Source organism: Silene latifolia, chromosome 2 (assembly GCF_048544455.1).
Source record: "Silene latifolia isolate original U9 population chromosome 2, ASM4854445v1, whole genome shotgun sequence".
NCBI lineage: Eukaryota > Viridiplantae > Streptophyta > Magnoliopsida > Caryophyllales > Caryophyllaceae > Silene > Silene latifolia.
Window position 1 is genome coordinate 176,296,167 of NC_133527.1, and position 72,089 is coordinate 176,368,255.

The 72,089-nt window shown below is 39.0% G+C and overlaps 2 protein-coding genes and 1 non-coding gene across 5 annotated transcripts; 1 reads left to right on the top strand and 2 right to left on the bottom strand.

Annotated features, from left to right (window-relative positions):
• Positions 1–19,018: 19,018 nt before the first annotated feature.
• On the top strand, positions 19,019–24,235 carry LOC141643447 (uncharacterized). The gene is made up of 7 exons (XM_074452615.1): positions 19,019–19,252; positions 19,331–19,416; positions 21,034–21,180; positions 21,273–21,381; positions 21,839–21,962; positions 22,468–22,807; positions 23,896–24,235. The coding sequence occupies exons 1-7, from the start codon at positions 19,132–19,134 to the stop codon at positions 24,001–24,003; spliced, it is 1,035 nt and encodes a 344-aa protein (XP_074308716.1). The 5' UTR covers positions 19,019–19,131; the 3' UTR covers positions 24,004–24,235.
• Positions 24,236–28,898: 4,663 nt separating this feature from the next.
• LOC141643448 (uncharacterized) lies at positions 28,899–34,473 on the bottom strand. 3 transcript variants are annotated; one of them, XM_074452616.1, is made up of 7 exons: positions 33,913–34,473; positions 32,105–32,352; positions 31,658–31,813; positions 31,252–31,408; positions 30,940–31,082; positions 30,687–30,722; positions 28,899–29,868 (listed from the first exon to the last, which is right to left on the bottom strand). In XM_074452616.1, the coding sequence occupies exons 1-7, from the start codon at positions 33,986–33,988 to the stop codon at positions 29,203–29,205; spliced, it is 1,482 nt and encodes a 493-aa protein (XP_074308717.1). In that variant the 5' UTR covers positions 33,989–34,473; the 3' UTR covers positions 28,899–29,202. The 3 variants fall into 3 exon arrangements, with proteins under 3 accessions (XP_074308717.1, XP_074308719.1, XP_074308718.1); XM_074452618.1 differs by having other exon boundaries at positions 32,105–33,545; positions 33,631–34,462; XM_074452617.1 differs by having other exon boundaries at positions 32,105–33,545; positions 33,652–34,458.
• Positions 34,474–53,777: 19,304 nt separating this feature from the next.
• On the bottom strand, positions 53,778–53,884 carry LOC141644842 (small nucleolar RNA R71). Its single transcript, XR_012544446.1, has one exon. It is a non-coding gene; the product is annotated as a small nucleolar RNA R71 (small nucleolar RNA).
• Between the last annotated feature and the right edge of the window lie 18,205 nt (positions 53,885–72,089).

The window sequence follows — 72,089 nt, forward strand, 5'->3', positions numbered from 1 at the left end:
GGGTTCAACCCTTGTTGATATTTTACGTTAATATTTGGCAAAACAGATTCACAACCACATATTCTCATAACCATAATCAATTAATTAAAAAGAAAAAGAAATTTGAAAAATGATGGCCCAAAAATCGTTTTTCTTAATGAGTATACAGTGGGTCTTTCTTAAGATTGGGTGAGCATAGTTGTCTTAATTAAATTTGAAACGGGCCAAATTGTACACCATTGAGCGACAAGTTTTTTGCTACCTCTTGAGCATTTTTACCATGTTCAATATATCTATTTGACTTATTTTAAGTTTAAGATGGATATATATCCGTCATAAACAAGAATAGCTAAATTCTAGATTAATGGATGTATAGTAAAGTATCACTTCGAAAAACAAGAAAAAATAGTATAATATCTCTTCATTATCTAAGTATCTATCTCTTTCCATTTAAAACTCCTTAATTAGGATTATTAAATCTGGTTATCATAGAAAGAATAGCTAAGTATGTCGATTAAACCATTATTGATATGAAAATACTTCATATAAATTCAACCCTCAAATACAATTTCCCTATCAAAATTATTTGTATTCTTCAAAATTATCCTACAAAATGTTGACAACAACCCACCTAACATACTATTATAATTTCCTCCAAACAAAAACAAAAGAATTAATAATCAATTCCAACTCGAACCCATATATGAACCCGCATGTACTCTAATTAAAATTAAGGACATTGACCCCCCCCCCCCCCCCCAAATTATCAAGCGGGATAATACGTGAGTCGTTACTAGAAAAATTACATATTTTGATATTATAAGTGGAAAAATTACTTTGACACATGAAGAAGTGTTTGAACATGTGTTTAGGTATTGGACAATTAGCATGCTAACGTTGTAGATTGTAGTGTGTGGTAATAGATTGCATATGTTAATTTGGGATCATACAAGTAATAATAGGGGAATTCTAAGAATATATATTGGTGATAACATTTATTTTTATTTTTATTTTTAGAAAGGTTAACATTTATTTTTAAAGAGTAGCTTATGATACTTATTTTCTTGGTTGGACCTATGTCGCTTGTGATTTAAATATTAATATAGGGGCTGAAATTAGTTTGCGTTGGGGTATTAAAAATAGGGGTTTTCATTTTTAACATTTTAAGGCGAAGAAATTAATAGTTCGCGCATCAGCGTAGTGGAGCTAAAAGGGCAATTTGCGGGGGCTGTAGTAAAAATGTTCAGAGTTTTTTTTATCTTATTTCATTTACAATTCGCTCGTTCTCTAAGGACAAATCCCCTTTTTATCACTATCCTTGATTTTTTTTAATACATTAGAACTTAGGTTTAAGTCTCACATAAAGAAAGTATATGAGTCAAAGTGATAACTAAAAAATACTTGAGAAATTGTCCGCTCTTTGATCATAAGCCTAATTTACTCTCTTCTTGGCAATTATATAAACTTATGAGTCTTCAGACTCTATTTAGTAAAGGGCTGAGATGGAAGATAGGTAATGGTAACAACATTAAATTTTGGTCTGATAACTGGGTTTTTTCACACCCACTTACCAGCAATATCGGTGATGATAGTACTCGTGATTTTAATCTTTTGGTTAAAGATTTCATAACCTCTGATAAACAATGGGATGCTTGTAAACTATCTAATTTAGTAAATAACGATATTGTTAATCAGATTAACAATATTCCACTGCCACATAATGATATTCCAGATACCTTTTTTTGGGTGTTATCTGTAGATGGAAATTTTTCTATCAAAACAGAAACATGGTTAGCTCAAGGTTTGTTCGATCAAAGTCTTGAAAATGTTTTTCCATGAAATTGAATATTCCTTTAAAGTTAATTTGTTTTCTTTGGAAAGCCTTATTGACGGCCTCCCAATGAAAGGCATGCTTCTTAAAAGTCAAATTAATATCCCACCTAATTGTGTTTTGTGCAACCATCTTATTGAAAACAAAGACCATTTCTTTTATAAATGTTCCTTGATTGGTTATGTTATCCAAGACAAGAATATTATTAGTTTTAACAATTTTTTGTCACATTATGATAATATTGCAAGTCAAAATTTTATGATAAAACTCAATTATGTCAAAGAATTAATTCCAAAAGATGATTTCATTAGGATTATTTTTATTTGTGGAATGAATGTTATTATAGAAATGACATTATCTTTAATGATGTTCATTTCAATATCAACAAAATTATTCTGTTATGCGGTAATAGCATCACGATTTGGAATAAAACTAGACATAAGGATCTCATCATTCTCGAAAAAGACGCATCAGTTAGAAACACTACTAGTAAAAAAGAAATTTGGTGGTAGAAACGTAGAAATGGTTTTCTAAAGCTAAATTTTGACGGGTCGAAAGTAGATGGAAATAAAGCTGCTTTAGGATATTGTATAAGATATCATAATTAATGGTAAAGTCATTTTGTTAGGATAAAAAAACTGCGAATTTAAAAGTATTCTTGTTGCGGAATCTCATCTCGCTTTATAAAAAGACATTTTAGCAGCTAAATACTTAAGAATCTCAAATTTAATCGTGGACGGTGACAATTTATGTGTTATTAACTCAATTCGTAGTACGTGACAAATTCCTCGGTAAATTTCTAGTATTATCAAGAATATGAAATTAGACCTTCATTTCTTCGTTGAAGTGATACTTAAACATTACTTTCGTGAAACCGACAAGGTTTCAGATTTTATGGCTTCTATTGGACATTCATGTCCAACTCTTTCGAGGTGGTTTGAAAGTCGGTGGATTTAACTTACCTCACTTATGAGATAGAATGGTTTTACCCTATATGATCAATTTATTTTTCTTACCTTGTTAAAAAAAATCTTAAATCGATTACAAAGACTATGTGAGACTCAAACCTAAGATCTAATGTATAAAAAAAATCAAGGCCAAACAAAATAGGGATTTGTCCTTAGAGAGCGAGCGAATTACAAATGAAATAATAACAACTATAAAACTCTGACCATTTTTATTACTGCCCCCTTACTCCCTTAGCTCCATCACACTGATGCGCGAACTATTAATTATTTCTTCGTCTTAAGATATTAAAATGGAAAAACTTATTTTTAATACCCCAACGCAAACCAATTTCATCCCCCGGATTAATTTGTAAATCACAAGCAACATTTGTCCAACCAAGAAAATAAGTATCATTAGGCCCTCTTTCAAAATATATATTTTCGCCAATATATTTTCTTGGAATTCCCCTATTTTTATTTGTATGATCCCAAATTAACATGGGTACTCTATTACCACGTATCACAACATTAGCAAAGCTAACTGTCCAATACCTAAACACATGTTCAAACACTTCTTCATGTGTTAAAGTAATTTTTCCACTTATAATATCAAAATATGTAATTTTTTTAGTAATGACCCACGGGTTATCCCGGTCGATAATTGGCGGGTTATTGACGTCCCTAATTTCTATTAGGGCACGAGCGGGTTTATATGGGATCGGGTTAGAATTGATTATTATTTCTTCTGTTTTTGTTGGGAGGAAATTGTAGTAGTATGTTAGGTGGGTTGATGTTAACATTTTGTAGGTTAATTTTGAAGAAAAGTAATAATTTGAGGAGACATTGAACTTAGGGTTTCATTTAATTTATATGAAGTATGTTTATATCAATTATGGTATAATCAAAATAATTAGTTGTTCTTTGACTTCTTTCTATAATAACCAGATTTAGTAAACCTAATTAAGCAGTTTTAAATGGGAAGAGATCGATATTTAGATAGTGAAGAGATATTATACTATTTTTTCTTGTTTTGTTAAGTGATACTTTACTATAACATCAATTCATGGATTATACAACCATTTGTATATATTGTACGGTGTAGAATATGAACTTTGTAATAAAGTATTCGAGCTGTATGTTAAATAATATGAGCTTTATTAGAAAGTATTCAACTCATCCATTTACACATTAAAATCATGAACTTTGAATTAGCTCAGAAAAAATACATATAAGCTCGGATTCTTATAACTTGGTTGTACACTGCTTATGGTACAACTAGATGTATAATCCTATTTGTGCTATAACATGCATGAATCAAGATTTTAGCAATGCAATTGTATGTGTATGCTCTTCACACATTCTTGTTTATGATGAAAATTCATCTTAAACTTAAAACGAGTCAAATAAAATATACAACATGATCATAATGCTTTTAGGATTAGCAGAAAACTTGTCTCATCTTTCTAAACTTAAGACAGAATGGTGTACAATTTGGCCGGTTTTAAACTTATGACAACTATGTTCGTCTGACTTTAAAAAAGATCAACTGGTATACTCATTGTATAAAACAGGTTTTTAGTCATCGTTTTTCAACTTGGTTTTCCACTAAATGATTATGCTTATGAGTTGCCTTGTTTATTATTGATTGTGGCTAAGATGACATTTTTAGTTTGTCCCCCTCTTACTTTGGAAAAATACTTTGACCAGTGGTAAACTCTTGGTTTGGAATTCAGAAAATGATATTATTTTTTTCCGAACAAAATACCTCGTCAAGGTTGTGTGAACTTAGAAAAATTTTGAATCATTTTTACCTCGTAGTTGATAGTTATGATTAGTCAAAGTTTTGTCCTTATAAAAACTTTTAACGGGATTTAATTTTCAGTTGCGTGTTTAGAAATACGAGGTAGTGATTTTTTTTTCCAAACCAAAGTTATGGTTAAGATAATCGAAATAGAAAAGATATTATTGTTTTTTGAACTCATAAGCAAAAGTTATGGACATTGAGAGTTTTTTCGCATAAAATGATTTATTAGAAAGATTAGTAGGTCTCGTGAGAGACGGTCTCTCAATAAATTTATTGAAAGACGTATTACAATTTGAATTAAAAATGGTACCGTAGATAATACAATAGGTACGTATTATATATAATGGTATACTAGTATAAATTGTTACAATCTATGATAAAATAAATACTATTTCGAGTAAAAAAGTATTGAATTCTTTATACAAACTACACAAGACTAAAACATGTTTTGTTGTTGACTAAGCACGATCTGACGCTAAGTCTTCTTGAATCCTTGGACTTGAGGTCTTTAAACTTGTTTTATTTCCTCCCGATTGCATTCTATAAACAAGAAACAAACCTAGCCTGAGGGAGTTCCGAGGAGAGCCTCTCCGATGCATAAATCTTAATCTTTTTTCCTTACCTCGGGGCCGACAAGGTCTTGTGTGAAGAGATTTCCTTAGTCTGCTAATTGTATTGAGAGAAAGTGCTTAGAGAATTAGGGATTTGATAACTTTGGAGGCGAATTGTGAAACTATTTTTGGAGACAACTTCGTACGAACCGAAGGGACTCACGTCGGGGTTCCACATGGCTCTGGCCGTACTGTTGATCTGGCATGGACCGATAATCCTGGAAATGAACCATGATTGGATTTCACCCTCGGCTTAGACTGGACTTCGGTCCCGAGGCCTCGGCCTATCTCGGGATCAAGCCTACCTTAGCAGTTGAGTGTTCTGCTTTGAATCATTTGGACCATTGTGGAGGTCTCGTAGGCCCAAATTTTGGCTTTAGGCCAATAGCTCATGCGTAATAATCGTGCTCCAACACGTACGACTGTGAAGAAAAAATGTACCAAACAAAAGAGTCATATTAATATATAATTAATAAAAGAAAGGTACGAATAATATAGAAAATGATACGGGAAGAGTTGTCATGCAATACGGGAATATTGAAAATAAGATTAATAACGGTAAAAGTAGTGAAAATATCTCATAATTTAATTGATACATTTTTTATTCATAATTTAAAAAAAAAAATACGATAACCATAGCAATATGAGTAAATAAAGTAATTGTAATAGCAGCAGGAGTAATAAAACTAGCACTAGTAACAACATGAGGAGTAGTAAAAATAATTCTGTTAGTAGTGAAAAGAGTTGTAGTAACATTGGATATAATAATATGATAATAATCACTCATTTGTATAGTCAAAGTAACAATATTAGCAACGGGAGTAGTGAAAGAATAGAAGTAGCAACGATAGTAATGAAATTATCAATATTAATGCGGTCGTAGTGAAAATAATAATAATTATGGCGGGGTAGTGAAAGTATCATTAGTTAACAAATATAATAAAAGTAGCAATACTAACAACAAAAGAAAGTATATATGAACAATTAGTTAACTCGTCGATTTAAGTAAAATATTAATAGCGTGAGTAGTGAATTTGTCTCATAATTTATTTCATCTTAATTTTAAGATATCTCATTGAAAAATATATTAATGATAAATTTATGAGTTATGCAACTTTAAAGTAGTTTAATTAATTAAAAATAAATTTTAATCCTAAATAGAGTACTCGGGTAAGGCGGGCACCAATACTAGTACTATATATAATCCGGAAACCAGTAGACTTAAATGTAAGTTGATAATTCTACAATTTTATTATGCTATATAGTTTATTAGATGTGCAATGGTGTTAATAGTTTAATGTATAAGTAAGTTATGTTTTGGAAACTATGTAAAGTAAAAAAAAACCAGGATTGTTTCAAAAGATATAATATCCCATTATCCGTATATTTCATAAAATTAGATAATCAACTGATTTAAAATTAAATTTGATAAAATAATTGTAGTAATATTGAATCTAGCAAATATGATAGTAATAACTCATATGAGCGGGAGTGATGAAAGTAATAGTAACAACAACGGGAATAGTGAAATTAACATTATCAAATGCAGGAGTAGTGAAAAAAAAAATGACGGTATGAGTAGTGAAAATAACAGTAGTCACAACAAATGTAATGAAAGTAACAGTAGGAAAAATGAAGAAAGTATGACAGATTAGCTAACAATTCGATTTATAAAAGGATATCTTAATTTTTATAATATGATTTTGATAAAATTAACGTGAATGATATAACCGTAAAAATTAGCTATCATGATATGGGGTGAAAGTAATAATAGTAAGAGTTAATTTAAAATCACTTCCTTTTACATACCAGTTTTCTAAAATAATTCTTTTTTTTTGTTACAAGAAGGGGTTAATCCATAACGAAAGAAAGAGCGAAAACTAAACCAAACAATAAAAATACGAAAACAAACTACGGCTTATTGACCGGGACAATCCTCGGGCTCGACGCTCCTCAAATGTCTTGTTTCATCAAAGAAAATAAAAGACTCGGTACATCAACTGGTTCCCACACGACCACTTGTTGAGCTTGATCAACTCCCACATTTGCTAACCAAACCGCACATCTATTCGCTTCACGGTAAATATGATGAATCTCAATGTTCCATGGATGAGCATTTAGGAAACACTTACACATCTGCACTAAGTGAGCACGTGCAGACGGTAGCTCCTCTTTCTCCTTTAACATAGTCTCAACCACACACGGACTAAAAAGCCTCTCCGATCCTTCGCAATCATTAGACCACGCTTCAAAGCCATCAACCTTGTTCTAGTGACAGGTTCCATGCCTAACCTCTCGATGAATGCAAGTAGAATATTCTCTGATGTGTCTCGTAAAATGCCACCTGCCCCCGATCGACTCGAATTTCCTTTTTAGGCCCCATTAATATTAAGTACTATCCACCCTTCTGGTGGTGCAACTCATCTCACAAATATTTCCTGGTAGGCTATCGCACACCTATGTAAAGATAAATTCCCTAAACACAAATAAATGTAGTAATAGGGGTCGAACCACAAGGAGACAAGAGTTTTCTAAACAAGTTGCTATGGATTAAATTCTATCGAGGTCGGTTTATCGGTTGTTGGTTGGTTGGTTATGCAAACAAAATGAAAACAATAATAAAGAAAGCGTCTAGGAAAATCGGGTCACGCATGCAAATTACTAATTAGTCATGTTATTTTAGAAATGCATTGATAATGATAAATTATTTAGGCTTAGAGACACCCACCTATCGATATTAATGTCAACCATAAACCGAGACCTAGAGAAACTCTCGTCTATGACTAGGTTGTCCTACTACACATGTTTAGTCTAATTCAAGTTTGTACCTCTCGACTTATAAAATGAATTAACAAACTTAATCTACGATTACGGCAACCAAAGATTAAACAATATAATGCAAACATGTTATATAAACTATTTTAATATCGTGACATCTCATTTTAACACATGTGAGTAGTTATTTAGCATGGTTTCCTTTATCCCCTAGACAGGATATATTACTCTTGCATTATGTAAATTAAGCTAATGATGAACAAAATGATAAACATAATGATAAGGAAATAATACTAGAAATAAATTACCTCAACAATGGAAATGGAAATGGAATTGAAGAACAATGCTTGAATATAAATTGTAATACAATATTGAAATGTTAAAGGAAATGTAAATAACATAAGGTAGTGTTCGGAAACACGGAATTGATTTCAAATTTTCATGATTTCAATTGTAGAAATGCAAATGTTTGTATTCAATTCCAAATCCAATTCCAAAATTGTGTTTGGGAAACCCATGGAATTGGAATTGAACTTGGGCGACACGGATATGGGTCGAGGTCATTGGATGTTTTATATTTGAAAAAATTAAATATTGTACCGAAAAATATTTGCGATCGGAAAAAATATCTTAAATAAAAATATTTTGATGAAATTTGCGTCACAAAATAAAACGTAAGAAGTGATGAAATTGAAATGACTGCCATATGGTAGGTATTTGAGAACCCCAAATTTTAACTAGCTTGAAATTGATAAGGAATTGAGTCAATTCCAATTCCAAATTCTGGGGCTCCCAAACACTTGAAATATCTTAATTACGGAATTCAATTCCAATTCAAGGTTCCCAAACATACCATAAAGGGAATCTAACCTACATTTTGTTCTAAAACTAAGACTAAAACATATATGAAAATGCGAGGAAAAATGTGTGTAAGAAGATATGTAAGGGTGTTGAAGTCTACACCCTTTATATAGGAAATGAAGTAGGAAACGTAAAAGGCCAAGATGGAGCGAACCCCGATCGGGGTTGCTAGCCCCGATCAGGGCCATAGCAATCCGGGTATTTTTGTCTTCAATTCTTGATTAATTGCTTGAGGAATCCTAAGTGTGCGATAAATGTCCTCTAATGCCTCCGTTTAATGCTTCATAATTCTTCCTAAGAGCATCCAAAGAAGTATCCTAAGCTTGGAATTATCTACATAAATTTGGACTTCTTTTGGGCTCTTTTGTAAGATCATATGCATTTATCAATCCATTGCTCCGTACTTTCCTCATCGGGCTTCGAAACACATCTTCCATGGTCATGCTTGGTCCATCTTATTTCCACTTAGTTTAATGAACTTGGTGCTTGTTAATGTGATAGAAAAAAGCCTCTAAATGCTTAGATTTCTACAAAATGTAACAAATACAAACAATACACCTAGAACACAAGATTAGCTCACAAATATACTAATTAAAGTATGATATGCAATCAAATCCGGGATAAAATGAGGGGTAAAAGTATATATAAAATGAACACATCATACTTAAACCTGCCCGGTTCTGCTAACAATTCAAGAGAGTCTTTCGCGTTTCGCACTTCCTATGTCCTTTGCATTAAGAATGTGAAAATATTTTGTGGGATATCCATCGTCCTATCAAAGCTCCTACAATTTCACCATCTCCGAATCCACCGCACCACAATTTGAAAACATGTTGGCCTAAGTATCCATGCCCCTTGATTTTGGAACTCATAAATTCGCAATAACCCATTAATATTGACATAGCGAGGGTAATTCGAAAAATTTACTTGATAAAGAGGATGTAAAAAGACTTCATACTTCCGTGCTTCACTACAATCCCTTAGCAAATAAAGAGACGTTTCATCCTCCAGTTCACAACTAGCGCACGTTGGGTCGTCTACAAGACCTCTTCTTGCTCGGTTGACATTCGACATAGTTCTATCATGTTGTAGCAGCCACAAAAATAACCGGATACGCCGAGGTAACCCTGTTCTCCACGGTAATTTTCAGAAGCTCTCGATTTCTACATTGGTCTCATTCCGAATTACTCTTATTGCCGACTTAATTGTAAATCTGCTCGATGATGTAGGAGCCAGTAGAGTAGGAATGTCACTGTCACCCGCATCTGATCGAAATCCGATCCATCCGATGGATGAAAACCCAATTTAAATGGATGATGGATGGATGACGGATGACGGATGGGTTGGATGAAGAAATTTCACCAGCCATCCATCCATCACCCGAATTTATTACTTTTTATTTAATGTTTTTGACATATAACACATAATTAAGATATAAAATATTCAAAATTTCATATTTTAATACTCTCAATATAGATATTTTGTTAACCTACCCACTACAAAGTTAAACTAAAATATTAATCTAACTTTATTTTTGTAGGGAATAAAAAATCATCATTTTTTTTTAAACTTGAAACATATAAATACACAACACCCGTTTATCACCCGATCCACCCGTTTCCATGAATGATGGATGATGGATGATATATTTCACGGATCACAGACGGTTTGGATGAGATTTTAAAAGGACGGATGGATGACAGATGAGGTTTTACCCGACCCGATCCATTGCATCCCTACAGTAGAGTGTGTCGTTATCATCAATATTATTCACCACTTCATAGGAAGCAATTTTTTGCAAAATTTCATTAGGCAAAAACTCGGCAAATAGCTCCCACTTCTATCCCGTGTTCTCGTCCCACATCTCCTCCACTTTGTATTGTAGAATTTCATGTGGTGTTTCAATCGGTGACATATCAACCAATAAACGATTCCACCCCCAACACTGATTTCAAAAACTCGTGTTTTTCCCATTTCCAATCGATGAATTTATTCCTTTTCTCGTCGTGTCAACAGCATCAACGATTTCCCGCCAGGCATTTGAACACGACTGCTTGGGCTCAAACATATTGATATCACATCTACCTTGGCAATATTTGTAACACCCTGTATTTTATAATAATATTTTATAATAAAAGTATTTTATTAAATTGATTATTTCGCAATTTAATAATGTATTTTGAAAATATTATATTTATCGTCTTCGTTCTATATTTTATTATTTCTCGTTTTAATCTACTTTTGGAAGGGTTAAAATGTCCGGGCAAGATTTGACTATTTTAATTTAATATTACTTTTCTATAATAAGCTCTCCTTACGTTTTAATGTGGTCCAATCCGTTTTCTAATCAGATAATTCATTGTATGAGCTAATGGACTCAAAGCCCATTAGTTAATTCCCTTATAAATAGAATTTAACTTAGCAAGCAACTAGGTCAACTCTTTTATTTGGTGCGTGAGCTTTCATACGCACGCCTCTCCTCCTCTCTTTCTGTCTTTTGTTCTTCTTTTCTCTCATTGACTCCATTGTTGAATTTCTTTCCTTCTCTCAAACTCATACACAAATTATATTTTCATAATCCTTACTCTTATCTTTACAACATATTCTTCTCCAAATAATTTTATGAGAATTATTTGTATAGACCTTTAGACCTACATTTATGGTCTCTTATTTTAATGGGTAAAGAAGAAAAGGAGTATTTTTATGGTGCTTACACGAATTTGGATTCGAATATTCCTTAAGTTGATTTGTGGGATGTTGACACGTGTTGAGACAAGGCTTTGTTGGTCGTTTTCTTTATGGAGGCTTTTATTAATTGCTAAAAAGGTAACTAGGTATTTCTCTTTTAATTGTGTTTATGCCAATTAATGTAATTAATATGATTTAATGATTGTTTTACATGATTGGTACATGTTTGATTATTTGTTATCATGATTAAATATGTTTCGCATGGTTGTATACGTTTTTATGCATTAATTACATGTCATATGTTGTTTATGTGTTTATTATGGGTGTCATGAGCGTAATTAGGGTTTACGAATAAACCCTAATGGCGGCATGATAGGCGGCCAAGAGTGCTCTTCAAAGTTATAGCTAAGGCTAGTATAACCTTGATTATGATTCAAGTGTTATAGCTGAAGTTAGTACAACTTTGCGTTGTTTCTCTAAGTTATGGCTGTTTGAGTTATAACCTTGGAAATATGAATTCAAGGTTATAGCTGAACCTAATATAACATTGAAGTGCGAGTCAAGGTTATAGCTGAGACTAATGTAACCCTGGGATTATGGCTCAAGGTTATGGTTGACGCTAGTATAACTTCGAGTTTCGTGTCAAGGTTATGGTTGAGGTTACTATAACTTCAAGGGTATTTGTGGAAGTTATAGTCGAGGTTAGTATAGCCTCACATCTAAAGTTCATGTTATGGTTAAGGTTACTATAACATTGATCATTAGTAATTGCTTCATATGTAGAGTTATATCCAGTTATAGTATAACATTATATTAGCTTATGTATTTGGTTACTCTATTCATATGATAAGTGGTATAGTCAGTTACACTATTCTAAGAGTCGAGTCGTGATGTTTGTTCATGCATTGTTGGTGTTGTCGGTTATACTGTATACTTGTTATTTGGCTGGTTGTATAGATGACGATAGTATCAGTTATATACTATCGGAATGAACAAACGCTACCCTTCGGGGATTCTTATGGTCTATGGTCGGGGGGGTAGCAGAGGCAGTTCGTTATACGCTCTGTTCCCCGAGTGTTGTTCGGTGTAGCAGAGGCAGTTCGTTATACGCTATGTGTTTCACCGAGAGGTCTGGCCAGGTCTTAGGCATGTAGCCATGTAGGTAGTGGTTATACGCTACACATAGTGTGGATGCAGTTCGTTTTACGGTCCACAATGGATGCAGTTCGTTATACGGTCCATACCGATTATGGAGGCAGTTCGTTATACGCTCCATATCTAGAAGAAGTTTGTTATACGCTCTAGTGGTTAGAGGCAGTTCGTTATACGCTATAACGGTGTTCATTCTATACACTGTGTTTGTTGCTAGGGGCAGTTCGTTATACGCTCTAGAGGTTGGAGGCAGTTCGTTATACGCTCCATTAGTCAGAGGCAGTCCGTTATACGCTCTGAGGGTTGTTTGGTTTGGTTATGGTTACATCGAGTTTGTTTGTCCTAAGTTTCTACATGGCGTCTAACATGGGTTGTTGTCGTATGCCGTCTCATGTAGTTTAATTTTGGAGTTATTAATTAGGTGTTTGTACTAATATGTCTTGGTTTAATGGTAAGTTGGTGTTGAGTCTTCACGAGTATAGATGGTCTCACATGTTTACTAATTGTGCATTTCAATTGTTAATGATTATTGGTTATATTCAATTGTTGTAAACATGACTGGGAGAGCATCTAGTTACCCCCGACTGATTATCGACCCCCTTCTCAGGTTGTTCGGATGTTTGTTGTTTGGATGATATCTTGCTGGGGAAGTGCTGTGCGACGAGATGAATAAATTGTTTAGGAGTTTGTTTCCAGTTTTAAGAACCTTGGAATAATGTATTAGTTGTTTTGGATTTAGTAACGAACCGGATTGGTCAGGTGTTTCCGCCACCTTGACCCTTTTATCAGTATCGTACTCTGATATTTACTTTATATTATGTTTTTCCTTTGGTTTATAATCCGGGTTGTTACAGTTGGTATCAGAGCGAACATGCTCCCAACTCTCGCTTAGTTGATGACTAAAATAAATGACCTAGTTAATGAGTGAGAGTAAAAGGGGTAGAAACAATTAAGGACTTGTTTGTTTATGCCTTAATATTTCACATCGTTGTTAATTGTATTACATGTGTTATTCACGTACTTGTTTGTTTGTGTCTTAATGTTTCATATCATCATTAATTGTATTATATGTTTTGTCCATGTATTTGTTTGTTTATGCCTTAACGTTTCATAATGTTATTAATTGTGTCAAATGTTTTGTTCGTGTATTTGTTCGTTTATGCTTTAATTTTTATCGTTATTAATCGCATTGAATGTGTTCTCCATGTATGACTTTTTCGAGCATGTTTTGTTGATTTGAAAGGTAGTCGATTTTGAAAAATGTCCTTTCCATTTTATGTGTCATACATTTTAGTTATATGTCGGTCAAAACTTTTACTCCTTGGTAACCTGAGCTTTACTCTTATCGTACTTTCATCCTTTTGGATCTTTTGGTGGTGTTGTCCTCGTTTGAGGTGATTTCAAGGTTGATTTCCTTGTGGTGTCTTGAGGCAACAAATTAGGATTGCTGGTTGTTATTGGATGTTCAAGTATGAAATAAATGAGCATTTATTATTATGAGTTTGGCAACGAGGAAGTTTACCTTGGGAATATAGGTTGTTTTGACGACGTTTCCTTTGGGATTATAGGTGTTAAGTTCTTTTACGTATTTGAGGAAAACCTTATTGATGATAGAGGGTGATGATTTGTGCCATAAGATGTATGATTGTGGCTTATGCTCTTAATGGTTAGAATTGTTGGTTTTTGTTTTGTGTTAAGTGAATTTAAGGATCGAGAGTAGGATGATGGAAATGAATTGAATGTTATTGTGGAGTTTAGATTGAGCACGTTGGGAATTTTGGAGACTATGCTTGTCTTTAACTGGAATAACATATTTGAGGAGTTATTTACTGATCGTACCTTTTAAAGGATTGATTGAGAGAGAGGAAAACTATAATTTATGGACTTGTGAGATGTTAATGTTAAAGTGTTCTAGCGTTGACTTAGTGAACGGCCATGTTGACGATGATTTCAATGAATTGTGGTGTCCATCTTTTGAGGATATAGAGTTTGCTATGGATTGATTCATTAAGTTTGATTAGATGGAGTTCTTGATAGTGGACGAACTTGAGAGTTGATGGTTGTGAGAGTTTATGATCTCGAGAGTTGATAATATGAGGAATGTAATGATCGTATAAAAGGCAATTATACATAGATTTGTTGATTCTGAGGTATTATGGAGATATGATGAAAGGATGCTACGAGACGTTGTTACCTTAAGTGATGATTGTACGAGAATTGTAAGACTCTGGTTATCGTGCTTTGTTTATCTTGTTTTAAGGTGTCGTGTCTTCGAGAAAATAGAATTGTTTTTGAGTCGTCTATTCTTGTAATCCTTGCACGTGTTAACCACATCTATTCTATTAGAGCCTTCGGGCCAAAGGTTTCTTTTATCTTTGTCCTCTGTTGTTTCATCTATCGTTGCTCTCTATTTGTTCTTTATTTCAACTCCGGTTTTCTTCTTCTCTGACTTTTGTAATTACCCTTTTCACATTGGTTTCTCTCTAAGCTTTTACTTCCGAAAAGAATGTGTTCTTTTGTCTTGTGGTATTGCACGAAAATGTTTTGTTTTAGTTTGCAAGTTATTTATTCTTTCATGGTAACTTGAAAACGTTTGGAATCTCTTTAGAGCTACTTGTGATCATCTCGTAGTGGACGCTTGGATCCTTTTACGAGCGATGTTAGAAACCTTGAGTTTGATGTTTGGTTATTTGAGGTTGAGAACTTAGTAACATGGTTATATGCGAGTGTGAATTGGGATAACATATAGAGTTTTGGAGAAGGATATTAAAGGTCTTATACTGAGATTAGAAATTGAGGTTATAAGTTTGGTGATTTTATGAGCACAAGTGATGAGAGTTGTATGGTGATATTTTTATACTTTGATGGAAATGCGTTATTGATGACAAGTGTGTTGTGGTACAATAGGTACTAGCTCAAGTAAAGTTGCATGGTTCCTTGGGTGCTTAGGAATGTCGTGATCATGAATGTTCAAAGGAAATAATTAAGTCTCGCGAGTGTGACTGATGATGTTGCCATGAGTTTGAGGTTGAATAAGATTTTGACAGTTTAGTAGAGTTTGATGTTTGAGTTTGATGACTTTGGATACCAGATGTATATCGAGAATCATCGAGATTTATTAAAGTCTTTTGAGCTTAAGAGTTGTGAATGGTAGTAAGTACTACTCACTTTGAGGATATTAGAGTAGGAGTGATTGTAATGGTGCTCGTGAGTGAAAGAGTTTTCTCATTTGAAGGATGGTTCTTTGTTTTGAGATTTATCTGTTTGAGGCTTTAGTTAAAGTCATATCTTGTGGTGAATGGTAAATTAGAATTGGAGTATTTGTTAAAGGTTATGTTGATTTGGAGTAATAGTAATAAGTTCATACAGTTTTTGAGAGGTCGTATATGTTGTTTAATGATGGTTAATGGTAGTTGGATGAGTGTTTGAAATATAAGGACTAGATGTTGGCTTAATAATTATTTTGGGTTGCGATGGTTGGAGTATGCGATATGACTTTGAGGTTGTAGAGTATGGGAAGTTGATAATAACATTGAGGATTTAAGATATCTCTCTATGTTTGAGCGTTGATATGGATCAGAGTGAGCATCGCTTAGGATTCCGAGATGACCTTTGGTTGATGATCACTTGTAATTCTTACCGTCTTTTGTTCTTATCTTTGAAATTCAATTTTCGAGGACGGAACTTCTTTTTAGGGGGTGGATTGTAACACCCCGTATTTTATAATAAAAGTATTTTATTAAATTGATTATTTCGCAATTTAATAATGTATTTTGGAAATATTATATTTATCGTCTTCGTTCTATATTTTATTATTTCTCGTTTTAATCTACGTTTAGAAGGGTTAAAATGTCCGGGCAAGATTTGACTATTTTAATTTAATAATTACTTTTCTATAATAAGCTCTTCTTACGTTTTAATGTGGTCTAATCCGTTTTCTAATCAGATAATTCATTATATGAACTAATGGACTCAAAGCCCATTAGTTAATTCCCTTATAAATAGAATTTAACCTAGCAAGCAACTAGGTCAACTCTTTTATTTGGTGCGTGCAATTTCTTACACACGCCTCTCCTCCTCTCTTTCTGTCTTTTGTTCTTCTTTTCTCTCATTGACTCCATTGTTGAATTTCTTTCCTTCTCTCAAACTCATACACAAATTATATTTTCATAATCCTTACTCTTATATTTACAACATATTATTCTCCAAATAATTTTATGGGAATTATTTGTATAGACCTTTAGACCTACCTTTATGGTCTCTTATTTTAATGGGTAAAGAAGAAAAAGAGTATTTTTTTGGTGCTTTCACGAATTTGGATTCGAATATTCCTTAAGTTGATTTGTGGGATGTTGACACGTGTTGAGACAAGGCTTTGTTGGTCGTTTTCTTTATGGAGGTTTTTATTAATTGCTAAAAAGGTAACTAGTTATTTCTCTTTTAATTGTGTTTATGCCAATTAATGTAATTAATATGATTTAATGATTGTTTTACATGATTGGTACATGTTTGATTATTTGTTATCATGATTAAATATGTTTCGCATGGTTGTATACGTTTTTATGCATTAATTACATGGCATATGTTGTTTATGTGTTTATTATGGGTGTCATGAGCGTAATTAGGGTTTACGAATAAACCCTAATAGCGACATGATAGGTGGCCAAGAGTGCTCTTCAAAGTTATAGCTAAAGCTAGTATAACCTTGATGATGATTCAAGTGTTATAGCTGAAGTTAGTACAACTTTGGGTTGTTACTCAAAGTTATGGCTGTTTGAGTTATAACCTTGGAAATATGAATTCAAGGTTATAGCTGAACCTAATATAACATTGAAGTGCGAGTCAAGGTTATAGCTGAGACTAATGTAACCCTGGGATTATGGCTCAAGGTTATGGTTGACGCTAGTATAACTTCGAGTTTCGTGTCAAGGTTATGGTTGAGGTTACTATAACTTCAAGGGTATTTGTGGAAGTTATAGTCGAGGTTAGTATAGCATCACATCTAAAGTTCATGTTATGGTTAAGGTTACTATAACATTGATCATTAGTAATTGCTTCATATGTAGAGTTATATCCAGTTATAGTATAACATTATATTAGCTTATGTCTTTGGTTACTCTATTCATATGATAAGTGGTATAGTCAGTTACACTATTCTAAGAGTCGAGTCGTGATGTTTGTTCATGCATTGTTGGTGCTGTCGGTTATACTGTGTACTTGTTATTTGTTGGTTGTATAGATGACGATAGTATCAGTTATATACTATCGGAATGAACAAACACTACCCTTCGGGGATTCTTATGGTCTATGGTCGGGGGGTAGCAGAGGCAGTTCGTTATACGCTCTGTTCCCCGAGTGTCGTTCGGTGTAGCAGAGGCAGTTCGTTATACGCTATGTGTTTCACCGAGAGGTCTGGCCAGGTCTTAGGCATGTAGCCATGTAGGTAGTGGTTATACGCTACACATAGTGTGGATGCAGTTCGTTTTACGGTCCACAATGGATGCAGTTCGTTATACGGTCCATACCGATTATGGAGGCAGTTCGTTATACGCTCCATATCTAGAGGCAGTTTGTTATACGCTCTAGTGGTTAGAGGCAGTTCGTTATACGCTCTAACGGCGTTCATTCTATACACTGTGTTTGTTGCTAGGGGCAGTTCGTTATACGCTCTAGTGGTTGGAGGCAGTTCGTTATACGCTCCATTAGTCAGAGGCAGTTCGTTATACGCTCTGAGGGTTGTTTGGTTTGGTTGTGGTTACATCGAGTTTGTTTGTCCTAAGTTTCTACATGGCGTCTAACATGGGTTGTTGTCGTATGCCGTCTCATGTAGTTTAATTTTGGAGTTATTAATTAGGTGGTTGTCCTAATATGTCTTGGTTTAATGGTAAGTTGGTGTTGAGTCTTCATGAATATAGATGGTCTCACATGTTTACTAATTGTGCATTTCAATTGTTAATGATTACGGTTGTTTGATAGTGATAAAGTTAACGGAGAGTTAAAGAAAGTCATGATAGAGAAATAACTGAGAAGTTTATGGGCATAATGTAGAATATAAAAAATGTAAGAGTGTAGTGGGGCGCGAGAGTGCCTCAAAACATTGCAAATTGGCAACGAATTGAGAGGTCACGGGTTCCACTACCTATATGGGAGTGCTGCGATTACCGGTCATCTTAAGAGATGTCTTACCTGGCACACGTGATTTGCAGGGTATTACATGTGCCGGGGGATTAAACCCCTCGTCATTAAAAAAAAAAAGTACAATATAAAAAACCAAAAAACTCGAAATTACACCATAAAATATCCCTTTATTTCAATATTAACCGCAAAAGTAGTAGATGTGGTGGCGCGATTGACTAGTATTCGTAGGCTCGTAGTACATAGTCTACAGACGAGTCGTCTGAGACGACTGACTTTGAGTTTGGCGAAATTCGTAGTAAAAAAAAAAAAGAAATACACAAATTCTAAAAACTTGTATTATCATCAATGGCGGACTTCAGTAATACAACGCCATTAATTCCGCCATCTCCTATGATCAAACCTAATCTCATTGACCTTGAAGCTTCTTCCTCTTATATACAGTGTCGTATTTGTCTCGAATCCGACGGTATCGACTTTTTTTCTTCGTTCTCGAATTTTGCTTCTTGAATTCTAGGTTTAAGAATTTATCGATTGTTGATTGCAGGTACAGATTTTATTGCGCCGTGTAAATGTAAAGGATCATCTAAATTTGTGCATAGAGAGTGTTTGGATCATTGGCGTTCTGTCAAGGTATTTTTGATTCTTTTTTTAAATTGAGTTATAATTATTTATAGGTTATGTTACTCGGACTCGTTTAGAAATTTCCGACACGGCTAGTTTTCCCAAAAATATGCATATTCTGGCTTTAAATGAAGTGTTTAAGTGTCGACTGTTGAACACAGGTTTGGGAGGGAATAAGAAGAGTTGGAGTAACATGTTTCTAGGGAAAGAACTGGAAAGTCGTCTATGAATAATTGTTGCAGGTGATTTTGTGTAGATACAAGTTTGAGTAGCGTTGTGTGTTTGGTGTTTTCTATTTTTGTAAACGTGTAACTGTAGAAGTTCTACAACAATGTTTTTGTCTCGAAAGTTGCTTGGGGTTAGCTAGGAAGAGCCATCGTCTAGTAGTATTGCACCCTTTTAATCTCGGTAATTAGTTTGGGGTTAGAATAGCTTGAAAGATTCATACAACAACGATGACTTTTGAGACTAAACGACACTTTAGTCCATAGTGAGTCGGATAACAAGATTAATGTATAGATATAGCGAGTTAGCGACAATTGAAGTAACATGAACAGCAACAACAACACATTCGTCCCTAAACAATTTGAGTGGATAACAAGATTCATCATAAGAAATTGTGATCTGAAATCAAAGAACAATTAATAGTTCGCTCCACTTGAAATGGAAGGAAAGAAATCCGAAAATGGAAATAAAGAAAGAAAGAAACTTATTGAAACACTTCTAGTTCTATCATCTGCATAAAGCCATAAACTAGCTCTCTAGTCTATTCACTTAGCTCTATTTAAAGCTGATTATGTACACATTTATATCAAGTATATAAAGGGGCATTGTAAATACTTTCCCTTATTTCCACAAGTATGAGCCTCGCTCAAAAGTGATTGATTTTCGTGGGACGGAGGAAGTAATACTTATTGCCACTAATGGTGATAGTGAAAAACGATGATGATGTTTTTTTATCTACTACATACTTCATCTAGGTATCTATATAACAAAAAAACTGCTTCAACTGCAACATGCTGCAGCAAGCACCAGTGGTGGAGCGTAGGAAAATTTCAAAATCTTTAGTTAAAATTTTCAATTTTTTTTTGAGGTTACCCAATATTATTACTTGTTTGTTCCTGCTGACTCCAAATCCTGGCTCCGCCACCAGCAGTAACTATACACCAATTTGAAGAATGAGAAATTCATAACCTTAATAAAGATAGGTTTTCCCTTACGACTCACGAGGCTAGTGTGCTTCTTAAACTTTGCAATGTGGACCTCATGATATCCCAAACTAAGGGAAGCATTGGTGTCAACGGAGATTGACACTTTGACAGTTGGAAACCATAGAGGTGGATTACTTGCTTCAGCTTTGTACAGACTGACTTGAAGTGCATGACTGATTCCTTTTGAAATACTTCGGATTTTTTTTCCTGCCAGATGTATATCAATATATGTGGCTTGGTTTATTGAGCTTTCAGATCTGTGGTGAGAGGAGATGGGATTAATAATCTTTTCTCATTTGTAAATCTGTACCGTGCAGTTATTTAGAACTAGGAATGTGTCTGAGACTGGTGGCATGCTACCTCTTTTTTTATAGTAGCAAAAATGTTCCTTTATCTGTATCTTTGCTTTTTTCAGGAAGGATTTGCATTTGCCCACTGCATGACTTGCGAGGCTCCCTATTATTTGACAGTTCATGCTCTCCCTGACAAAAAATGGCGTACATTGAAATTTCGGTTTTTTGTGACGAGGGACATCATATTCATATTTCTAATTGTACAGCTTGTATGTTCTTCTTGCTTATTGCTCTTCCTCATCTTCTCTCTCTCTCTCTCTTTCTCTCAATTTCATTGTTTTATAATTCATGCCTTGTCTAGGTCATTATCTCACTGGCATATCTAGTGTATGTGGGTGATGGCTATCGAGAATTTTGGCTACAACATTATTGGATTTTCAAAAACATTATGAGCTTCTACTATCTGTGTGGTAAGCTCTCTTATCCATTGTAGAGTTTTAGTTTATTTGCTACTATGTTTGTAGAGTGTTAAAGTTTTAGTTTATTCGTATATAGATAGTAGTAGCACTTTTAGGGAGGAATTTGGTTTCATATTTTCAGAAAATGAGTGTGTGTAAACAATGGTAGCTGTGTTCAATTTAGTGAAGACGTTTTAACCATGCAATAGTATGTTTTAACCATGCAATCTTACTATTTTAGTAACTCGATTTCTTATATTTTCATGAACATAAACATTACCCCAATGCCTCAAGGGCTCTTACAAGTAGCGAGGTAAGTCTAGAACCAATGAATATTGAGCCTTTTCCTCCATTTCTTATTTAAGTGAGAAAAGTATCCCTCCCCTCTTTATACTAGTTGCCTACCTATTAAATTCTTAGTTTGCGGAATAAATTGACGTGCTTATGTTTTAATTTTTGGTGACTTTAGGTGCACTTCTATTTTTCGCTTTGCTTGGGCTCTCTGGTTGCTTCATAACTTGTTTCGACACAAGTGTGCAGAATGATCTGACACAACCTTGTAATGAAGTTTGTCTTTGTTGCTGCTACCCAAGGTATTACCTGAATGTTCTTGCATGTTTTATATTATCACTATCGCCAAATAGTTGAGCCCTATGATCAGGGTTTTAGTCGAGCTTAAAAGACACTTTAGGAAGAGTTTGAAATCGCCCTTTCATATTTATGTTCTCCTATTTGGTTAGTAAATTGGGTTGGAGAGCAATGGAAGGATCTATTTTTCTTTCCAACAATGCAAATTAAAATCCATCTTACATAGGAAAGATATGGAAGGAAGCACTAACACTCCATACCCTCTTTCACTACACTCCCTTTCCCTGTCCTTGATCCCTTTCTCTTCTCTCCTATTATTGTATCCAAATGAAGCCTCGAGGTGCTTCTGCTAATGTTACTGTTTGTTCATGTAGAGCATGTGCAAATAGGCATTTCACGGGAACTTATTGTTTGTGAAGCGATGCTGCCCCTTCCTCTTCTCTTCTCTACTATTTATTGTATCGAAATGAATTCTCAAGGTCCTGCTATTGTTATTGTTTGTCCATGTAGAGCAGGTGCAAATATCTATTTCCCAGGCAATTATTATTTGTGGAGCAATGGTGGTGCCTTTCCAGGTGGTCAATGTGAGTGCTGTGGAGAAGGATGCTGTGAAGGTGGTACCGATGCAGCTGGTGACTGTGGGAGCTGTGACTGTGGGAGCTGTGACTGTGGGAGCTGTTTTAGAGATTCTGGGGAAAGTGGTCTACCATTGGTTTTTATAGTGGCTTTGGTTGTAGTGATTTTATTTGCAGTGATAGGCATATTCTATAGTGTACTTGTGGCTACGATGGTTGGTCAACGTATTTGGCAACGACATTACCACATTCTTGCAAAGCGTATTCTAGCCAAGGTGAAAGATCCATCCTACTTTTTCCAGTGTTTTTTTTTTGCTTTATTTTTATTTGTTTGTTTGTGTGTGTGTGTGTGTAAGAGTCACCACAAGGACAATTTCGACAACAATAAATTTTGAAAGCACTTCATGCGTACCACCACTCGAGGAGTCGAGGGTTTTACCCGAAAAAGTGACATTTGCAGCTTCTTTTGCCAATGTAGAGTTATGCTTGCTCCTCTTTCCACAATTCTATCGTTGGTCATTTGAACACAATTTCTTGTGTTTTCACTCAAAGTAATAAAGTTGTGTATATCCAACCCCCTACCCCGATATAGGCAGCCATTGAGGCATTGGGATAATGTTGTCATGGACATGAACTTTATATATCAGCATTCGACTACAGTTTCTTTTATTACACCTCAGCTATATTACCAGTGTCGGTTTCAGGGTTATGCTGGAGACTGCATTGCACCCCCATTGTTGTGGATAAATAATACGGAGTATATAGTGCAATGTAGAATCACATTAAATCTGTCATCCCAGTCACTGTGCGCTCTAATACATAAGAAGTGGTCGTGTGTTGGATCTGAATTTCAGTAATATTGTTTTCTGTTCTCCCTTGTTACCTGATGAATCAGATTAATTATTATCTCATGCAGTTACACACTTACACGTCACCTTGTGATCTTGTGCTCCTAGAGATTATTTGGTCCAATTCTTTGAATTTTATTTGGTCCAACTTTAGTTTGGAAGTCATTCAAATCTTAAATTTTGTATTTTTCATTTTACTTCTTTAAACATTTGTTTAATCAGCTAGTCTTGCTATAGACGGATATTTGACCCGTCTTTAGTTATAGACGTCTTTAGTTATAGACGGATATGTGCTGTCTATAATGAGATTTTGTGTTGTTTAATATGTAGTACTGTATATGAAAATGATAAATGTATTTTAAAGAAGTTTCAGTATAATTCTTTTCCGCCATATCTTCTGGGTGATCACTTAGTCTCACACTATAAGGTCGTGTCACAGAAGACCAACTGATAAAATGTAGTACTAAGTTTTAATATTCAGTCCTTGTAATGAAACCGCTGTTATGCATTTCCAGGAATATGTGGTCGAGGATGTTGGTGATAAGATGACGGGTTCTGGTTGGACTCCCCCGCCTCTCCCAGCAGAGCATGTAGAGCAGCTTAACACTCTTGGTCTTCTGTAACCCTGATTTCAGAGTTGCATCAGGTAGTAATCGTGACAGTGATATCTTGTTAAATCTCGTCTTCCCATCAATACTCTTCCAGGTGTTGAAGCTTTACATATATCTATGATTGTACAGTCAAGTCTATCTCTATGGGAATTCAGCGGTCAATTATAGTTTTCATTAGATACGTTATTGTACAGCCCGTAACCTGATGAAGTGTTATAATGCTAATGCAAAGAAGTTTTACAAAGCCGTGAACTGATGATGAGTTGCCATGAGACAGCAACGTGTGTCTTGATAACTCATGCTTGAATCAATAAGCCTCCAGTAAGAGGATTATACATCTGATGTATTACCTCCAATTCTATAGTTTTTGAGTATTCTAATCAAGTTTTTGAGTTTTATTTTAAAGTTTTTGAGTTTTACTATAAAGTTTCTGAGTTTATTCACTTAAAAATTAAGCTCTAAAAAATTACTTCCTCCCATCCAGACCAAAGGTTACAGTTGCTTTATCACACTTGTCGAGACACGTTTTGTAACGTGCATATCTTTAGTTACACATTATTAAAAATTATAAAAATTTGATATTCTTATAGCATTCATGATGATAAATCAAACAAGATCTCACATGACTATATTTTGTCTTATAGATTAAGAATAATATCAAAGATTCCCTACGACCATGAATAGTGCCAAAAAGCAACTGTAACCTTTGGTCTGGATGGGAGGAAGTACAATAAAACTCAAAAATATTACATATATTAGTTTAGTTAAATTTGAGTTTTGACGGAAAAAATATTAAAATCTAACTTATAAACTTTAATATACTCAAAGAAATATACATATGCTCAAAAACAAATAAAGTTTGAGGCAATAAGCTCAAAAAAAAATACATATATGCTCAAAAAATAAAAAAGTTGGATGTAGTACATCCGATGTATGTTCCTTTTTCTCATAAGCCTCTATTATAGCATTTCCTTGCATGTTACATCATCAGGGTGTTTTTGGTTGTTTCACCATCTCTGTAGGTGGTCACCTGGTCGGCATGGTGGTTGAGACTGAGAGTCTATAGTAGGCCGTGATTCACCATCATGGCACCATGTCCTCCGTAATACTGAACTTGCGCCTCTTCAGGTTGTTTATTGGTTGGTTTGCCATCTTGTCCTTTGTAATGCTAAACTTGCGCCTCTTTTGAACTCAAAATGTTCATATTTTAATATGTTGGGAGTAAAAATTCATGTGAGTATATTGGGAGTATCTATTATTTAGTAGGATTGTTTATTTTATGATCACGTCGTTTATTTTACAAATGTACTGTAGATGCGTTGGCTATAAGCCTATAATCATTCAATTGAGATGTTCAGTAAAACGGTTTGAAAATATCCTTTAAAACTTGTACACACCCTCACTAAGTAAAATATGAGTAGTTAGTTAATTAACGAAGTTATGGAAGGATGTTTGGGTAAAATGTCGCAAATTCTTGTTTTAGACGGACATTTTTCGTCCAAAGTTTCAGACGCGCATATGTGACCATTTTATGGTTAAATGTAATCACAATGGTACAGCTAGTGTTATAGCTTACGCCTTATGGTAACTTGTTTTTCAATAGTGGTCATGTTTAGCCATAAAATGGTTACAAAATCTCATCTTATTATTTCAGACCAAAATGATTTGTCTGAAGCAAGACGGCCTGCAAGGAGGTTGCTCTTGTATGTAAGGAAATCATGGTTTTGGCTGAGTTCATGTTTTAGAGTTAGACGGTGTTCTGTATTGGAGATTAAAAATTAGGCATTAAAAAAAAAGGCAACTAAACATGGGGAACATTTGTAAACCATGCACCTTACTGTGAGCTGCGTACAAATCAATACAGATATATTCAAATTTGCTTTCTATAACTAAAAATAATCCAAAGGATGCGTAATCCTTTTATTCTCGGGTGTCAAGTGTTTCAAGATGGTAACATTAAATCAACTCAGCCTAACTAACGCCTCTGTAACATTAAATCAACGTGAGAAGGCATTATCCAAATGGATAACGATCCTCACAGTCTAGATACTATAGTCATGCCTTGCACGACAAAACAACCAAATTGAAAACCAAGGCATGTGTTATGCCCCCAAAGTCCCATAGAATATTCCCTTTCGGTCATAAAAAAGTACTAATAAAATAATAATCGCAAATTCTTATTTAAGATGACATTATCTAACTTAAATTTAAGACGGATCAAGTATAATACCACTTGTGTATATAGGATGAATAGATTATTTTGTCCTATATACTTTTTATATATACAAGTAGTATGTACTTGATCCGTTTTAAGTTTAAGACCGATATTACTGTCTTAAAAAAGGTTACTAGAAACAGAATACTAATAATGTGGTGTTGTCCAAAACTACTGTCTAAAACCACCTAACTAAAGAATCAATCAACCCATAATAAAATCACAAATTCTCATTGAAGACATGACATATCCGTCACAAGCTGAAGACGGATACCATTTTACCTCACAAAGTACCCACTTTTTCTCTCTCTGCAACACTATTCATGTGGTCCCTTTTCTCCACTAACCCATTTTGTTACCATTTTATCTCACAAAATATCCGTCACAAATGATAACCCGTCACAAGGAAGACCAATTATAATAAAATAAAAATACTTAGTGCCACCGAACATTGAATTGTTGACATTTCAGTAGGCCAAACCTAATCCACAAATTTCACATTACAAACAATGTGACACATGCCAACACATGATGTCGGTGACATAACATTATGTTTCACTATAAATATTCATTCTAAAATTACTTAATTCTTCACACATTGACACAAATAAACATAACAAAAGTTTTAAAACCAAGTGAGAAAATGGCAGATATTTTAATGTTAGTTGCTGAAGAATATGAGAGGAGGATCAAGATGTCAAAGAAGAAGGTAGCTGATGACGTACCTCCAGAAACGGGCTCGACGATATCGAGCCCGCTTTATGGAGTGAAAGTCAAGTGGATTAACGAAACAAGGGTGCATTTTCAAGGTGTAGAGCCTACTAGTCAATTGAGTCGAGCTGCTCTTGATGGGTTCTTTTCTGCGTAGTTGACTTGCTGAGTATTTAACCCCTTTCTTGTATGTATGTATGTATGTATGCTGTAAATATGTGTAATTGTAGTCGTATCGAGTACTTGAGTTGTAAGAAAGGGGAAAGGGATCGTTTTGCGTGGGTATGCGCTTCTCAAATCTTGATCAACTCGTGTAATTAAGTTTGTCAATGGAAATTATGTTGCCTTTTGTGAGAAAGTGTATTTGATCAAGTACAGATTTTTATGTAACTGCAAGGTTTTTTTGGTAGAGTGGGAACCGGCCGCCACTACCTTTAATATATAATCCTCCGATACCATACTTTTGTCTCATCATTTGTTGCTTGAAGTTATGAGTTATGACTATTAGATCGTTCCAGCCTACTTCCGGGACAAAACTTGGGACCTCTAGAAAAATGGATAAGATCCAAACTCGATCTTATATTATAATCTGAAACAAGCCTGTATACAGGTATAGTTACAGAAATGTGTGATTTTGAGGCGACACATTTGCCATATGATTGGAGAAGTAAATAAAAGGAAAATAGGAGGGGAAGACGAATGAGCCAAATTTCCCCAATTTGAGAAACATTTCAATTGCGAAAGGAAGGATTTCGTTTAATAGTTAATTAATGCAGCAGTTACGAACTGAAAAAATGTACTCGGTTACCATGGAGGAATACAAGGGGAAATAGGTAAGCTGATTCATCAACTTTGTAAGATACGTATAAATTTATAATGAGTTGAATGGACAAACCTTGGGGAACAATCTGAAAAAATTAGCTGCTCTCCAATAAATTTTCTGTCGAATAGCGCCTTTGATTGTGGATTAATCGATATAACAAGGACGTTCTTTTGAAGGGCGCGTCAGGGTTTTAAATCTCGGTATCGGTCGCGATCGCGGTCGCGGTGTCGCGGAATCGGTCTGAATCGCTTGACGCGGATCATGAATCGCTCGTCGCGGTCGATTTTTGTTTTACAAGTTTTTTTGGTTATATTTAATATCCATTATATTTCTGATGTTATATTATGACTAAATATCTCACAAACAACATTTTAAATTACTATAATTAAAAAAATAGTGATTAAAATAGCTTTTTTTTGAAGTTGTATCTGTATGTAGGCGTTTTAATGGCTCCATATGAATATGGGAGTGAATAAACCAAACAATAGACTGAAAAAAGTTACTTTACCGACCCACCCATTGATCACTCCACTCATAAACTGACAAGTGGCACACTTGACACCCACAACACAACAAAACCTACAACTTCCACGTCTCCATTACTCTCACCAGTCACCATAAATCTACCAAAAACATTTCCTCTCACCTTTATTTTACTTTATACAATTCCAACTCATCATTCATCACATTAATTATTAATCAAAAGGAAAAAAACAAGAGTTGTTGATTCCCTAACATGTCCTTAATCCCCATCTTTCATCTTCTTCCAAGTCTCCACAACTTCATCCCTTTCATCTCCTTCATCCGTACTCAAAATCAGTTTTCAAGGTGAGTATTAGAAAATCTCGGTTGATCATATCGGTCGTATCGCAACGAGTTGGGCGATACCCGAGTCAACTCGCTTAACTCGGCCGATTTTTCCCCCTTTTATAAATGGCCGATAAATCTCGGCGTATCGTGACTCGGCAACCATCGAGACCGATACTTCTCGGCCGATACGAGACGTATCGGGCGAGTTTTTAAACCCTGGGGCGCGTATAAGAAAATGACTGCCAGAACTTCAAAATATTAACCATGAGTTCCTGAAATGCTGCAGCGAGATTTTGTAGTTTAACTAGAGGTCTGAAGTATAAATCCTACAGAATACAATGTCGAAAGTCGCAAGGGAAGGCTAAATTTGTCAGCCTTTATGGTCGGTCCTACAAAAATCTAGGAATACAAGGCAGAATTCATAAGATTACAACAGTCCAGGGTTAGCAACATGATATCTGCCGGGTTGGAATCCTACAGACTGTTTAACGGCTCTACTATTATTCTAATTCTATCCTATTCTACTAGTAATGTATAACAACATCAATGATCTTCGGTACCCCTACTCTAGTCAGGAAATTTTCAACAAGATTTGGGCAGGAACACCTAGAAATGAGAATACATGCTAGTTTGAGGAGACTTACCACTCCAGCTACTGAGAATGTGTATAATAACCCATGCCCGGAGGCTGAAGCGGACGGAAACTTGGTGGAATTGGTGGCGGCTGCTGCATTAACGTCATCGGTTGTTGCGCCATACCCATAGGCATTAATTGTGGCTGGTTCATTTGCATTTGACCTTGACCCATAGGCATCATAGGGCCCATCATGTGAACCGGTGGTGGTGGGACCGGAGGAAGGTTTCCATACCCATAAACAGAGTATTGCTGGGAATTTTGGTGTTGGGGTATTTGATACTGAGCACTTGGACCTGGACCTTGGCCTGGGCCTGGACTTGGGCTTGCGCTCTGAATGGAGGGTGGATTTACCAACATTGGCTGATATTGATGGGGAACAGCGGGACTGGTAGCGGGAATTGCTGATGCTTGACCATTCGGGTCTGAAACTGATGTGGGCTGCTCCGACTTTGAATTTGCGCCAGAACCTGTCTTTGAAAGTTCTTGGGCTGCAAATGTTGACAGGACGGAAGACATGATCAGCTGAGAAGAGCTCGAAGCTGCGAGTTTGTCTGCCACCTCAGCTGCAATATCGGCAGCCGTTTTGTTCGATTTTCCTGCACTAGGTGTTGGAGCAACATAATTATCATCATTAAGCAATTTTCTCATGTTATTAGCCTCATCAGCTCGTGCTTGCGCCACCTGAACACAAAAATAAAAAATGTTAGTAGCAGAAACTTGTGTCAGAATCCTAATTAACAGTACCCATAATGTTTTAAGTTGCAACTATTAATGTGATTATATTACAGAGAAATTTGCTAAAGTTCAGCTCTTCAATAAAAGAATTCAGAATCCGTAGTCTCTTAATAAGTAGTAACAAGACAACTGCTTGATTTAAGTTCCAATCTAAATCCTGATGCAGACACGTAGCATTTTTTCGCCAAACACTGGAAGCTTGGCAGAAGTAATATGTTTGAACCAAACTTTTTCTTGCAGCCATGCTTCTAAAACAAAAAAAAATTGGTCATGTGATTAAGATATTTGGTTGGGCAGCAGATGGTCGTCCCCGTTTTTTCAATATCACGGATCACTTGAAAACAATCTCTCTATGAGAAAGATTGTGCATGTCTAACCCCATACCCAGCTTGGAGAGGAAGCCTCTTTCTAGATTAGGTAGGTAATGATGATAAACAATGACGAGAATAAAATTCCAGAGAACATAGCAAAGTGGCTAGGGGGAAGGTGTAGGTTCAGCTACAATGGGATCTTTTTCTTCAGATTCCCGACAGCTTACACAAGATAATAGATAACAATTCAAAGCCTCGTGATTGGAGAGAGTCAAATATACAAATCAGGCGTCACACATCTGTTTCCAGTAATATATTGCCTTTCTCAATAGCGAATAGCAGAGACACAGGCAATCTTAACGTTCTTTTGTAATTACCAAAACCAATAAGACTACAAAACCTTTAATGAAGCCAAAGAAACATTGTCATATCTTCAAGTGCCCAGAATAATACCTGCACTTGCGTACGGATATTCTCCAATTCTGATTCCTGTACGTACAGAAAACAGTTTCTGTGTCAGACCAACAAATAAACCAAGACTAAAGGAACGGTCTTCTACTCTTTGTAAACATTTATTACAAATTTGCAAACATTTAACCAGCATCACTTGAAAACTAAGAGAACAAAGCTACAAACCAAGGTGTTCCTCATCCCGAAACTGTCTGAAGCTTTAAATAGTAGAAGTGCTTTATTTTCAGTCTAATACCTGTTCTTGAAGTGCTTCTCGTAACTGTGCAACAAGTGCCACTCTATTAGTTTCAACCGACTTAAGCTTCTCGATACACTCTTTCAAAATATTTTCTTCCGTTTCCAATTCTTTGGCAAGAATTTTGCGTTTTGGATTCTTCACTGAAAAGGAAATAATGATATAAGATATTCTTTTCAAGGCTCAAGAAAATGCACCACATGCACACTGCTGAATCAGATGGATCACATCTGTCATTCATGTCATGAAATTTTGATCTTCTGTGTTATTTGAGGACAATGTGGTGGTAATATAAGCTATAAAGCACTTTACCTTGAGCACATGCAATTTCAACGTCATGATCCATCTTCCTCACACGATTAACTGCAGACTTGCACCTGTTCATTTCTGATTCTTCGGTGGGACGTTCATTAAGAATTAAATGGAAAGCCGACACGATTTTTTCTTCTGGACCTCCAATAGATAATTTCTGCATCAATTGCCAAAAAGAATTGAAAAGATGTGCAAGACTACTTAAAAGGAATAGGCGTTCATCAAAGAACCTAAACAGTCAGCTCCCAATTTAAAGGATGAGACACAGAAGCAAAAGGCCCGATTGAGTTAAGGGAAACTGAATACAAGTCAATGACGAAGACTTGTCACTTACTGTCTTTCAAAACAAGGAGATGCCTAAAGAGTGTACAAGAATTTTGACAAACTAAAGAAGAAAGTGTCTTACCGTCCTTATGGAACGTGAATCCCTTCTCACAATCTTGACGCTCCGTGATCGTTTCTTACCAAACTCAAGGGGGGGAGGAGGTTCATCTGCGAGCATTATATCCTTCACATTATGGGATTTTGATCCAAACACTTTTCTTTCATCCCATATTTTCACCTACAAAGGCATATATATTAATTTCAAAACCCCGTGAGATGCTTGATAAACAGTACTCCGTATATAAGAGTATGAGAATGCGGATGTATCTATCATTTTAATTACATAAGCAAGCAAACCGGAAGAAACAAACAAGCATTAACCTACGGGACATAAATGGTAAGTATACTACATCAGAGTCATAATAGTTGCATAAACCTAAAATAGAAAAAAAAAAAGAGAACACTGATCCAACGTAGAGTCAATCCTGCTTATAAACCTTTTGAAAAAACATGCCAAAAGGACACATACCAATCTGGAGATAACCTTCTTTCCCTGCTCATCATCCCTGCTATTGACGTCCTTGAGAGCCGCAGGAAGAACCTTCCAGAACTCAGTGACAAACTCATTCCCTTTACGTTTGCTGTTCTGCAGAATATCATTGGCAAGATATAAAAGGGGGACTTTCTGGACCATTGATGAGCTGTGGAACTGTTTGCTCCATGTTGCTACAACAACCTCTGCCTTGCTCCGATGAAATATACACCAATGTGACAATGCTATGTAAAGAATCAAGGAAAATTTCATCGTGAAGTCACACATATATAATAGGCAGTAGTCATTGTACTGCATATAATCTTTCACCGTTCCTAAGATGTCTCGTTTACTTTTATTTTGTCCAACTCAAGCTACCAGCAAGCATGACAAGTTTCATCTAAACTTGGGTTATTAGGCCTACTGTGAAAGTGCAAAAACAGAATAATTTTTCAGACAGGCAGAGCTTTGACATGCTCACACATCCAATCATATTCCAAGAGCGTATACAGTTGATGTAGTAGATTACTTCGATGGCATAGGTAGATTTAGCGGTATAAATAATGCCTGTGACAGAATCGCCTAAATAAACAGCACGTGGTGTGTCCGCAAAATGCAGCCATTCACAAACTTAAGCATAGAACAATATCTGCAGCGACCCTGACGAACCACAAAAGGAAACACATCATTTTAAAACTACAGCCGTATGGGCTGCGATTCGATACGTACATCTACAACGTCCCCATACTGTATTATTATACTGTATTTCACGAATGTTACCATGAACATAACTGATATTTGCTACCATATCTGGTGCATTATTAAAATTTAATTTCATCAGGCAAATGTTTCATCTCTGAATTCCACTATGATTAAATTTTAAATATCAGGCAAATGTTCACAACAAGGCGGTGACTCGTTGAGAGCCAACAAAAGCTTTTAAATACCGCCATCCCTTTTGTCCAATGGCATTCTTACCATGACGTTTGCCAAGATATTGATTATTAAAAATAACTTCTTTGATGTGTTTCAGTAACTGTCTCACGTATATTACTACACCATATTCAGTATCTTTCCTTCATGCCACCTTCTTCACGACACAGAAGGTAAGGCATGGCTAAAATAGTACCCAGGAAATTTCTCCAAGATTCGTCCATAAATCAAATGAAAGTACTGAAGCACAATTGTGTCATGATCTGATTTAGGTTCTGCACTACGATAACAATGTGTTCCTATAGTTGCAGACTTGTATGAAATGTGCAAAAAAGTCCTCTAATGATAAGTGACGAATTCCATCAATCAACAAACATAAAAAATCATACTCTTATAAATAAAAAGTCCACAAATTTATACCGATAAGCAGCTATCTAAACATTTAACCACACCAGTCTTTCAACAGCTATGCTGAAACTCATTGGTAAGTCGGACATTAACATTGCTTAGGCAACAATAAACAGCATACGGAGTTACGGACAATCGAATCACCCCTAATGTAATTAACATAACAAACCAAGCATACACACCTTCTTAACAATCAAACTAACTAAAGTAAAAAAGATCAAAAACAAAAATCCGTCTGCCCTAGTAACTTGGCACCATCTCATAACAGTAACTCTTGCGTGGATGGTTTTACAATGTAAAACCACGATAAAGCAACACAAATACTTGCGTAAAACCGCCTGTAATTAAACGAAACCTCCAACAAACAAGCTAGATAACTAAATCATGGCAATATCTACAGCAAATAAATCATATTAATAAACAAAATAAACAGAAAAGTAATAAAGATAAGTAAAAAAGGATACTTTCAATGCACTGTTGAGTGCCATTGAGCTTGGCTAGCTTATCAGCCAAAATTTGTTCACTAAATACGCTATTCATCGCCTTTTTACTGTAATCGATAACCTCGTAACTTATCAACGACTTTCAAACACAAATCCCTTGTATTCAATTCATCAATAATCAAAACCTAGACCTAAATTACATCGATTTGAAATCACTAATAAGAATTTCAAATTCACCCAAAAGATGAAATTTTTTACTTCACAAAGTTAATTAACACTCCATAGTTGCGGAAAAAGGGCGGTAAATTTGAAGAAGTGAAAATAAATTAGTAAAAATATAAATACTTGTAATAATTTAGGAAGGAAACAAAGGAAAATAAATGAATAAAAGAATGTGAAAGAAGTTGAGTTGTGATTGAAGAAGAATTGAGAAGTGATAAAAGGTGAAATTAAATTAGGGTTTAAGAGCAATTGAAGTTGAATGAATGAAAGCAGGGTTTTTTTTTTGGAGATGTATTGAAGAGATCGATGAACAAAAGAGGAAAAGGAAGATACTGTTCAAGTTTTAAATAAGTTGAAGATAGGGATAGTAAGTTACAACATCCGCCGGTCTTGACGGCATTATCCGTCTTAAGCTTAACACGTGTTAAATATCAACCCATATAGTTATGTAGAATAATCAAAAGTTGACTGGTGTGAGTGGTAATAGCTTCCATGTCTTAAACAAGTGGTTCAATTCCTAACTCTTACGAATGAAAAAAAGTCAAACTTGGTTGAATCAACCCATTAAATTGCCTTCAATTAGAGTTAGCCATTAGTACGGGCTGACCCGGCCCGACACGTACCCGGCCCGCCTTGGCCCGTTATTTTATGCAACTTGGTCTGACCCGGCCCGGCCTTAGCCCGTCGTTAACCTTGGCCTGGGCCGGGTTCTGAAATTCCAGCCCGGCCCGCCCTTAGCCCGCCTCAGGTCCTGGCCCGGGTCAAACACATCTCAGGACTCAACCCGGCCAAGCCCGTCCCTTCCCCCTGGCCTGGCCCGGGTTTGACCAGAAGAGCCTGGCCCGCCCCATGGCCAGCCCGACCCGAGTACAGGTCTACCTTCAATACCCCGAAGGAAATTGCCTCAGGCCCCCAGCTGTCGGTTTGGGATACTCCCGGTCAACACCAGAAAAATAGTTATGTATAATAAATAGTTTCCACGTGGTACCCTCGAATTTTACCATTTTGTACGTGGTATCCAACTTCTTAAGTTTGTATACATGATACCCTCCATGTTTAATTTTCATGCACAACATGCTTTTTTTTGTCGTTATAAAAAAAAAAACTCAATTGCACATAATTCCTAGACATGAATTCAGAATCGGCCAAATTTTTTTCCTAAAATGATTATCCCGTCATAATCTCAACGATTCGAGGAAAAAATTGTCCGGTTGACATTTTATAGGGTTTTTTTTAACGAAAATCTCTAATCAACCATATATTGTATCTTTAATTTCTGAATGACCTTTTTCGTTTTATCAATCTATAAATCTCGAAGAGTTAATCAATTTGAAAAAAAATTTAGTCAATTCCGATTTGTCGTCTATGATTTATGCTGAATTGAAAATTTTAAGAACGATAAAAAGGTCATGTTGTGCTTGAAAATCAAATTTTAAGGTTACGATGTGCACAAACTTAAAAAGTTGGGTAGCATGTGCAAAATGACAAAGTTCAAGGGTACCACGTGAATACTTAAACAGTAATTTTTGGGAGTTACAAAGAGAGAAGAAGGTCATGTGGAACCTTTTGCTGAGCCCGTGATTTTTCAATTAGGAAATGTTGGAATTGGGGGATATGGAGTACATGGAGGGGATGAGGGGAATGGGGTAGGAGGGGATACTATCATGAATGACATTATCGTAGGGGAAATGGTCTAAATGGGGAGCAGCCTGGTCTGAATAAATGATAACATAAGGTGTTGGCATGAATGTTGTACAACAACATGGGAGATTAAATGAGGCTGGTAATCAGCGTCCTGCAGGTATTGGGGAATGGTTGGGTCATGAAGATAAATATAAATGAAGATTTTCATAGTGCTAAGGAAGAGTTTGAGCATCAGGGGGGCTTTGTGTGGAACAACAGGAAGCTTTGATGCAGTTACAGGTAGATGATCCTTATCTTTTGTATGCTGGTCATGGTAGCCTGTGTAACACCCCCACATACTAAGGTGCTTTACCAAGGACCACCCCAATATATAAAAGTGCTATCATCTCGATTGCCCGAGGTAAGTAAACCAAATAAACAATAACAGAACATTTATTAATTAACTTTATCCTTTACAACATAAACCAGCGTGAGAAAGATATAATCTATATCACTGAAAGAACTACTAGACATGAGTGACAGCGACATCTATATCGATAGCGTGACGACTCGATTCCCTTCCATGTCCCGCAAGCGTCATGACTAGCTGTACCTGCTAAACCAATTGCTCATCATCCCCGAATGGATCACCACAGTTTTGAAAATACAACACAGGATCAGTCCGCTGAGTAATTAAGATAAGCAATATACAATATAACGATGACAACAACTCCACAATCATTCTCCATTTCCAATCATGTCTCATAAATGACACAAGTGTGTAGTCCTGCCAGATTACTGCCGCAACAGTTAATCCACACCGCCAGTGAGGGACCGCGGCCTTATCCACCTAAACCCCGCTTATCGCAACGAGTGACAACCCATGTCCATTAATGTGAACATCCCCCTTGTGTCGGGTTCCACAAGGGCGAATCAAGGGCGTGAAGCCACTCCCGCAAGTGACTCCACTCAGCCGAGGACACACCTCATCAACATAGCCAATCAACCACAACCTCACGATCAAGAAATACAAACCAACAAAATGCTAATCATGCCAATACAATCACAATACCACATCTTAAATCAATTATGCAATCAACTGAGTAGGGAAATCCTATCTTTTCGCTATTCCATGAAAGTGCATCCAACAAACAATCCACGCATGACTCCGTGATAAATCCTACAAGTAACAACAACACCCTATTAATAGACTTTTCAAAACCTACTGAAAGATGACGACGAAATACAAACTCACCTTGAGACGCAGACCGGTGCCGACAACGGCGACAACCCGACTTGATGACTCCAAGCATGAACCATCTCCCTTCTTGAGTTAGTGTCAAGGCCATGTGAGAGTGTAGGGTGATGAGGGATAAATGTGAGAGAGAGAGAGAGGGAGAGAGAGAGAGAGAGAGATTATGGTTAGAAAGAGAAAGGAACCGTCGAAAATGAAATGAGGTTTACGATTTCGCGTTTTATAATAACGCGTTAACAGACATGGTACTCGGTACTCGGCCGAGTACGCCTTATTCGGTCGAGTGACCCTAACTAGGTGGAGTAACAGTTACGTTGGTCTTACTAACCTCTCCCGTATCCCTTGCTAAGGCTCTCCTTTGGTCAAAAGGTCAGTCATCGGGTCCCTAAATAGGGCGGGTATTACAGACTTCTCCCTTTAAAAGGAACTTCGTCCCCAAAGTTCGTCCCACACTTCCCAAACGACAAGATAAGGCACTCACGGAATCACCAAATACTCACACGATAACGGCCACCAAGTAAGTCTATGACGCGTACAAAACTAAGTTATGATCACTTCTCGATATAGTCTTGTCGATCATGAAATCACTATATTATTACAGTATGCGACCACCAAGTTAACTAGGAACAAGGTTGATATCGTAAACCAATTAAGTTATGAAGTGACGACTTAAGATATCTAAAAGTAACACCTTACAGAAGTTTTATGACAACTTAGAGATTCGAAAGTAAAACAAAGGTAGGACGTAGAAGAAATTCTGTTAACTTGTTAGAATCTTTACCGCGATGTTATCTACCCCTCTTAAAAGGAACTTCGTCCCCGAAGTTCACTCCAACCATGAAACAAACATGTATGCATGTAAATACAACAAACATGGAACACATATCCCTTTTTTTACCATTAAACATGCTTGAACATGAGTAAGACACCCAGCATATTCATGCAATCTAGGAATGAGGTACATGCAACATAGAGAAGAAGAGATGTAAACTACACATAACTTTAACTAGTATGATGCAATTGTCATGCCGCCATCCACGCCTTTTCCTATATCATTACTGTCTCTATACCGAGTCAAACGATGTATCGTCACCATATAAGCCATGTTCATACCATTAAAGACTCAAATCGATACTAGGACGCCCAAGGATACATACATAGGAAAACAGATACTAAAGTTTATTGTACAACAACCTTAAACAACAACAAATGCAACGTCCAGATACTCGGTCGAGTATCTAAGAGTACTCGATCGAGTACGCGATACTCGGCCGGGTATCAACTTGCTCGGCCGAATTTTCGAGTCCAGAACCCGATTTCGGCAATCTATGTTTATGACATAGAAATATTATCCTGCAACATATTACATGTGTCCTACCAACACAAGGTTCACGGTCCTAGCGATCTAAGACTATGTTTATCAACTGTTCTTACAGCCCTACTTAAACCTAGTTTCTGATTTAAAATATTAATATATATTTCTTAACCTACTTACTAAACCTAGTTCCTAATTTTGTTGTTTTATCAAGCCCTCCCTTAACCAACTTAACATCACATATTTTTATTATATCTTTACATCATTATTTTATTTTGATAATGGTTATAAATATATTTACTATTAATAAATTTAAATATATTTACGATCGATGGGTCTTGCTTAAGACAGAATATCCGTTTTATCTATAAAACGGATCCAAATGCTAACATTGATGATGATAGAGACAATTTTTTTTTTCATTTCTAGGTAATTTATTATGTTATTTGGTATCTATTTAACCCGTTTTAAGAATTAAGACGGATATTTCCACCGTAAACAAGAATTTGCGAGTATTAAAGTGAAAATACATCTTTTTAGTATTGAGGTGGCATCACACCATTGGTTGTCCAAAAACAAATTCTCCTTTCATGTGTGTCGTTCCTGGAAGTGTTCCAGCAGGTCTAAATTGGACCACTTGGAACGTCTTTCTTCCTATGTTTTTCTGCATTTTTATTTCACTCTTTTATTTTTATTTTTATTTTTATTTTTTTGTCCTTATTCAAGACCTAGACCTATCTAGCCCAACCTATAAACATAGTCTAATAGCAATATGGAGAAAACAAGTAGCGGCCTTATGGCCAATTACAAGCACACAAAAATAAAAGAAGTACGATAAAAGTTTTAACAAATATCCGACAACAAGTCTAGAAAACAAGTCCAGAAAACAAAGCGGAGCTCAAATGTCCGCATCCTCCTCCATATCCTCTCAACCCCCGGTACCAGATGTCCCTGCTCCCTGATGAGCTCCAGATGAGTAGCCTCCACCGCCGGTCCACCTTCCTGCCTCGCCTAGCTGATTGCTGTAGTTGGCTCTCCATGGTCCTGCGAGGCAGCCAAACTCGGTCTCCGTCGGTGGTCTCCAAACGTTGGGGTCCACCCCATAACTATGGAACACCTTGGTGTCAACCCTAGGTCCTCTCCACCAAATCGGATGTGCCAAGTCCTTCCCTACACCCTGATTGTAAGCCATCTCATGCATGTTTCGTAGCACTAAGGTTGTATAGATCCGCTCGGTCAACTCACTAACCTGCATCCTAGGGTCGTGAACGGTGGGGTAGGGCGAGTACTGCGATGGATAAAAGCTAGGTGCAGAAAAGGAAGGCTCAGTCTCGACCTCTCTAGCCATTCTCCCTCTACGGTGCTCGCGGGGTGGGGGAATTATCGCCTGCTTCTCCGAGGTAGTGATCGGCTCTGGCAAGTCTAGCAGAATGGTGGGGTTGATCAAGTAGGACTGAGGGTCAGGTGTACGCTCGCCACTCCCCGGGTCATACTCCGCTAGGTGGTCCACCACCGGTAGGTGCTCGGGATTGGGGAGCATCATCCATATTGATCGACCCCCTCACCCTCCAAGTCAGGGAGCCATCCTCTAACTTCCTAAGCCACTTAATATGGCACCAATACTTCTCATCCATAGTAGGGGCAGTCTCGAACAACCCAGTCCCCGACGCAAGTGGGGCCTCAAAATCAGTCAACCTCTGAGCCAAGCGGGTCACTATAGCCCCACAAGTAAGATAACAGCTCGGAGACCGTGCCGATCAGTGCCATAAGAGCCAAATTGGAGCATACAACCCCGGGAGCACTTTAGTAAAAAGGTTTCCCCCGACGAGGGTTAAGATAGGACATCAACAACATCACCTCATGAGTGTTCAACTTGCTCACGTCAACACTCCCAAACATCAGAAAGGTCATCATCCTTAGGAACATACGGAGTGACACATGTTGAACATCATTAATCGACATGGAACTTGCGCTCAGAATAGGTCTCCCGGTTAGATAAGGTAGATAGTGATGTGTCCCACTGTTTTTCGCAACATCCCTCAAGTATCCCTCCTTTCAGTCTCAAGCCCAAGGTGATCAGCAAACTCATCAAGGGTCAGGTTATGGTCATCGTTCATAAGGTGAAAGGAAATGGTTTTCTCATCTACATCGTAGACAGAAGAGCTCAAGAACTCCAAGGTAAGGTACGGCTATGACTTCTTTCGAAGATGGTACAACCCCTCCATTCCAAATATCTCAAATATATGAGAGATATACACTTCCACCCCCAAGGCCACCAAGATGTCGGGGTCCACACAACGAGTCCGCCTCATGGTCGTTAAGGCCACAAAAGCAGCCGCTGCTTAAAATCAGAAAAGATTACCGATGGATAATCGTCCACCGGAGGAACAAGAGGTTCTTGGTTAGATTGGCCCGTTTCCATGGCGGCATTAGCGGGAGTCCGTTTCTTAGCTGGTGCTTTTGGCTTCGGCATGCTGCAAATAGAGAAGTTCAACAAGGATTTTCCAGAAATTTTACCATGGTAAGGACTATTTTTCAGCTTATACACCTTTAAGACGGAGTTTAAGACGGATTTTTCTCTCAAAAAAGACATGACATACTAAACAGTTAAGGCATTGTTATCATAAACTAACTCACAAAGAACATCCTAGAGGTAATCTAGGTGACTAAAAATCAAAACTTTGAGGCAAACCCTAGAAAACTTTTGACATTAAATCGATGATTTTGAGCATAAAAACTGTATTTTGCATAAATAAGTCGATGTTTAAGAGCAATTACAACCAAAATATCACCATAGAAGTATAAATCCTTGGATTACAACAGTAAAATTTCAGATTTTGGGGCAAATATTCCATTGATTGAATTAAAAGCATGGAAAGTTGATTAGTCTCATTACCTTAGTTGAAGATTGGCTAGGTAAAACAAAGCAAGAGTAAATCCAAGAGCAAGTTCAACCAAAAAGCACCCAAGTGTGTTTTTGAGAGAGAAATTTTGAAGAGTTTTTGTATAAAAAAGTGAAGGTAGGAGGCGGAATAAAGGAAGGAAATGAGTTGTAGGGTTTCCGGAAAAAGAACAAGTTGGACCACGATTTTGGGGTACTCGGCCGAGTAGAGGGTATTCGGTCTACTCGGTCGAGTACTCAGAGATCAGTAGCTGGCTTAAATTGTCATTATGAGTGCTCGACCGAATATAGCCTACTCGGTCGAGTATTTACTTTACTCGGCTGAGTTCAACTGGACAGAGATGAAATCTGAAGATTCAAAAAGTATTTCCCTGCAAAACAATAAACATTGCTTGGAGTTCCACTTAATCGGGGCTCGTCACATTTAGACCCTATTTCTAATACACACAAGGCAACTTTGAGTTATAAACATTCATTACGATTCACTTATACAACACAGGTTATACTTCACATAAACTATTAGTAGGGCAACTCATGCCGCAAGCACATATACTGCAATCAACTTGATTATATATTCAGCAGGACATATGCATATATCATTAACTACATCTACAAACATACATACTCACCAACTCTACAAGCAACTACTCCATCTAAGCACATACCCCTAACCAATCATTCCCATTCTTCGTCCTTCCTTGTCATGCTACACCACTACCATCGTCCACTACCTCTCCCGTCATGTATCACTATGCATAAAACTTTAGACCCATTACTCGACTCATCCATACATGTATACACCACATCTTTATACTTACAGTTCATCTATAACAACTGTTGACACGCATTTAGGAATCCACATGTTCCACACTCAACACACTATCACATATATATCTACATACATGCATACTCGACACACACACTTGCATAGATATACTCTTATACGTCTACCTCTCCATGGTGGCTGGCTTAAGCATGATGGGGCTAGAGTTCTGAGATGAGGGCGCCTTTCCACCCAAAACCAACATAAGGGGATCCCAACACACATACACCAGGTTCATTTTAATTTGACACCCTACATTCATTTGGTTCATTGGTCCAGGTTCCAAAATCGTCGCTCTGATACCACTTTGTAACACCCCTACATAGCAAGGTGCCTTACCAAGGACCACCCCAGTATATAAAGGTGCTACCATCTCGGTTGCTCGAGGTAAGTAGATCAAATAAACAATAACAGAACATTTATTAATTAACTTTATTCTTTACAACATAAACCAGCGAGAGAAAGATACAATCTATATCACCGAAAGAACTACTAGACATAAGTGACAACGACATCTATATCGGTAGCGTGATTTTTGGGAGTTACAAAGAGACAAGAGGGTCATGTGGAACCTTTTGCTGAGCCCGTGATTTTTCAATTAGGAAATGTTGGAATGGGGGGTTATGGAGTACATGGAGGGGATGAGGGGAAGGGGGTAGGAGGGGATACTATCATGAATGACATTATCGTAGGGGAAATGGTCCAAATGGTCTAAATGGGGAGCAGCCTGGTTTGAATAATGATAATATACAAGGTGCTGGCATGAATGTTGTACAACAATATGGGAGATTAAATGAGGCTGGTAATCAGCGTCCTGTAGGTATTGGGGAATGGTTGGGTCATGAAGATAATATAAACGAAGATTTTTATAGTGCTAGGGAAGAGTTTGAGCACCAGGGGGGCTTTGCGGGAACAATAGGAAGCTTTGATACAGTTACAGGTAGATGATCCTTATCTTTTATATGCTGGTTATGGCAGCCTGTGTAACACCCCCACATACCAAGGTGCCTTACCAAGGACCACCCCAGTATATAAAAGTGCTACCATCTCGATTGCTCGAGGTAAGTAGACCAAATAAACAATAACAGAACATTTATTAATTAACTTTATCCTTTACAACATAAACCAACGTGAGAAAGATATAATCTATATCACTGAAAGAACTACTAGACATGAGTGACAGCGACATCTATTTCGGTAGCGTGACGACTCGATTTTCTTCCATGTCCCGAAAGCATCATGACTAGCTGTACCTGCTAAACCAATTGCTCATCATCCCCGAATGGATCACCACAGTTTTCAAAATACAACACGGGATCAGTCCGCTGAGTAATTAAGATAAGCAATATACAATATAATGATGACAACAACTCCACAATCATTCTCCATTTCCAATCATGTCTCATAACTGACACAAGTGTGTAGTCCTGCCAGATTAATGCCGCAAAACTTAATCCACACCGCCAGTGAGGGACCGCAGCCTTATCCACCTAAACCCCGCTTATCGCAACGAGTGACAAGCCATGTCCATTAATGTGAACATCCCCCTTGTGTCGGGTTCCACAAGGGGCAAATCAAGGGCATGAAGCCACTTCCGCAAGTGACTCCACTCAGCCGAGGATGCACCTCATCAACATAGCCAATCCACCACAACCCCACGATCAAGAAATACAAACCAACAAAATGCTAATCATGCCAATACGATCACAATACCACATCTTAAATCAATTATGCAATTAACTGAGTAGGGAAACCCTACCTTTTCGCTATTCCATGAAAGTGCATCCAACAAACAATCCACGCATGACTCCGTGATAAATCCTACAAGTAACAACAACACCCTATTAATAGACTATTCAAAACCTACTGAAAGATGACAACGAAATACAAACTCACCTTGAGAGTTGAGACGTAGACCGGTGCCGGCAACGACGACAACCCGACTCGATGACTCCAAGCAGAACCATCTCCCTTCTTGAGTTAGTGTCAAGGCCATGTGAGAGTGTAGGGTGATAAGGGATAAATGAGAGAGAGAGAGAGGGGGATATGTGTGTGTGTATATATATATATATATATATATATATATATATATATATATATATATATATATATATATATATATATATATAGAGGTGGGATCCGGTGAGAACGATCACTCGGTGAGAACGGTGAGAACAAACTAATTGTACCAATTTAAAGAAATATGTCACGTGTAACTACCCCTAAATTAAAACCCAATGTTACCTTCTCTCTCCCTCATCCTTATCACTTTATAATTTTCTTATCCCTCCTCCTGATTCACGATCACTATCACCACTAATCTAAGCTTTTGGCCATCCAACAACCACCAGAGGCAACGCTCCTTCTCCCACTCCGATGTCAACCTTGATCGCCGTTTCATTTTAGATTTACTTTGTTTTCCCCAGTCCATGTTCAATGTTGGGTCTTCTGCCGCATAACTGACGAGGTTGCCGGCGATTTCTTTGGCGGTTATCAGTGGCACACGATGTTGATGGTGATCTCAACGAGTGATGCACCGACTACCGGAGTTAATTTCATGTCGTTGATGTTAGTCGTTGGAGATACGCACATGTTCATCGTCAGCCTTAGCTTCGCCGTCGTCGGTTCAAATAAGGTTGTCGACGGCAGAATTAGTGAAGATTGCATATTTTAGATGTCGGAGATGCACGATGATGGTTAATCCCAACAATGGTCAAGTGCACGAAATTAATGTATCTGTTTCCGTATTGATGTATCTCAAAGCAATTTCAATGTACCTAGTGTGTAATTTTGTGTATCTATGAGATGTACATTAAAATAGTGGTTAGATACATCAAATATTATTGTAGATACATTGAAATAGACGATAAATCAATGAAGCGGAGGTAGTTCGTGATGGGAGCGACGATCGAAGATCCGGATGCTAGGAAAATACAGGAGCATATAGAGGACGATAAAGTGGAGCTTCGACGTCGGTGTAACAAATAGGGGAGCTTAGTGTAACCTGTGGATTGCGCGCTGCCGTTGGATCATCGGCGAGAGAGGAGCACTGTACTGGCTTATCGACAAAAATGGAGTATACATGGTACTATAATAGATTGGCGGTAATGGTAATATATAGAATATGGAATATGGATGTTGACGTGGGATGGTGGGTTATGTTTTGGACTTTTGGGCCATTGGGTTTGAATATAGCAGATAAATATATTGTCTGATGTTAGTTAATGGTAGATTAAATAAGTGTTCTCACCGTCATTATCACCGGCCGACAACACCACACACCATTATCACCAACGCACTCCGACACAAACACAACCAAATCCGGAACACGCAGGAAACTGTTGCAATCCAACTTCAGAACCTTTAAATTCTGACCACAAGGCAATTCAGACGAACAACCATAATGCTGACAAGACAATTCAGACGAACAACCATGATGGCGAGCCATCGACGAACAACAATGATGCTGACGCAACTCCGGCAGGCCATTGAGCATCACCAACAACTCCGCTTTCATTCGATTGCTCCTTTTTCCCCTTCAACCACCAAATTAGATTATTTATTGATTAATATTGGCAGAAATCTACACGGATTTGTGATGTATCTACACTAATCTTTGATGTATCTAGGAACTATTTTAATGTATCTAACATAGATATACAAAATTAGTTATTAGGTACATTAAAATTGGTTTGAGATACATTTATAAATAAACTAGGTACACTAATTTCGTTTAGCTCCAACAATGGTAATGGTTGGGAGGAGGAAACAAAGGTGACGATGAGGAGATATCTAGTGCTGCGATATGGTCGGACGCAGTTGAGGTGTTGTCATTGTTGGAACTTGTTGGCGGCGACGGCTAATAGGAATAGGGGTATTTCAATGATAAACAGTATAGTTGGGTAGGATAAAAGCCTGATTGGTCTTCGGAGTTAGGGCCGATATCAGGGGCGGTCGGTGGTGGATCTACGGTGTTGCTAGTGGTCGTATACGGCGGCGGCAGCAGGTAGTGTGTGGTGAAGGGGAATATGAGGGGTGGTTATTTTTTTTAAGGAGGAAGGAAATGGGGAGTTTCAATTGACCAGCGCTTTGTTGGTCGCCGGCGCCGACGAGGTGGAGTCGAACCTCCGGTGGTCGCCTGACAGCGTGTCAGGGTGGTGGCCAAGTGGTTGTTTTTAGCAAATGGGAATGGTACTATGGTAGATTGGCAGGGAGTTTGGGAAAGTGAAATAAATTGTAAGAAATTCTTTTAATTGTTTTTGTCAAGGATCTCAGCCGTACATTGTTTTTAAATCTAATGGCCGTGGGACGTTTTCACCGTTCACACCGAATAGTCGTTCTCACGGATCCTAAATCTATATATATATATATATATATATATATATATATATATATATATATATATATATATATATATATATATATATATAGGGCGGGTTCGAGTCTACGATCGCTTTAACGCCTTAACGTTTAACGTACGAACTAGCTTATTTTGTCCTTTTTTTTTTTTTTTTTTTTTTTTTTTCAGATACATATTATTATATTACTAGATACACTCCTTGTTTCGTTACATTTTATAATATAGCTAGATACACTTTCCCACACTAAAATTATAAATGCACTTTTACACTTTTTAACACTAATTTTTTTGGACTAACTCCGAGATACATTTTATACTATTTGCCAGATACACATCGTATCAAACCCAGATACACATGTCAGTAAAGTTAGATACGCATCTTATCATAAATCTATGAGAAACGCATTTCCAGATACACTAGCTAGTACCTGCGGATACGCATGATATTAATACGAGATACGCATGTATCTCGTATCAATACCGTGTGTATCTGGGGCGGTATTTTGTGTATCCACTTCCACCACCGTCACCATAGCCCTCACCACCACCACCACCACCACCACAACTACTGCCACCGCCACAACTGCCCCCACAACCACCGCTGTTGCCGCCACCACCGCCGCCGCCACTACTACGTTAACACTGCCACTCACCACCACCTCGAATACCACCGCTGACCCCACTGACCAAGGCCACACATTTATCCGGCAATTGTACCATGTGTATCCGGTACTAATACCTTGTGTATCCACCAAACCCCCACCATTGACGTCACCACCACCGCCACTCTCATCGGTACCCACACCCTACCACTTTCGTCACATCCACGACCACCACCATTACTCATAGTACACTCAGAAAACGCCGACGACACCACCGGCCATCCAAGTATCCAACATTCCTGCAACGTCACCGACAACTCCATGCAGCAAAAACAGCCTCATGTCGCCCCCTTTCCTTTCCGATGAATCACACGCAACCCGCATTCTAATCTCTACCCCTTTGCTTCATCCACGTGACCACCGCCACATATCACCACACCCACATCTCAACGCATGATCCAACTAGACGGTGGTGCCACCACCACCACCACCAAGCAGCAACACCCAATAATCACCACGAATACCACCACCATACAAACTCACCAAACACACTACTCATCAATATACACCAACTTCACCACAACTCGTCACCAAATACACCTCCAGTCACCACCACCTCCTGCCGCACTCTCTCCCCACACCCTCCGACGCTCTTTCCACCAAAACTCGTCACAAAATGCACAGATCTCAGTTTTAATATTTTTAAAAATGTAATTAAATCATAGATCTACGAAAAAGGAATAAGGATTTCAAAGAATTAAATGCACAAGTGACATTGTTGGATGCTTCCGAGTCAAATTATTTATATTTTAGCCAACAATGGCTCTGATTATGGTGGTGGTGGTACGGCCAGCAGGTGCGGCGTCGAGGTTGGTCGGAGATTGAAGGTTGTAAAACGAGGAGTAGTTTTGGCATTATTAGGGGAGGTAGGGAGGTTGGAGAAAGGACGATGAGGGTTATCGGAGATGGAAACTCAAGGCCGGAGCTCCGGCGATGAGAAAGTGAGAAAAAAGAGGCCGGATTTGAAATCCTTAGTTTATTCGTAGGTGAAAATCGGTGACAAATAGGGTTGAGGTGACTCGTCGGTGATGGTCGGAATCTGAATTACGTCGGCGTGTCGGTCGTACAGCGGCGACGACGACGGCGGTGGCTGATGTATAATGTTAGTGGATGAAATTTAAAAGGTCACAGGGAGTTTGATATTGGGTTTGACTCGTTTGAGTTTTGAGAAAAGCAAATGAGATGTCACGTGGGTAGTTGTGATCTTTAATATGAGAGTTTTTATTCAGTTCGTACGGTTCGCACCGTAATTTGGTTCGTACAGGATCCTGATTCTATATATATATATATATATATATATATATATATATATAGGGGTTCTTCTAAGGTCCTTACATCCATTGAGTCCCTAAGTCCTTATAAGGGCCTTTGGATGGAAGGGATGGAGGGATGAGATTACATCTCATTCAAGGGTCACAAATGAACCTCCCTAATCTCCCTCCCTAATTGTGTATAACTCCACCTAATTGTGTATAACTCTTCCACCATTCTAATCTCCCAACTCACTTCCTCATTATTCATTCATTCACACTTCTCTCATACACTCATTCTCTCTCATCTTTCTCTCATTCTCTCAAAAAAAAAAAAACCAAATCAACAAAAAAAAAACCAACAAAAAAAAAACAAAAAAAAAAAAACAAGAACAACTTCATCGACAAACAGTACAACACCACCATAACAAACCACCCTTCCACCACCATTCACCACCACCATACCGTCCTCCCTCCTTTACTCACATAACCACGCGCCTCGCCTCACCACCACGGCCCTACCGTCAACCCCCCGACACCAACAATCCGACCCGCAACAACCACACACACACCACACACCTACACTAACCACCACCACCGTGGCCGCTAAAGACTACCACCGTGCCGGCCTGGACACGTGGTTTCAAGGGTGGCCACCGTGCCGGCAGCCACCACCCACAACAGAGGCAATAACCGCAACCACAGCCGCGACATCAACAACCATAACCAACCCGACATCCCTCTTTCTCTCCCATTTTCCGCCACCTACAGCCACCCTCACGGCCACCCAGAACCACCACTCGACTCCTCTCACCACCCTCGACCTAGATCTGTCCATACCCAGACCCAAACCAACCCGCAACCCCTTCAAAAACGAAGCCCTAAACCCGCAACCCCTTCTTTCTTTCTTTTTTCGATTTTTTTTTGGTCGTTCCTTTGTTTTTGTTATTTTTTCTTTGTTTTGTATTTTTTTAGTTTAGTTTTTTTTTATTATTATTTGAGATTTGGTATTAATTTTGTGTGGTGTTGTTTTTTTTAGATCTATTGGTTTTTTTGTGTTTTTGTCATATTTACTTTATTTTGTTATTGTTATTTGGTTTTTAATTTTTGTTGGTTATTAATTTTTTGTTGGTTATACACTTAAAACATTAAAGTTATACTATTTATGACTAAAGTTATACACTTAAAACATTAAAGTTATACTTTTTTGTTATTGTTATTTGGTTTTTAATTTTTGTTGGTTATTGTTATTTGGTTTTTAAATTTTTGTTGGTTATTAATTTTTTGTTGGTTATTGATGGTTGTTATTTAATTTTTTTTTTCTGATTTAATATTTGTTGATTAATTATGATTTTTCATATTTATTTGGTTTTTATAAAAGTTATACTATTTACGACTAAAGTTATACACTTCAAACATTAAAGTTATACTATTTACGACTAAAGTTATACACTTACAACATTAAAGTTATACATTTTATGACTAAAATTATACACTTTTTACATTAAAGTTACACTATTAACATCTAAAGTTATACATTGTATAAATTGAAGTTATACAACCATTCAAGTTTGTTTTGTTGGTTTTTTTGTTTGGTTTGGTTTTTTTTTTGTTATTTGTTTTTTTTTTTTAATTATTGGTTAATTTTTTATTATTGTTATTGAAGTTTTTTTATTGTACTTTTTTGACTTATTGGTTTTTTTAATATCATCTTCTTATATGTTGTTTCAAATTTGAATTTATAGTTCTAAAGTTATACAATTTTGAACTAAAGTTATACAATTTTGGACTAAAATTACACAAATTTGGACTGAAGTTATACAAATAAGGACTAAAGTTATACAAATAAGGACTAAAGTTATACAATTTTGGACTAAAGTTATACAAATTTGGACTACAATTATACAAAAAATGATTGAAATTATACAAATAAGGACAAAAGTTATTCAAATAAGGACTAAAGTTATACCAAAATGGACTAAAGTTATACAAAAAAGGACTGAAGTTATACAAAAATAGACCAAAGTTATACAAAAAAAGACTAAAGTTATACAAAGATTGGACTAAAGTCATACAACAATGGACTAAAGTTATACAAAAATGAACCAAAGTTATACAAAATTGAACCAAAGTTATACAAAAATGGACTAAAGTTATACAAAAAATTGGACTAAAGTTATACAAAAATGAACCACAGTTCTACAAAAATGAACCACAGTTATACAAAAATGCACCAGAGTTATACAAAAATGCACCAAAGTTATACAAAAAATGGACTAAAGTTCTACAAAAATGAACCAAAATTATACAAAAATGAACCAAAGTTATACAAAAATGAACCAAAGTTATACAAAAATGGACCAAAGTTATACAAATATGGACTAAACAGTTATACAAAAATGCACCAAAGTTATACAAAAAATGGACTAAAGTTATACAAAAATGAACCAAAGTTATACAAAAATGAACCAAAGTTATACGAAAATGAACCAAAGTTATACAAATATGGACTAAACAGTTTAGTCCATATTTGTATAACTTTGGTCCATTTTTGTATAACTTTGGTTCATTTTCGTATAACTTTGGTTCATTTTTGTATAATTTTGGTTCATTTTTGTATAACTTTAGTCCATTTTTTGTATAACTTTGGTGCATTTTTGTATAATTCTGGTGCATTTTTGTATAACTGTGGTTCATTTTTGTAGAACTGTGGTTCATTTTTGTATAACTTTGGTCCATTTTTTTGTATAACTTTAGTCGTTATTTGTATAACTTTAGCCCATATTTGTATAACTTTAATCCATATTTGTATAACTTTAGTCCATTTTTGTATAACTTTGGTTCATTTTTGTATAACTTTGGTTCATTTTTGTATAACTTTGGTTCATTTTTTTATAACTTTAGTCCAATTTTTTGTATAACTTTAGTCCAATTTTTGTATAACTTTAGTCTTTTTTTTGTATAACTTTGGTCTATTTTTGTATAACTTTGGTTCATTTTTGTATAACTTTACTCCATTTTTGTCTTAGATGAAAAAAAAGTATCTCACAAAAAAAAAAACGAGATTTAAAACATGAAATCTTAAAAAAAAACGTATAACAAGAAGAGATTTAAGAAAATGAATAAAAAATGATAACTTGATGAGTCCCCATTTTGTGTCTATTTCACCTTTCTTTTCTTTGCATATTTCCCGATCACATGCGGGTTTTGACCCTTTTTAGCCCCGTTTTGTAGCTTTAGCCCGTACTATGAAATTTATATGCCTCACTGCAGATTTTTGCATAAGGAAGAGGGCTAAGGGAGCTAGGTGTTGAACTTTCAAGGGAAGCTTAGAAGAGGGGAGTGAAGTGAAGAGAAGAAGAGTGAATCGAAGAGAAGAAGGACTCCACGGTCGGCGTGCATGGCCCGATCCACCGGTGAGAGTCCTACTAGCTTACATTGACTTCGAAGACTGAAGAAGGAGCCCGGACCGGTTAGGCGGCAGCCGGTCACCAGTGAAGACACCGGAGCCGGTCAAATGCCGTGGCGGCACCACCGGCTTGCCATACCCGATGATTTAATTGGAACTCAAAACTTCCAGAGGGTTTTGTGCCGGTCAAATGACCGGCGGCCGGTCCACCGGCTCAGACTCCTTTCTCCGCATTTTGAACTCTTTTGTAATTTTCGACCTAAACAATTGTAAGCTATAAATACCCCCTCCTTAATTCATTTTCGACATAACCCTAGATCTGAGAACTTTCCTTATTAATTGTAATCCTTTCTTAATCAAGCACTAATCTTTCCTTAATCTTTCCTTAATATTTAGTAAAACTAGTAATTGTTAGTTAGAATCAATAGTTTACTCTTGTTCTTTGAAGTTTGTATTGGGAATTTTGAAGGGTTTTCCTTCTCATTAATCAATCAAGCATTCATCTTTCCTTTTGTTGGTATAATTTCTCTCCTTTCTTTTACTTGTTTATCATTTGTTTACATTTTCCTTGTCTTTTGATATTGCTATAACATTCATCATGTCTCCTCCTTGTGTTGTTTGCTTTTCTTCTCTATTTAGCATAATTTCCCTTAACATGAGTGAGTAGATTCCTTCTAGGGTTTAGGGTGATTCTTTATGGAATTTATGGGCATGATTCTTTGAATATTTTGGTCTTTGGTGAAATTGTTTAACTTTCCTATTCATTGCACTCAAGGTGTTTGTTGATTTGCTCAAGTGAAAGCTTTTGCCTTTCTTCCATTATTGCTTAATTCTCCCTTGGAATGAAAGTTTTTGGGGGTCTTGATGTGTGTCTAGGAGGGGTGTGATACCTAATGAAAATTAGTAGCCACCTTTAAGATAGCCAAGACATTGGTTCTTCATCTTAGGTTAATCTCTCACCATTGACCCTTTTTGATCTTTATGTTTGCCCCTAAACCATATTGATGACCCCGAAGGCCCTAGCTTTTAATTAACCGTATTCATTATCATCGACTTGTTTGTCTTTTGCTCTAAGTGATTATAACCCAAATCCTTTCTTTTAATTTTGATTGAACTTGACTCCTAATCGAACTTTGTAGCAACCCCCGTCATCCTTGAGTTCGACCCCGACTAAATACTACGCTTTTTCGGGTTTTACAAATAGTTTTGGTATAGGAAGTAGACGACAAATCTCCTATTATCAAATGGCGCCGTTGCCGGGGATGGCGTTAGGTTATGCTTAGTTTTATTTAGAGTCTTTGCTTTAATCTTGTCTCAATTGTCATTTTTGCTTTAGTAGTTGATTGTTGTTTGTAGAGTCTGTGTGATTTTTGCCTTTCCCTAGTGTGTAAAAACACTAGGAGACTTACGATTTGTCAAGTGTATGCCTAGAAGGAATCACCAAGCTCTCCTATTCAACTCCGACCCCGAAAGGCTTTTTAGAACCTTGAGGACTAGGACTCTTGAAAGAGTGAGGAACAATTCCACCCAAGCAAACATTGATCAACCAAACTCACACATCCCACAAAATTTTGATACAACAACTACGATTCAACCAAATACCACAATTGAGACTTTAGTAGAGAACCCCTTTCATAACTTCCTTAATTACAATAGTCCACCTCAAACACCACCACATCAAGAACCAAACCACCCACCACAAATGGCTCTTAGAGATCACAACCGGCCTAACCATAATGATTCATGTAATCCCATCAATTTTGGCACCTTGGCCCCAAACAACTTTGAAATGCATCCCGCCCAAGTCGGGTTAGTTGAGAAGGACTTGTTTGGAGGTCATCTTGAGGAGGATGCCCATGCTCATCTCCGGAAGTTTAAGAGGAAAGTTTCAATGATGAAGAAGAATGGGGTGTCCGAAGACACCTTGAGAATGATGTTGTTTCCGTTTTCATTGACGGGCAAAGCGGACCGGTGGTTGAACATTCACCCACCGGATACTTTCACTACTTGGGATGACTTAGCCCAAGCATTTATGGCCAAGTACTACCCTTCCTCAAAGACCGCGATGCTCCGCAACGAGATCCATACGTTCCAACAAGAGGATGGGGAGTCCTTAGGTGAGGCTTGGGACCGTTATCAAGATTTGATAGCAAGTTGCCCCCACCATGGAATACCGGAATGGTACATTACTCAAACATTCTTCCAAACTTTACTACCAAGAACTAAGGAGATGGTAAATGCCTCCGCGGGGGGAGGTTTTGACCACTTGAATGATGAAGAGGGCACGGCATTGATCAAGAAAATGGTAGACTCGGAGGCAAACTATGGTTCTAGAGGGAACATGCTACGAAGGAACGGGAAATTTCCTAAGGAAAATGCCTCCAACTCCGAGACAAATGCCAAGCTCGACTTGCTCACAAAGCAATTTGAGAAGTTTTCAAAGAATCAAGTGAACCAAGCCGCGACCTCATATGGGCCGCCCATGGAAGAAGTTGCTCAAGTCGCGAGTTGTGAACTTTGTGGAGGAAGTGGTCATACCTATGACTTGTGTGGCAACAATTACAATGGTGCCTATGAAGAAAATGCTCAAGAGGTGAACGCTTTTCAAAGCTACAACAACAATCCTAGACCACCAAGGCCTCCTTACAACAACCCGAACACCTACAATCCAAATACCAATTTCTACCACCCCGGGTTAAGGAACCACCCCAACTTTAGTTACAAAAGCACCAATGTTCAAAACCCCCAACATCTCCAACCACAAACCCAAACCAATCCACCCGGTTTTGCTCAACCAAGGGGAATTCTCCCAAACCCAAGAAATAATTTTGGAAATCAAAACCAATGGTCAAACAACAATCTACCCCAAAACTATGGCAACCAACAACAAGGGCACCAAGAGTTTAGTGGAAACCAAAGCAACCAAGGGTTTTACCAAGGGAATCAAGTAAATCAAGCAAATCAAGGATTTGGGCAAGGGTATGTTCAAGGGTCTCAAGAACAAGGTCAAGGATCAAACTTCAACAACTATGGTCCGAGAGGTAACTTCCAAGTGGGGCAAAACAACAACCAAGGTCCCAATGCTAGATATGACTATGGGTTCCCTTTACCCATAGCCAACCAACCTCATCAAGAACCCCAAGGTGAGCTCTCTCAAGTGGAGCTTTTGAAGATGATTAAGAACATGCAACTTCAACATAGCCAAGAGATAGCTAATTTTGCAAAAGCTACTCAACAAGAACAAGCAAACTTGAGAGCTACATTTCTTAAGGACATGAGGGAAATGGAATCTAGGATGGCTTCTCATGCTATGGCTAACCCTCAAAGACCACCCGGTGGTTTGTTGGCTCAAGGACAAAGCTCCAAAGATGCCTCAAATAGCCACCATGCTCATGCGGTAGTGCTAAGGAGTGGTTTAGAGCTTGAGGACCCTTACAAAGACCTTGAGTTGGAAGTTGATGAAGATCCCAAGGGGAATGAGGTAGAAATGGATGATGAAGAGGAAAGCTCACCCATTGAGGCTTCGGGTAAAGCTAATAAAGACAAGAAAGGAAAGAAAGCTTGTGAAGATTTGACTAGAAGAGGAATTCAAGTGGACAAGGATGGTGATGGATATGTGGAAGACCTCCCTTATGAGGAGGAAGCTATTGAAGAAATACCTTCGCAACATTCTAAAAAGGTAACAAAAAGTTCGGCTCCTCCAAAGGTATCTTCCAATTCCCAACTTGTTTCTAAAATTCCTTACCCTTCAAGAGCAATAAAGAGTAGGGAAAACCTCAAGTATGCCAAATTTTGTGATATGCTTGAGAAACTTGAGGTTACCCTACCCTTTACGGAGGTGATAATGAACATGCCAACCTACTCCAAATTTTTAAAAGACATTTTGACAAGGAAAAGAGTCTTGGGTGACCAAGAAATAGTGGCTATGGAAGAAGCATGTAGTGCTCATATCCTTAACAAATTGCCCACTAAACTTGGTGACCCGGGAAGCTTTTCCATTCCTTGTGTAGTTGGCGGTGTTCCTATCTCTAGAGCTCTTTGTGACTTGGGAGCAAGTGTTAGTGTTATTCCTTTGAAAGTTGCAAAAAGGATTGGCATTCAAAACTTGGCTCCCACTACCATGACTCTCCAATTGGCGGATAGGTCCGTCAAGCGCCCTATGGGGGTGCTTGAGGACGTGCCCGTCAAGGTTGGAAAGTTTTTGATTCCCACCGATTTTGTTGTCCTTGATATTCCGGAGGATAGCCACACTCCCATCATCCTAGGTAGGCCATTTTTGGCTACCGGAGGAGTACTCATTGATGTGAAGAATGGGCGGCTAACCTTCCAAATTGAGGGCAACAAAATCGAATTTAACTTGCCAAATTTGATGAAAGGTCCAAGTGTAGAAAGATTGAGCACAATCGAGGTAATTGATGAAGTAGTGCACGAAGTAGCCCGTGAAGAGGCGGAGATGGAAGAGGTTTTTCAAATCTCTTTACATGATGAGGCAATGAAAGAGGATCACGAAGTTGATGAGGAACTATTAAAGAAAGTGGAGGGCTTTCTCCCTCCAAAGGTACAACTCAAACCCTTGCCTCCCTCACTCAAATATGCTTTCCTTGATGAGGGAGAGGCCTATCCGGTGATCGTTAATGCTAACCTAAGTGAGTCCCAAGAAAAGAAGCTTTTGGAAATCTTGAAAACTCATAGAGGAGCACTTTGGTATAGCATTAATGACATCAAAGGTTTAAGTCCGAGTTTGTGCATGCATAGAATAGTTTTGGAAGAGGGGAGTCAACCCAAAGTTGACGGTCTTAGGAGGATTAACCCAAAGATGGCCGAGGTGGTGAAAAATGAAGTGTTGAAACTCCTAGAGGCCGGTATTATATACCAAATTACCGATAGCAAATGGGTTAGTCCGGTCCACGTGGTACCCAAAAAGGGGGGGATACAAATGGTTGAACAAGAGGATGGCACCACCCTACCCACTAGACCCGTGACCGGGTGGCGTATGTGTATTGACTACCGCAAGCTCAATGCCGCCACCCTAAAAGACCACTTCCCAATTCCCTTCATTGACCAAATGCTAGAGAGACTCGCGGACCATGCTTACTATTGCTTCTTAGACGGTTATTCCGGGTTTTTCCAAATTCCCATCCACCCGGATGACCAAGAGAAGACGACCTTCACTTGTCCAATAGGAGTTTATGCCTACCGTAGGATGCCATTCGGGCTTTGTAATGCGCCCGGTACCTTTCAAAGGTGCATGATGGCAATCTTTTCGGACTTTCTAGAGAAAAGCATGGAAGTCTTCATGGACGACTTTAGTGTCCATGGAGACTCATTTGATCATGGTCTAGAGAACTTGACTAGTGTGTTGAAGAGATGTGAGGAGCACAACCTCGTCCTCAATTGGGAAAAATGCCATTTTATGGTAGAGGAAGGGGTTGTACTCGGTCACATTGTCTCTAGTAGGGGTATTGAGGTTGATGGTGCCAAAGTTGAGGTCATAGAGAACTTGTCACCCCCTTCCAATGTCAAGGGAGTGAGAAGTTTTCTAGGCCATGCCGGGTTTTATCGGCGTTTTATCAAGGATTTTTCAAAAATAGCAAAGCCCCTAACCTCATTACTCCTTAAGGATTCCCCCTTTGTGTTTGATGATTCTTGTCTTGAAGCTTTTAATAGGTTGAAGAGAGCATTGGTCACGGCACCGATAATCCGGTCTCCGGATTGGAATCTTCCCTTTGAGATAATGTGTGATGCTTCGGACTTCGCGGTTGGTGCGGTACTTGGGCAAGTTGTGGATAAGAAGCATCATGTGATATATTACACAAGCAAGACTCTTGATCAAACTCAATGTGGATATGCTACTACCGAAAAAGAAATGTTGGCAATTGTTCATGCCGTGGAGAAATTTCGGCAATACCTTGTTGGGTCTAAGGTGGTGGTTTACTCTGATCACACCGCCTTGAGACAATTGATGGTGAAGAAAGATGCAAAGCCCCGACTCTTGAGATGGGTCCTTCTCCTTCAAGAATTTGATTTAGAGATTAAGGATAAGGCCGGTTCGGAAAATGTTGTTGCCGACCACTTATCTAGATTGACCGTTGAAGACCATGGGATACAAGACAAGAGTGGACCCATCAATGAGTGGTTGCGGGATGATGGACTCATGGAAGTTACCGCCAAGACCCCTTAGTTTGCGGATCTTGCAAACTACATTGTGAGTGGTTTCCTACCGGATGAAATGGAACCAAGAGAAAGGCGGAAATTGAGAAATGATGCTAGGAGATACTTTTGGAATGATCCCCACTTGTTCCGTAAGTGTGGGGATGGAATGTTCCGGAGATGTGTTTCAAGAGAGGAGGGCTTGGAGATTGTTGACCGAGTTCACAATTCCGCCTATGGAGGACACTTGGCCACCTCGAGAACAATTGCCAAGATCCTCCAAGGTGGGTTTTATTGGCCCTCCATGTTCAAAGACATTCACTACTTGGTTAAATCTTGTGATGCTTGCCAAAGGGTTGGGAACATTGGGAAGAGAAGTGAGATGCCCTTGACTAACATATTGGAGATTGAGCTTTTTGATTGTTGGGGCATAGACTTCATGGGACCCTTTCCCAACTCTTGTGGAAATGAATACATCTTGGTTGCGGTGGACTATGTATCCAAATGGATTGAAGCGGTTGCCTCCCCCACCAATGATAGCAAGGTTGTGATGAAGCTCTTCAAAGGCACGATTTTCCCAAGGTTCGGAACACCAAGAGTAGTCATAAGTGATGGCGGATCTCATTTCCGCAAAAGTACCTTCAAAGCTCTACTTGAATCACATGGAGTGCGGCACAAAACCGCACTTGCCTACCACCCTCAAACTAGTGGGCAAGTGGAGGTTTCTAACCGCCAAATTAAAGCCATTTTGGAGAAAGTCACCAACAAGAGCCGGAAAGATTGGTCCCAAAAGCTCCCGGATGTCTTATGGGCATTGAGAACCGCCTTCAAGACACCCCTTGGCACCACCCCGTATAAGCTTGTGTACGGGAAAGCTTGCCATTTGCCCGTGGAGTTGGAGCACAAAGCTTGGTGGGCCCTTAAAGAGATGAATTTTGACTTTGATGCCGCCGGAGAAGTGCGCTTTCTCCAAATGAATGAGCTTGAGGAATTGAGATTGGAGGCTTATGAGAGCTCCAAAATCTACAAGGATCAAACGAAGAAATGGCATGATGCCAAGATCATGAAGAAAGAGGTAAGTGTTGGAGACCTTGTTCTCCTTTTTAACTCCAAAATCAAGGTGTTTCCGGGCAAGCTCAAATCACGATGGTCCGAACCCTTTAAAGTGATGAAAGTATTTCCTTTTTGTGCTTTCGAACTTTGGAGTGAAGAAGGAGGAACTTTTAGGGTCAATGGTCAAAGAGTTAAGCGATACTATGACGGTGATAACAAGGGTCCTATTGAAGTGCTCTATCTTGGGGAACCCCTCCCCGAGGAGAGGGAAAGTTGAAATTCTTGAAAGCAATTTGGTTTGGTGGAGTTCCTCAAGAACCACCACTTGTACATAGCATGCATTTTTAGTTAGCTTATGAGAAAATCGGAGGGGATTGTACTTGGAAAGATGGAGTTGGTGAGGTTTGGAGAGGGCCTACTCGACTTTTGGGAAAGGTTCAAGCTTGCAAAGTGAGGAACGAGAGAAAAAGGGTTCCCAGCCGGTCCACCGGCCGCCGGTCATATGACCGGCACAGAACCAACTGTAAGTTTTGGGTTGCAATTTTGAGAAGGGACTCCCAGCCGGTCGGCCGGCAGCCGGCTCACCGGCTGAGAGTCGCTTATATACTTAGATTTTTTTCGAAAAAAAAGGAAAAGGACTCCTGGCCGGTCGACCGGCCGCCGGTCATTTGACCGGCGCAAAACCAACTGTAAGTTTTTGGAACCCCAGCCGGTCCACCGGCCGCCGGTCCCCTGACCGGCCCAGATCCCACCCGTGCCCCTTTATACCTTCTCAACCACTCATTTCTTCCTCACTTTACCAAAATCACTCTCTCTCTCTTCAACCTAAAACACACCATCTCCATCTTCACTTCACCTACCTAACCTCAAATCATCACAATCATCATCCAATCCTCCATTTTATGAGGTAAAACTTCCTTTTAACCCTATATTATCACTCCAAACTCCATTTTTCATCTCCAAAACACCAAAAAACTCAGAAAATCGTCACTTCCAAGGCTAGGTTTTGAAAAATCCGAAAATTCAACATCAAATTTTTGGGTAAGTTCTTCACTCTAGCTTCATTTATATAAGGTTTAATTGTTCTTTTTAGCCTTTTTGGTGGAGAAATAGGAGATTTTGTTGTGGGTTAGTAAGGGTAGTTGCATTTTTGGGATTAATGGCTCCAAGCAAGAGAGCTAGGGCGGCGGCTAGTGAACCGGAGATAGCCCGCGACCCAACTTTCCCGGAGGTCCAATTCATTTCCGAGCAACACAAGGTGAGATTTTCTCATTTAAAATCTAGTGAAATTATCCCTACTAGATTTATTTGCCGGAATACCTTGAGAAAGCTAGGTTGGGACACCGAATGCGAAAAGTTGTTTAATGGGGTCGGGATGGGAGCTATGTTCAACCTCCATCGCCAAACCTTTGCTAGGATCACACTTGAGTTTTTATCCTCCCTCGAGGTAGAAAAAAATAAGAATACAAGCAAAATAACCGGTATCTCCTTCCGGTCAATGAACAAAACCATTCAAGTGACCCTTGAGAGAATTGGAAGAATTTTTGGGTTGCCTTGTACGGGGAGCCACCTTCCCCCGTCTAGGTATGATCAACAAGAATTGTGGAAAGCGATTGCCGGTGAGAATGTTAAGGATGAGCCTAAGATGAAGGAGCACCATATTCATAGCCCTATTATCCGGACTTGGCACCGTTCTATGGGTTGGACGATATTTGGGAGGCATGAGCCTCACAATATGCGTTCGGACGAGCTCTTTATACTTGGGAGCTACCTTAGGCAACGCCCAACGGCGTATCAAATTAATATTGCTCATCACTTGATACTTCATTTGCAAAAGCTTGGCAACAACATCCGTACCAATACACCAATCGTGGTAGGGGGTTTGATAACCCAAATTGCTAAAGAGACCGTGGGGTTTGTGGAATCGAGGCATCAACCAATAATTGGGGTCACCATAATGGATAGTAATCATTTGAGCTCCCTTTTCTTTACTAAGTATGACTTCAATGACAAGAAGACTTACCTATTGATTAGGCAAAGCTTGACCTCTATTGCTCTCCCAAATGCCGACTTGGTCGTTCTTGAACCGGACCAAGAAAGATATCTCCTTCCTCTTGCAAACACCACCGACCCTTCCACGCGGGATTGGGCCCGTACCACCCTCTCTTACGGAAGAAATGCACAAGGGCCTACTCAATCTTCTTACAATTATGATGCCCCTCCCGAAACCAGCGCATCTTCCTCCGCGCCTTCCTCCCAATACCAACTGTGGATAGCGGGCCGCCCACGGGGGCGCTTGGTGAGAAACGAAAACAAGCGTTTGCATTTTGTATGGAGTCGCCACCAATTTTTATGGGAAATTGGAACCGTTCGAATACCTCGTGTCATGTCAAGACACAAAGTAGTGACATGAAGACTAAGCAATCGTTACCCTTAGCATTCTATGTCTAGAATGACTCTCGTGGATGCCAATGAACACGGGTGCTCACGGAGATCTGGAGTAAGGGGTGAGGGTACGTATTAGGAAGCTCTTTTGATCGAACACCTAATCCCGCCCGCCTCGATAGCGGCCTCTACTAATGATTAGGGAAGTTATTCGTACTTGATATATCGTCGATTGTATGCATGCAATGCAACATCCATAGATTAATCCTAACATGTGAAGAATTAGACTAGGTCGGTTGAACAATTAATTAATCATACAATTGGGTCGGAGTTGGGATTTAATATTGATTTACATGTGTGAAGACATTCAAGCAATAAAAGAAATACAATAATAAAAATTACATTAATTGAAAATTACATTAATTACAACGGATTAGATGATTTATGTCGAAAATACCCTTAAAACGGATAATTTGAGAAAAAGGAATAAAAGAAATAAAAGAAATAAATAAATAAATTAACGAACAGAAGTCAGGTGATATTACGAATATTAGTTAGTTGATTACGTAGGCTAAATAAACTAGGTCAAGGCAGAAAAGAGTTCAGAGACAGAACTCAACCTGGAACAGGCGCAGCAGAGACTGCGCCCTCTGGAAGAGGCGCGGCGATTCTTTGCGTCATTCAAGGGTGAGTTCTGCTGGAAGCGGAATCGCAAATCGTTAATGTCAATTGATGATTTTAATGGTTAATTGATAATATTACTCGGATGAAAGTGATTTAATGGATTAATTACATATGAATTAGTCATAAAAACAGTAAAACATGGATGAGACGGAAATTAAAAGGGATTAATTACATGAAGGGACGATGTTAATGAATGAATCAATAAACAACTAAACAAACTAATTAAATAATTAGACTAAACATGATGAATTAATGACGAATTAATGATGAATATGGATGCAAAATATACCAAAGGTAAATTCCAGAAACTCAATATGACGAAATCGAATCTCTAAAACTCGGATTGGATATTTAATGACGAAAACCCGCAAATATTGATTACTTGAGATTTAAGTCGGATTTACAACAATTAAAGCATGTGAATTAATGATGATGAATATAATACATGTGAATTATTATGCGAACGAATTATTAAAGACAAACAATCGAAATAAATAAGAAAGACGGAATAACAGAAGACGAAGAAGAAGAAAAGAAGCGAGAAGCTGGCGGCCCTCACGAAGAGGCGCAGAGAGCTGCGCTCCTTCGAAGCGCAGCGATTCTTTGCGTCTTTTCTCGACGCCCGTCTCTCTGGAAATCCGCAAAAACGAGGTTTTTAAAAGATGGTTTTAGAAATCGGTTTTAATTAGATGTTTTCGACATAAATCTTACAACGATGATTCAATAAATAAAATACGATAAATAAAGAGGAATTATACACCCTCAGACTTACATGTTGACGGAACGAGATGAACTAAGATATCGATTAGTGAATGCTCGACGCGAATGCAATGAAAGAGTGCCCTCGTAAGAGGAAAACGATTGATTAATTTAGATTGATTGAGTGTAGTTGGTCAAATTGGTCGGTCATGCAACGGAGAGGTTGGTACCGGAAAGATCCGAGCTTACGTGGTCGGAAGTCCAAGCACGTAGGCGCCAATTAGTAAGAACGAAGTCTAGAATGCAAAGGGAGAAGAGAAGGGCGGACACTCGCGTGAGAAATATGAGGAACGAAGGCTCCTATTTATACTAATCACACGGAGGAATAGGGTTTCGGAGACTCTTTGGAAGTGAATCTCAGAAAGTTATAAAAAGATACGTAAATCATGCAAAGAAGGGCACGGGAAGAGGCGCAGCGACCATGCGTCCCTTGGAAGAGGCGCAGACTGCTGCGTCTATTCCCGGGAGGTTTCCTCTGTTGAAGAAAGATTTCGCGTTTGAGTTATGGTAGGACGGAAATAATTCGATTATCTTTTGAATATTACGGGATATTATTTGCCAAAAGATAAAATTTGTGAAATATGGAATAGAAATATCCGGAACATTCCAGAACATTCTGACTCGGGATTTAACGGCTATCGAGAAAATGGAGACGGTTTTTGACCCGGACTCGAATGTACTCTAATTATCGCCAAAACGACCGTATCCGGACGTAGATGACAACTAAGAGGTTGACATTAATATTCGAGCAAACACTTGACGATAATCTTACGAACTGTCACAAATCGTTCCGCGAATCAAACATGCGGCCCAATCATCACCGGGTGGTTTGCGAGGGGTGCAGAAACGAGGTGTCTACAGAGCCCCCACTTTGACTGAGGCTTGGACAAGGCGAAAGTCAAAGTATAGCCATCAGGTCAATCGAAGATTACAACCTGACGACTATGGCGACGCGAGGCGGCTCAAGGGGTCTGAACCAAGGACCTATCGTCGGGAACATTTTAGAGTCTGTCGACTATCGGGGAGGGTCGTTTAAAGTCCATTAGACTACGTAAGGAGGCTCGCCAGCCATAAGAAGAGACCATACCTGAGACTTCTTTCTCGAGATGCTTCCGGAGGTGCGTAGGAGCTAAGGGTAAGCGTAGGAGCTAAAGGGTAAGACCTAAAAGATAAATAAAGATCGTGCTAGGGTGTGGGACCCTAAAGGAAAGCATTGACGGGAAGGAGGCCAAAAGCAAGATCAACTTAAAGGTAACTAAGGTTTGGGTATAGGAACTTCTGGAGAACGACACCCTGTCGAACTCCGCGGGGAAACACAAAATATAGTAAAAGCAGCAGGACGTCGGTAGAAACTGCTGGGGAATCCGCTTGCGTCGGTCTCAAACGAACTCGGGCAAAAACTTGAGGTTGAATCTGCTTGCGTCGGTCTCAAGCGAACTCTTGTTGGGGAATATATCGACGACTAGGAACATCTTGATCGTCATGGGAGAAAACTTCGAGTGAGCGATCGCAAAATACTCTGCATACGGACAAAATAAATTGAGCAATATTGCAAAAATCTTTGCTGCGCGGGATAAAATGAATTTGGACAATACTGCAAAATACTGTCGCGAAGGATAAAATGCGGGCCAGAACGAAAGAAAATCGTCGAAACGGGCCAAAAGAATACAATAGCGTTGAAGAAGAGGCGCACCAAAGATGGGCCCACAAATAACGAACCCATAACGAATTTTTGAAAATTCGTATGGAGGGAACGTGAGGAAGAGGCGCAGCAAGAGCTGCGTCCCTTGGAAGAGGCGCAGCACCTGCTGCGTGTTTTCCCCAATTTGGCAATTCCTGCGTAAAAACGCGAAATCAGAAAGCTTATGTTTCAATATTTCGAAACTCAATTTCTTTCAATTTCTCTCTCAAATCTTCACCATTTCCGTCGAGGTTGGATTCAAAAGCTTGCTTGAAATATGACTAATCGAGGTATGTGTCTTAATCTTGCATTAATCATCCGTATTTGTCGAATTTTGAGCCGCAAATTCTAGGGTTTTCAACCCATTTGATCGAAAATTTGGGGCTCTTCCCCCAAATGGATTTGTTTTGCCAAATTGATGCTAGAAATGGATAGTAGGCAATGTTAGGAACATAACCATGTATTTGCTTTGAATTTTCATCGAGTTTTGAGCCCTTGAGCGAATTTTGAGACGGTTTTACAGCTGAACCGTAAATTGCTTCGAAAATAGCCTTAGGATTACCCATTGGCGACGAAATTTGATATTTGGGATCCTTGGGTGATGGGTAAATTTTCTGCCATCTCGAAATTTTGGTTTGTGACAACTTTTCAGGGCACCTTTCTAGGGCATAATCGCCGTTATAACGAAATGCTGCCGAATTTTCGACTTGAACCCGGAACTAGGCCTTGACTTGGGCTTGACTTTGACCCAATTTATCACATGAGCGATTGGATTGGCGGGAATATGGCCAAAGATGGCCAGAAAGGGCGGTTTTCAGGGCTTTGGAGGCTCGAAAACTCCTTAATCAAAGGCTTGCCGTCATGTGACGCGGCCTAAATTTCCTTTGACGTTGCAGGTGATGGGGCTTCTACTTCTGGGAGGAGTCCCATGGAGATAGACGTTGCTGCTGTTGAGGAGGCTTTAGAGCAGGCTTTCACCGACGCGGTGATGGCCACTGGAGACGGGGCACACGAGGAGGCGGAGGAGGAGGAGGCTCCGAGACGGGCCAACGTCGAGCAAGGAGGTCGTCGGTGAGGGGAGCTCCTGCGTGGGCTGAGACCTGGGAGAGTAGGCACCTTGTGTGGGCTGCAGAGGGTCACCTGTCCTACAGGACGGTGAAGAGCTTGGTAAATAAGAACTTACTACTCATTACCTGTTCTCCTTCATTCTTTTCGTCCAAATTTCTTGCAAATTTCCATTCAAAACTAAAGATAGCTTTGTTTCAAATCATTATAGGAGGCCGGGAACATCAGGTTGTTCTCAGGTTACACGACAGCGATGGAGCACTACGAGCGGCTGTCGGCGGAGGAGAGGGCCATGATCGAGCGTGGAGCGTTTGGTCCTCTGGTTCAGGTCTGGAGGGATATCGTGAAGAGGAAGTTGCGGGCCAACCTTAGCCTGGTCCGTGCTTTCTTGGATCGATTCTGGGATACGACTTCCACGTTTCACCTGCCTTTTGGTGAGGTGGGAGTCACTCTGGAGGATTACGGCATGATTTCTGGTCTGCCGTGCGGGACCGAGGAGATGGTGTGGCCGGAGACTTCTATGAGAGCGGATTCGGCCGAGGCGAGGAGGTTGATCGGCTGGAACTTGTCGCCGAAGGCTGTTGCAGTGCCGGGCTTGGTACCCAGTACCTATGCCCGAGACTACTTTGCGGGGAAGACCCCGGTGTCGGTGACGATCGATGGGAGGGAGACTGCTCCTCCTCCTTGTACAGCTGAGCAGAGGGCTCGTCTGTGGCTTTGGTGGTTCTTGTCTTCGATTTACCTCGGAGACAAGGGCGAGAGGCTATCGACGAAGCTTCTTCCCTTTCTTTCTGACCTGAGTTCCCTAGGGCGTTGGGACTGGGTCACTGCTGGTTTTGCGGTCCTCATCCGCTTCATGAGGGCCATGATTCGTCCGGAGTTGATGGAGAAGGGGACTTCTCCTGGCGCTGTCGGACCTGGACTACTGTTGGAGGTATGAACCTTCCAAAGCAAATTCCTTTCTTTATCGAAATACGAAAGATCGTCATTGATTATTTTGTTTTATAGGCATGGGTGTACTCTTACTTCCCGAGTCTCGCGCCCAAGAGGACAGAGCCGCTGGAGAAGGCCTATCCTGTGGTGAGGGATTGGGTGATGTGCAGGACGAAGAGCAAGCGCTCTTCTCACAATGTCTACCGGCGGGATGTGAACGCCCTTCAGCTGAGCAGTGTGAGTATCCCACCCGTATTCATATTTCATGTCCTTTGCTTCCACTTGATCATAGGAATGATCTTTGCCTTTATATTGTCGCAGTGGGTGCCCAGACCTTGGGCGGAGTACGCTGGAGCGCCTCCTTTTGTTGCTGAGGTCCTTCGACCTAGGAGCCCGAGTCGGCTGCTGTTGTGGACGTCGATGGGTCCCGTGTGGTATCTGGGCGAGCGTTTGGCTCGTCAGTGCTCTCGGGGTGCGTTGACGGTTCCCATTGATCCTCCGAGGATGATGTTCAGGGAGCCTACTGAGGCTGAGAGGGAGGCGGACTTGGCTGGTGCCAGTGGCGACGACCTTCTTCTGCCTGGCGAGGACTACTCAGCGTTCCTTTACGGGAGGTTGGCGTACTGGCCAGTAGTGGTGAGTATCCTTTACTTTTCTTGATTTGATTTCGGGAATTACGATGAAAGATCATCGGTTAATGAGAGCTATTTGTCTTTGCAGGAGGTTGAGGCGGCGGGCATCGAGCCCCCAGTGTACCCCGAGACTCTTGAGTACACTGACGCGACTGGGAGGACGACGATCTCCGAGTTGCGTGACTTTGACGTAGCTGTGACGAATGCTGGCCTAGACGACTGGCAGCATCTGATTCGGAGGGTGAGTCCCCGATTATATACCTTTCGTGTAAGAACACATTTGATTAAACTTGTTCACCTTACTGAGAATTCTTTTGAAATGCAGGTCGCGCCATCTCGGTTCGTGGCACTTTGGAGGGTGGCCAACCGGCTACGAGCTACCGCCGTCGAGGCACTCGTCGGTGGTCGAGGTCGTCAGGTACGAACCTTGTTTGCTTTCTTTTGATTTTTTTGATTTTCCGTTTTGTTTGAGCTGATTGACATGAGCCAATTTGCTGTTTACAGGGTGACCGCGAGCTGGAGCGAGAGTTGACCCAGTCTCGGGAGGAGACGGCTCGCTTGTCGAGGGAGCTCGAGTTTCGGGATGCCGAGATTGCTGCTCTCATGGCGAGGGTTGCTGAGTTGGAGGGTGCCAGATGAGTTCTGCATAGTTTTGTAGACTTGTACATTTGGACATTTGATTTTGAACATTTTTGGACTTGTTTGGGGCGCAAGCCCCCAGTTTGCTTGGACTTTGGATTTGGTTCGGGGCGCAAGCCCCCAGTTTCCTTGTACATTTGTATATATGATGGACTGAGTGCCTTTGCTGCTGGGATGTGTCGCTTGTACCTGTAGGTTAGCTCTTGAACAGATTTGGTAGACAACGGTTTATGCCGTCATGCTGCCGAAATTCACATGGAAATCACGCAAAACATACATTTTATACACATAAGGTCTTAATTAGCGCAAAAAGAGACTCAAAGGATACAAAAATGCAAGAAATGCAAAAATTTGCAAAAAATTTAGGCGGAAATGACCGGACGGTTAGGGAGGGTTACCCCTAAAAAAAAGAAAAAAGAGAAATCTATAAGTGTAGAAATGAAAATGTTGAAATTTGTTACAAAATGAAAACAAAAGAAAATGAATTCCTAAAAAAAATGAAATTAGAAATGAAATGAAATTTATTTCCTAAAAAATAAATAAATGAATTAGAATAAAAAAAGGTGCGATAAAAATGGCGAGTGTGTCGACGTCGCCTCGAAATGCGTGCCCGCGAATTCAGGAAGTTTGAAACATGGTAAACTGCTCGTATTTACCAAAATAAAATCCCGTAGGAATAGGAAATTATTCGTTATAGAATTAGGAAAGATCCAAACGCGGAAATCACAGAGAGTGAGTGCGGGAAAAGGCGCGACATGAGTGCGTCGCTTTGAATAGGCGCAGCAGGAGCTGCGCCTGTTCCCAAGCCTGTCTCTCCTGGCGGATTTTGGAAACAGCAATTAGTATAAATAGGAGCGTCGACGAAGCTTTAAATCACATAATTCTTCCGTCTCTTCTCCGTTAATCTCATAAAAAACTCCCAAAATAAATTTTCAAGAGAAAATTTGTCATCATGAACACTTTGGGGGTCCGCTTGAAGGAATGGACCAATGAATTTTCGAATGTCGAGAAGCACGACATGGGTGCTCATAACCTTGGGTCTCTATTGAGTTTGAAACTCATTAAGGTGGTGAAACCGTTCTTGGATGCTTGTCTTGACTACTGGGACCCAAATTGTCATGTTTTCGCGTTCCCGGTGGTGATATTTGTCCTTTTAGGAGGAAATTGCGCTATTGGTGGGTGGGATCCCGAGCACTTACCCGCTATTCCTTCCACTTCACAAGGGTATAAGAGCAAATTCAGAGACTTGCTTGGATTGACTAGACTTGAGGTGGATCGCTTGGTTACCCCGAAAGGCGTGAGAATGCTGGACTTTGTAGACCGATTCATCACGTAGCCGACCCCACGTCTCTTATGTTGCCAGGAGGAGAGCTTTTGGCTTCTGTTTGCTACATGTGTATGTCTTTCATGGACACGTTGATGAAGATTTGCGGGGTGATCCCCGTCTTTTGGGTCTTATCGAGCAAATGGAGCTGCGCAGGAGCCCAGCTTGTTTGTGTTTAGGGGAGATCATCTTAGGTTTGGATAATAGGAAATCCAACCGCGATCTGCCATTTCTGGGGAGTCCCGTCATCCTGCAGGTAAAAGACACCTTTTCTTTTTCTTTTCTTTTTTTTTTTTTTTTTTTTTTTTTTTTTTTTTTTTTTTTTTTTTTTGTTTTGTGTCTAATGCCTGCTTTTGGTAGGTTTGGCTTATGGAACGGCTCCGACTGCTCGAGCCCCCAGTTCATGCACTTTCCTATCATTCCCGTATGATTGCGATGAGGACGCGGTTGTACATGGTGGACTTCACTCGTGTTTGTGACTATTGGAAGAACAAGCTGAAGAATGATGATGGCCCGTTGATTAGGTGGGTCGTACCATGGTGGCACCTCAAGTCTGTTACTGGAGTGTCTTCTTTGGATCCCACCAGGTCCGTGCGTATTCCGGGATTGGAGTTCATGGTATGCATCTTTCCGGAAAGATTGATGAGGCGGAGTCGGGTGAAGGACCATCCCGAGGCTTGATACCGTTCAGATCGCCGTAGCGCTTACCACCGAGAGCCGAAGAGAGTGGGCTATCAAATGGGCCCAGAGGAACATGTGGTTCTTGAGCTTCTCCGCCAATGCTTTGTGGGTGTCGGATTCCTATCTGAGGTGGAGAAAGGCTGCAACTTCGGAAGAACGCGAGAGACTGAGGAAACGCGAGCCTGTTGACTACAAGGTGCGCGAGGGAGAGAAAGAGAAGGAGAAGCATCTGACAGAAGGAGAAGAAGAAGCTGGATTTCAGGTCATTCATCCTTCGAAGAAATCAAAGACTACTCCTGTTGCGGAAATGGTGGTCGGCAAAAATGGGAGAGTCCGGCCTCGAGAAAGACCGTTGGTGATTAGGTCTGAAGTGGTGCAAGAGCGCCCGGCTCGAGGTCGTGACAAGAAGTATGACAAAAATGACAAGGGCAAAGGGAAGATGGAAGAATAGCCCGAGTCTTTATTTATTATTTGAGTATTATTATTATTGTTTGTAATAAAAAGGAGGGATTTTTAGAATCCTAGCCTATTCTATTTATTATGTATTGTATTATTATTATTAGAAAATGAATGGAATAAAAAGGTTAAATGGTTATGAAACCGTTGTGATTTTCTTTTATTATTCTTGTCGAATTTCAAATGCAAAGCAAATGTCCTTCTATTTACATTTTAGGTATAATAGGTTGAATCCTGTGAAGGATTGCCTACGTATTCACTTAGAAAGCGAAATCAAACCCTTGCGCGTAGTTCGAGTAAATGTAAAAGAATAATTGTTCGAAGCAAGAGCTTTGTAATGAACATAGAAAATAAGCATGAGCTTTTGCTTGTTCTCAAGGTGCGAATTTAGTTTATTTGACGATATGAGGATGACAATCTTGTCAAAATGCAAGAGCATAGTGACACTCAGCTTATTTTAGCTTGGCCAGGGGCCGTTTATTTAGTGCCACAAGAGCGACACATGGGTTTACGCGAGGCGCGTTTCTGTCCTATTCTAGGCATAGTATCGTTTCAGTTGGTCAAGGTTTGTGGGGTTTGAGAACTCATTCCCGTCTAGGTCTGTGATTCTAACCGCACCCCCTGGGAGTATGGATTTGACTAGGTATGGTCCGGCCCAATTAGGTTTGAATTTTCCCCTTGGGTCGACAGGTAAGAGAGCTCTAACCGATTTGAGTACTAAGTCTCCTTCTTTGATGTTTCTTGGCCTAACTCTTTTGTTGAAAGCTCGTTTGATACGTGCTTGATATGTTTGGACATTGTGTAAGGCGCGTAGCCTACGTTCATCCAGGAGGATGAGTTCTTCATATCTATCCCTCTTCCAATCGGCTTCAGGGATTTGGCTTTCGAGTAGAATACACAAGGATGGTATTTCTAGCTCGACTGGTTGTACGGCCTCCATGCCGTAGGTCAAATAGAAAGGAGTAGCCCCAGTGGGTGTCCTAAGCGATGTACGATATCCCCATAAAGCAAAGGGTATCTTGCTTGGCCAATCTCTGTAGTTGTCGGTCATTTTCTTGAGAATTGTGACAACGTTCTTGTTTCCGCCCTCTACCGCGCCGTTAGTACGTGGTCTATAGGGCGAAGAGTGGTGATGCTTAATCTTATATTTGGCTAGCAATTGCTCGGTTTCGGCTTGGAAGTGTGACCCGTTATCACTGATGATCTCATGTGGGCAACCATATCGACAGATGATGTTGTTTTGTATGAATTTTGCCACATTTTTAGCCGTAAGAGCAGTGTAGGAAGCCGCTTCTACCCACTTGGTGAAATAGTCAATCGCTACTAGAATGAAACAGTGACCTCCTGTTCCGGCTGGGGTTATCTTCCCGATTATGTCAATTCCCCATGCGGAAAATGGCCAAGGAGATGTCATCGTATATAGCAACGAAGGAGGGACGTGTTGTACGTTCCCGAAGATTTGACAATTGTGGCAATGTCTCACGTATTTGATGCAATCAGATTCCATGGTGGTCCAATAATACCCTAAACGTGTGATTTTCTTTGCCATCATGGGCCCGCTCATGTGAGGACCGCATTCTCCGTCGTGGACTTCTTCCATCACCTTTCGTGCCTGTGAATGATCAAGGCAACGTAGGATTACACCAAGAGGTGTTCTTTTGTATAATTATCCTTGCATGAGGATGTATTGAGAAGCTAACAGGCGTATAGCACGTTGTCCCCTTTTGTCCATATCCGGTGGATAGGTACCATTAAGCTTGAAATTTAGGATCGCTTGGAACCAGGGTTCTTGCGCGATTTCTTCTTCATCGGTGATTTGATGGACATAAGCCGGTTCCGATCGTCGTTCGATGCACAAAGGCATTTCCACCATGTGATCTGGTATACTTATCAAAGATGCGAGTTTCGCAAGAGCGTCTGCAAATTGATTTTCCT

Excerpts from the sequence above, each read along its gene's own strand:
- LOC141643447 (XM_074452615.1), top strand. The coding sequence starts at position 19,132 with ATGGCGGACTTCAGTAATACAACGCCATTAATTCCGCCATCTCCTATG. Across the intron at positions 19,417-21,033 it reads ATCATTGGCGTTCTGTCAAG|GAAGGATTTGCATTTGCCCA; the intron begins GTATTTTTGATT and ends TGCTTTTTTCAG. Across the intron at positions 22,808-23,895 it reads CAAAGCGTATTCTAGCCAAG|GAATATGTGGTCGAGGATGT; the intron begins GTGAAAGATCCA and ends ATGCATTTCCAG.
- LOC141643448 (XM_074452616.1), bottom strand. The coding sequence starts at position 33,988 with ATGAATAGCGTATTTAGTGAACAAATTTTGGCTGATAAGCTAGCCAAG. Across the intron at positions 32,353-33,912 it reads CACTCAACAGTGCATTGAAA|CATTGTCACATTGGTGTATA; the intron begins GTATCCTTTTTT and ends TTCTTTACATAG. Across the intron at positions 30,723-30,939 it reads GAGAAGCACTTCAAGAACAG|GAATCAGAATTGGAGAATAT; the intron begins GTATTAGACTGA and ends CTGTACGTACAG.